General features: G+C 36.0%; 2 protein-coding genes across 4 annotated transcripts in view; both read right to left on the bottom strand.

Annotated features, from left to right (window-relative positions):
* Positions 1 to 2311, bottom strand: part of LOC111630695 — a 3726-nt gene extending 1415 nt beyond the window's left edge. Inside the window, exon 1 of the mRNA XM_023374838.1 lies at positions 1 to 2311. This exon is cut by the window's left edge and continues 1415 nt beyond it. Within this exon, the coding sequence (XP_023230606.1) occupies positions 1705 to 2289 (585 nt within the window). The 5' untranslated portion in view covers positions 2290 to 2311 and the 3' untranslated portion in view covers positions 1 to 1704.
* Positions 2312 to 32651: 30340 nt separating this feature from the next.
* Positions 32652 to 59723, bottom strand: LOC111630693 (homeotic protein proboscipedia-like). 3 transcript variants are annotated; one of them, XM_023374836.1, is made up of 2 exons: positions 59622 to 59723; positions 32652 to 34474 (listed from the first exon to the last, which is right to left on the bottom strand). In XM_023374836.1, the coding sequence occupies exon 2, from the start codon at positions 34455 to 34457 to the stop codon at positions 32721 to 32723; it is 1737 nt and encodes a 578-aa protein (XP_023230604.1). In that variant the 5' UTR covers positions 34458 to 34474; positions 59622 to 59723; the 3' UTR covers positions 32652 to 32720. The 3 variants fall into 3 exon arrangements, with proteins under 3 accessions (XP_023230604.1, XP_023230602.1, XP_023230603.1); XM_023374834.1 differs by lacking the exon at positions 59622 to 59723 and adding an exon at positions 52057 to 52905; XM_023374835.1 differs by lacking the exon at positions 59622 to 59723 and adding an exon at positions 47748 to 47911.
* Positions 59724 to 72089: the final 12366 nt, after the last annotated feature.

Genomic DNA, 72089 nt, shown 5'->3' with positions numbered 1-72089 from the left:
TAGACGAGGGCCTTAAATAGAACCATTTTTAAGGTACTATTTACCACAATAGTCTCTTCAATAACGAACAAAAGGCCTAACCAGTGGTAGTATTCAAGTTAAGACCCAAAGGCTCGAGCATACAAGAGGCCTGATGCATCCAACCTGTAAAGGCTCTCTTGTTTTAAAAAAGAGGAAGGGAATTTGCATATTAAACTCATTCATTCTTCCAAATTGATTTTTCAGGCTATTTAGGTCATTATGAGGCTAATATTTCATAAAGGGGAAGCGGGAAATTGCTGTTAGTGGTCCTAAAACCAAGGGAAAGAAAGCCATAAATTACATTTTGGCAGTAATTACAGCCATTTTGTGGTTGATATTTGCACCCAATTCCTTTTTTTTACTCCGCTTAAGTGACTTATTGACAAATGAAAGTATAAACCTGTTTACTCTTCATTAAAGAGGCTCGACAGGATCAATTTTCTCAACGTAGGCCTAATCGATATTAGGTTTCTCGTGTACAGAACCACCCTAAGTACCTATTAATAACTTTTAAAGGCTTTCCGTTTAATTTCCTGATTTAAGGCTCGTAATAACATATCATTTTAATAAACTGAGCCTAATTTTGTAGTGTATACAAACCTGAATATTACTAACATCTCTCTAGAGATGCATGGGACTAACTATGCCCTCAAACTGAACTGTTAGGAGTGTCGTGTAATTTTTCATTAATTTGAAGGCCTTATTCTGAAAGGAACTTAAAATATCTTTATTAAGGCTCATTCAGAATAAGGCCTTTACATTTCTAGTTAATAAAGTAGACATTGGAAGTATGACAGCCTTAAATTACACCGTAGGTAACGTGTATCCAAATTGCCTGTTTAGCCTACTTTTTAAGGCATTATTTTTATTTTAGCCTAAATTTTAGTACGTAAATATGTTCTAAATTAAGTACGGGAGTAAAATTTGCAAAGAGAATAGAGGAAATTTTTAAAAAATTGCTAGTAAAACACAACTTTTGCAGCACCCTTCTTGACGATATCAACAATGATGTCGTTAAAAACGTGTAAGTCTGTAGGCCTATTCGTTACGTCAAGGCCTAAATTGATGTGGTGATATTTATGCACGAGTTTTTACTTACAGCCTTACACTGTACGTAAAAACTTATATTAACAGGCCCCCTCCTGTATGTACAATAAAACTAACGGTTGTATCGATGGAAAATAGGCGACATGCAAGCTTTATTGATCTAACGTTGGCAGACAAGTTTTGTTTGATAAACTTCCAACTCAGTTAGATAGGTAGGCTGATAAATTATCTTTGGCAGGCTTCAGAAATCTTATTTTTAAGCCTGTTTTTTGGTGTTTACAAAATGAGAAAGCCCAAAGCATGCTAAACTTTCTTCGTCACCTTGATTGAACACATTTTTTTTATTCTTCACCCCATACAGGCATCAGAAAGTGGCCTTTCTGATCACGTGATGCAATGCGAAGGCTTTAATTTATCAAATTTTAACTCACTTGAGGACATTTGTGTGATTTTTTTTACATTGGGAATTCATCTTATTCTTCAGGCCCTAATGAGAAGGTGATTTCAGAGGGGTAGAACCGATAAACAGTGCCAAAAATTCCTTAAAAATTAAAGGGGAAGTAGAAAAACCACGCTTGACGCGAAGTTTAACGCGAACGAAACTGACACAACGTCAATAAAAGGCGCGATACAGCGTTAAAATGAGGGAAACTTACCTGGTTTAGGTGCGCTCCTCTTGACTTGCATCCATTTGTAAGTAGGAACAGGGGCCTGTTGTGGTCCCGCTCGGAGGCCCGAATTGTCGTAAGCACCATTTACCTGACAGTTATCCCTTCTGTGATCGTAGGAAGTGTCGTGATAAGCGTACCCGTTCCTCCTAGGCAAATTGAGAGGGTCCAAATAAGGGTAAGCTGTGGCGACACCCTCTCCCACTTCTGAATATTCCAAGTTCCTATAACCAGCGTATTGGTTCCTAGGCCCCATATCAGCTTGGACGTAAGGGGCCGGAGGGCGATTCTGATACGGGGTCTGATCCAGATTGGTGTAGCTCAATCCATTCTGGTCGTTGATGATCTGATGCGGTGTTAAGTCGGCATCGCTCTGGGGCCTTGGCTCGTTAGTATATGGGGCCACCAGTCCGTAGTGTCCAGTTATGGGGTCAGCCGACGTACCCGTTTGATGGTAGTACACCTGAGCAGACGAAAGATCCCCGCCGTAAGTCTGGCTCGTGTAGCCTGTGTCGGGACAAACACTAGCTGCGTACACGACATTAGAATTCATAATTTTTCACTCTCTCCCTTCACACTAGGACTTACCCCGCTTGCCACAAATTAGCTGTCCCACTTGTAGATAAATCAGAAAATAAATGGATGAGAAATCATCGGCAACCAGTTGACAGAAATATGGGAGTTAAATGAAGCACGTGACCGGCTCGACCAATAGCGTGCTTCTCGATCCGTCCAACGGGGGCTTTACATTAGTCGGTGACAGATCATCTGACAAGTTTGGTCCAAATTACTTTTCCTACCGTCGCCATTTACAGCAGTCATCCTCGTACTGTCCTGCAACCTGGACGGCACCGCTACCATGCAAAACCCAACCATTGGACCTGCGTGTTGTCATGGTAACGTGGAGAGGGGCGACTTGCACACATACTAGTCGTCGAGTGGACTCGCGAGAGGTGAGTGGCCACCCTTCTACCCTCGGTATAAAGACGGTTCGAGACAAGTTGTATGCGGGATTTTTCTCTCTCTCTCTCTCTCCCCCCTTTATCTGGCTTTTTTACTCGTCGTCTACTACTATCCCATTGGGTGGTAGATTAAGGCTTGTTTTTGGGGGGCCGGGGGTCGGAAGTGCGTGCGAAGCTGAAGGCTGTTAGCTGCGATCAATGTTGCGTGTTCAGACCGTCCTGTTGTCTCCCATCGGGTGATGAATATTAACGGGGGGCTTTCTTTTCGAAACTGCTACACACGCGGTCTACCTTTCGTCTGGGTGGGTCGTCGGACGTCGAACACCTCTTCGAGCCTTTGGGTTAAGGTCGCCAACCGTACCGAGCCTTAATTCCCCCTCTTTATCCACCCAGCATTTTTATTCATTTTCGAGATTCCTGGACGCCCCGTTTATTGAATTTTCTCTCTTCTTTTGTCCTCCGAGCCTCTCACCAGCTACTGAAGCCTTAAAATAGACTTCGAACACGTCTTCATGTTCATCCATTTAAACAAAGATTAAATTTCATTTATAATGCTATTAGAGCCTTCTACTCCCTAGTATTTGCCTTTAACTGTAGATATCAGGTTTAAATAAGGCTTGAATAACTCAGGAAAATATATAAAGGCTAGGATTTAATAAAATTGTCAATGATTTTATGCATAGATCTATTAATGTATATATATTTACTCTATTTTACATTGGGATAAGGCTAAAATTAGTTTTAAAAGGCTCAAACAAACTAAATTGATAAAAAAAATAAGCCTTTATATAACTTATGTGGAGCTCTATAAAGGCTTCTATTCTATATACACTAGCTGTACAGATAGGCTTAGAAATATGAGCCTACCTGCACAGAAGCCTTTAAAATATGTCTTTTATGGATGATTTTCAGCACCTACATTCATCTATCAATGAAATATATATTTAAATGATTCGTTCTATGATTAATGATCCTCAAGGGGCCTATTTATAATTATAAGAGCCTAAATTAGATCTAATGATAGCCTACCGTGTTAATGCTCAAATGTTAACAGATAATTGACTCCAACGTACATTTATCAGCTAATTTCAATAATGCAATGCATTCGTTTAGTAATATATAGCCTTAGAAGAGGTTTAATTTAGCCTGACTAAAATTTAGCCTGTTTAGAGGTGTCAAAAATGGAACCGAACTTTAAAATATCCTATTTTAGATGGGTCTAAGATAGAAACTTGAAGCAGAAAAATCCAAAAAACATGACAAATTTAAGGCTATGTTAGCCTTAATCAGGCTTTAGAACTGTTAATTTAAGCACTATAACTGTAACTGTACAGATTATCATTGATTACAGAGCCTTAAAATCTTAACTTTTATGAATAGAAGGCCTGTAAATATCAGATAATTTAGCTTACAAGTTTATATATGATTTAAGGTCTTTTTAGCCTTTGTAAGCCTTATTTAAACCTTATAATTTTTAAATGAGGTACGAAAACTAATTGCATGATTCTCATTAGTACTAGAGCCTTTATATTTTTAACCTTTTTTAAGTATAAGTTCTGTAAATGTCATAAGTCCTAGCTTATATCATTAATGACTGCCTACAATATAAGAAATTAAGGCAGAATAATTGTAATTAAATTAATTTTCTTTAATTATAAAGCCTTAAAATTTTAACCTTTTCGAATATAAGGCCTATATAAGTGCCAAGTGACCTGATTTACAAAATCAAAGAAGGCCTATAACTTAAATGATCTGGCATACGATTTCAAGGCTCTTTTAGCCTTTAAAAGTTTTATTTATGATTCAGAATTGTTAATTAAGACACAGCCTGATTGGTTGTGGTGCCTTAAATTATTATTATTATTTTTTAAACAAAAGGACTTGTAAGTATCAAATGATGGCTGTTGCAGGTTTTCAGCCTTAAAATTGTCATTCAACAAGTCGGTTGATCTATCGAGTTGTGCCTTTTTTTTCCTCTTTCTCTTGAAGTCAGAAGCTGCACACCTTAATTAATTCAGCAACGCTACAATTAATTCACTGAAGGGAGGGAAAAATCCTTTTTTGACTTTCATGGATGAATGTGCTCCTTCCAGAAATTAAATAGGAAAAAAAATGTCTCCTTCTTTTCTAGAATATCAAAAGTAATTTTTTTGGCTCCTTCCTTTATGATGGAGAAAGAGAGAAAAAAAAGGCTATAAGTAGTTCCTTACAAATAAGGGTAATTGTTAGATTTAATTACTTCTTAGAACGTTGAGAATTTTCCAAAAAATTCTCATAAGTGTAGGCTTTGTCTTTTTCGTCGGGCCTTAAAATACAGTTTAAAAATTACAAAACGTAAGGCCTATAAGGCTAAAATAATAAAATATTTGGTTTAATTATGTCTTTCGTCTTTTTAGGCATATCTAAGTTTAAAGGCTTGATTTCGCCTTTCTAGCTAGAGTTTCAGGCCCTAGATAAGTTAGTAATTTATTAAATAAGGCTATAAGCCTTATGTATGAAAATAGAGTTTAAAATGAGCCTTAGAAAGGCTCATTTTAAACTCTATTTTCATAAATGAGCCTTAGAAAGAGAGTTTAAAATGAGTTTTAAAGTTGCTAATAGAGTTTAAAATGAGTCTTAGAAAGGCTCATTTTAAACTCTGTTAGCAAATTTATAGTGTAGGAAGGCCTGTAGTTTAAAGGCCTTCTGTATCTTTCAAGGCCTATAGGCCTAATAAGTAGATACATTACTTACAGGCGTATTTATCAGTATTTATTTTATTTGGGCTTTAGAATAGATTAAAATATACACGTGATAAGGAAGCCTAGTAAGGTGTGTAAGCAAAATGCATTATTCAGGTTAACACATCTTTCTGATAAGGTCCATTAGGGCTTATTTAAACACGTAAATGTTATGAGGACTATCAAAAAGTACTCATAAAAACAATCGATCACCTAAAATCTGAAAAAAAATGAGTAAACTTGGACACAAATTAACAGAAAATTGGGCGAAAAATCAGTGGAATAATTTAATTAAATTGTCCCAAGTCTAAAGGCGAGTTCTAATTTTCGATCACGTGACGGAGCGTAACCATTTTTGCCACATATTCAAGTGTTGAGAGGGTAAAGAGTAGGAGGCAATCGATAACTCGATATTTCTCATCGACTGGACATAAACCGAGCCCTCTATCCATCCAGAAACGATTTAGAGGGCTAACAACAAAGAAGAGATTAATTAAACTATCGGAAGCAGGCATAGAAAAGAGGAGAGCAACACACACACACACACACACACACAATTCACCTTTCAGTAAATGGGAGAAACCCCAGAGTGTGTACCACAGTCTACGCCACAACTTTAACAAGTATCAAGAACATGCGAAACTATTAAAGGACCACCAGGAATCTAAGGAACCGAAAAAAAAAGTCTTGTAAAGATCGGGTTAAGTCGAATATTTAGTGTTTAAAAGAAAGAAAAAAATAAGAAAAGAAAAGAAAAGCGCTAGAGTAATTGTGTTTGACACCGTATAATCACGTTAGGGCAATTGACGTGTATAAATGATGTGATACCGTATTTTATTTTATCTCCATTAGTTTTTCGCCACTTGTGAAGTGACAGTTGACCGCACGACATCGTTATGAGCCATTTGTCACGTGACCCCCGTATCCCCCCCGTTTATAAAGACTTTTCTTGGCTTCTTCGCCATCAGTTAGCTTTGTTCCATCCTTTCAAGTTGGGCATAAATTGTAAGTGAAATTAACATAGAAGGGGTACGAAAGGTTTGCCTGTATATCCTTGACTAAGAAAGTATTGACAAGCCAAATCTATCCCAGGCCTGGGTCGATACATTAATGGGGACAACGTGAAGTACAGCAGAATTTCATTTGTGTGGGTGGAAGGAGTCGTAAACAGCATCGATCGAGCCGAACGTGTACTGCCACAACTTTTGTTATTAATTGTTTGATGAAGGGATTTTCCTTTCTCAAGAAACAACTCCTGTATAACGTATGGCCATTAACTTTTTTACGGTTTACTACTTATTACGTATTGCAAAAACCCCTCTTTTAACGGGGTTTACTGTTAGGAATAATAGCCTATCAGTATTGTTGTTTCTGTAATCCCTTATAAGGGTGTATGTCAATGTGGCATACTCCTTTTACCACAAAAAAAATGTATCAAAATTCTTCATACTAGTAAGCAAGTAGGCATACTGGTGAACGTGTAAGCATGCACACTTCCTTATTACTTGCATACTACTGCTTACCAATAAGCAAGCGTACTTGTTTACTTACACACTAGTAAGCAACCAAACTCACTAGTAAGTGGGTTTTTCCATGCTTACTGGTAAGCAAAACTCTCAGAACCATGCAAAAGAATTGCAATAAGGAAATCTTAGAGTGAAAATATTGTGGCAAGTGTAAGGGGGGGTTTTCCAACAAGAAATACGAGCATTTTCACAGCCTTAAACTGCTAAAAAAGTTTATTACAAGCTTACAGGGATGGCAGGTAGACACGTTTACAAACCTCTCTTTTTCTAACAGAGAAAATCAATTGTTTGTGAATCTAGCTTATGTTTTTTTTTCCCTTTTTTTTGATAAAGTTGAGGCTTATTTCCGCATATTTTCCGGTAGAAGGTATACGAAAAAAGAGCCTTTCCATTGCAGATCTCCCTCGGTTTGTTGTCTGTCATTTTATATGGATAAGAACGGTTGCAATCTGACAAGAAGTAATACCCAGAAAGACACGATGAAGAACAGGATTATTGAGGATCGACAATATCAGCAGGGTGCCCCGTTTGAGGCCTTCCGTTCTGCAAAGCGACCACCCATGGACCTAGACAGAGTTTGGTTTAAACGAATCATCACGTGGTTTGTGGTTTGTTTAAACAGATTCATCCATAGGCCTATTTTTCCTACCAGCAGCATCCGTGCTGACTCAATCTTCTCTGAATTGAGGCGTGTTGACGAGAATCATCTGCAAATATTTTCATTTGTACAGAAGAATTATACTGTTTCTTAATTAAAACTACTTTTGAACACTTTGTAGAATGTATAAAACTCCATTTGATAGTGTCAAAATATATCTGAACCACCATAATGGAGGAATGGTTTACTGTATATCTCTGGAAATTTTGCTTATGAAGGACCTTCATTGCTCGAATAAACATTATGAAACACATAAATGTTAATATAAACGCATAAATTCCCCCTTTCTAGAACACAAAACTCCTCAAACCCTAGAATATTAAAACACATGGACATACATTCTGGAACACAAAGCTCTCCAAATTCTCTAATATTAGAACACGCGTGGTAAGCACCAACACTTAAATACGCTTTTAAAATACCAAAACACGTAATACAAATGTGTTACACAACTACACATAAATATTAAACACCTTCCACGATATTAAGTCATATCTTCTCAAGTATCTGTCACACTTTATTGTGTTCTAAATGAGATTCGTGCCCAGAAAAAAACATATTTAAACGTTTTAAAACGATATAATTATATATTAAAGATAATTTTGAATACATTTTGGTGTTACAGAAGAATCTACAATTTAATTTACACTGTAAATTCGGGGTTGAGTAATACTTTTTAAGCTGTTAACACCTTGTTAGATCATTTCGATGGAAGCTGGACTAACAGAAAAAAATAATTTTTATTTATTTTTCTATTTAAATGAATAAAAAAAGGAAGGAAAAATAACACCATTCATTCTTTGTTGTCTATATTAGGTGTATAGATTTAGTCTAGTTAAAATTCGTGCGATTCTTGTATCTTTTTAAACATTAACTCCGCCTGTTTCGTGACCATGCGATAAAAAAACAGACAAAAGAATAAAAAAAAAGCAAAGCGACAGTCGTTCGTGCCTTGCAATTTTTGTGTCCTGCGTGGAACTTGTCAGTCGCATCTGGTCGGTCGCAAGAGACAAGATTGGGTCAATCTACTCCCCCTCAATAAAGAAATGGCAAAATACTTCTAGACGTGTAACAAAACTGGGCACGTTGCAACTTCGATTCTACGTTCTGTTTCCACCCCCATCCTGACGATGGATGACGTTTAAAATAGATTTATAGACAACGATCATCGTCAGTGACATATTTTTTCTCCTCGACAAAGCATAAGTGGCCTAATCAGTGTCATTAAAACCCGCATAAAGCATTCCGTGTATGCGAATTGCTGTGTTAACGCACGACGTTATTACGGCGATAACTTTTAAGCATTTCAACCAATCGCCGTGTAAATTTAAATTTAAATTTAGTATAGTAATATATACTTAAGTTTCAACTTTCGTTAATACAGCCTTAATAATTTTTCGGGGAGAGACTATTGTTTGTTACGCGAAATTGAGCAATTCAATCTTGATGAAAATTTAAAATTACGTTAAAGACTTCATACCAATCCCGTTAACGAAATTTGGTTAATTTAACTCAAATAGTTTTTACAATATAAATTTTTAAATATTTGTTTTATCAGCCTGCGGTGTGGATCAGGACAAATTCATTCATAATTTATAGGCTCTGCCTTAATTTTTTTTAATAATAAATACTGTAATTATTGGGCATATTTAATGCATAAATATAAAAAGATAACCATTTAACATCACTCCTTCAAATGATATTCATATAGATGATAAATGTGAAAATGAAAATCGATGAGGTAGTGGAAAGGTGAGTTTCTCACACCTAATCGATACCTATCTACCTGTCTGTTAGGTAAATATTCGGATAGGCTAAGTAAGTGAAAGGGTCGATTTTGTCAATATACAAACAGGTGCCAAAGTTGTGTCCTTGAAAAAGTATAAAGTCGCGCGCTAGTGTGACGTAATATCCGTTTATAATTTGAAAAGTTAAATTTCAAACTGCTAAAATAACAAAACTTCATTTCGTCACAAAATTATCTTTAAAACACTTTAAATCAACGTGATTTAGGTAATGAAAAGTGTATTTGATAAGTTAAGGCGTCCATTTTGATAGGGACATTAGTCATATACAAGTCACTAGTGAATAGATACGTAATTCATATACAAAACGCAAGTGTTTTTTAGTACACAAAATAAGAATTTGTATCAATTTTTCGAATTGATAACAGACTACCAGACATTAGCAGTTAGATTTTCAAGGCTACGTCATAACATTTCATACATAACACAGGTCAAATTACAGAATAATCGCGTGGTTTACTAGCTTCCATCTTTTTTTATTTATTAAATAAATACCAAACATAAATAATTTTTTTTAAATATTTAATTATGCCAATTTCATGATCGCTCACAGGCAGACAAGCAGGATCGAATTTACACATAAGTTAAACAAGATGTATTTTAAGGCATCGTGCTTTTAAATTTATTATTATTTAATGAATGGCCTCATAAATTACAACTTAAGGCAACTATAAGTCATACCTTAAAGATTGGAAGATACGTGTTGATGTGTTAAAATTTGGCAAAGGGTCTTAGTGAAATCACCTTTATGAGGTCTAAATTTGTCAGAAAAGCTCTAATTTTTGGGCTCTGAGTGCTAAATTTGTCATAAATGCTCTAACTTTTGTGAGAAACCTTTTAATTATGTGCGAAATAATTTAATTTTTGGGTGTTTTTAACACTACTTTTCTAACTTATAACATTTGCACATGAATTTTGAGCAATTTTATAGACATTTTAGTCAAAGTAAACATACATATTACATTCTAATGAACTAAAAAAATTATATATAATACCTTAATTACTTTGACGTCGATAGAAGCGGTGTTAATAGAATATCAGTCGACATTAAAGCAAAAATTGTGCAAAACGCTTGAAATTTTTTACAAAATGTGAAAATGTATTTAATATAACATAATATTTTATAAAAATGTTTCCAATTTTTCATAAAAATTTAAATTTATAACACATAAAGCTTTAAATTTGCATTAATTTACTTTCGCCATCTAGTGACAATAAATTATTATAATATCTCGTCAGAAAAAGGGTTAAAATTTAATAAATAAATCAGAATTTATTTATAATTTAAGTTAACTTTTTATAATTGATAAATACAAATTTAAGTTTTTAATTGTTTTTCCTCCCGTTTAAAATCTTAATTAATAAAACTTATAATTAAATGGAATAATTGCATTTATTATTGTTTATTTTAATTAATAGATGGCGCAAATGCTAATTTGCGCCATCTATTAATTAGTATCTTTATTAACAATTTTCGTGTATTTATTTTAAAAATTATTTATAATTATTTTTTTTATAAAATTCATTGATTTTATTGTTTTATTAATTTTATAAATTTAGAAAAATTTAATAATTTTCATGTATGAAAAAAGACAAACGAAATCGTTTACTAGCTGAGCTGTTTATTCATTATTGTAAGGGATTTTTTCATTGGATACGACGTTGGTGACGTAACTTATATGTCGTTTAATTTTGAATTTTTGTTTCGTTGTCGTTGTATATCTTTTCACCTTTGTCCCGATAGGTAAAATACGCACGCGCCGTAAAAGTGCAGAGGTCAGAAACGTGGTAGGGGATTGGCCAAGTTAGCATCTCGAGAATTGCCAGTGCGTGCCAAGAGAAAGGCCAGACCGCCCTTCAGGACTTGGCAGAGGAGAAGGGGATGGATGACCTTTCACCCCACGACAGAACGTTTCTTGGAGAAGAACCTGGCAACCAATGGTAGAAGAACAAGCTGTCGTGTTGCCTATCGATCTTTTATTCCAACCTATTGCAGCTCTCATTGACATTTAGAAAGAGAAAGTTGTAAACACTTTTGCCCTTTATTAAGTTTTAAAAAGTAAATATAATAAATTGGATTTATGTTAATGAGCTTGTAAAACGTCATTAACGTCTTCGGATGATGACGATGATAATTTCCATTATATATTTTTTTTAATGCCCATGTTTATTTTTCATTTATTTTATTGACTTATATTGTTATTGGCTGATGGTGATGAATTGCAGATTAGCTTTTTGATTTTTGGATCTAGCGTGGATCTAAATGGCGGATTTATTTATTTTTTTTCTTCAGAAATATTGTCTGATTCTGTTATAGAGGTAAATTAATCTTCATCCGCCACCTCCTGCGATGAATGAACCATTTGCAAGAGGTTCCAATACGAGCAAAATGGAGGTTTAATAACTGCTTCTTATTAACTGTTTTAAATAAAATTACTGTGTTTTTTAAAATTTAATTTAGGGGTGTGCTTATTCAGTATAAAAATTTAATTTGTGCAAATTTTAATTGGGATTTAACACGCGAATTTTAATTGGGATTTCATTCTTGCTGCAAACCGTTAAATTTTACAAATTTAAACTGTTGCCAACTTGTGATTTTAGAAAATGGGATTTAGAATGAGATCAATCTTTAGTTTTATATCTATTTTATTTTATTATTCTCTATATTAGATAATAATCAGAAGAATTTGTTGTACTTATATGCGTAAGAACGTATTGCATCATTTATGATGGGAACTAAAATGGACGTCCAATCGTGCATGACGACATAATTGCATTGACCTAAAATATCTGTTTTCGTTGTATTCAGTTACGTTTATAGTTTTTTACATTTATTATTATTGATTTTAATGTCATAATACTTTTTAAAGTTTACATATTACATCTTTGTTATTCCTAAATTGGCAATCAATTTATGAAGTTGGATCATGCCAAAAAATAAAACATATTTTATTTTTTAAAAAAGCTTATTTTGATACGATTTCTTGATTTATGATACAGATAATATCGTTGGTTAATTTTTAAAAAATGAAGATTTCATCATACTCGCCGATAACTAATGAAAAACCTTCAACTAATGAACACGTCTCCATAAATATTCAAGCGATGCAACACTGTGATTCATTCTAATTAATAGATAAACCCACATCTGTGAATCTCTTCCCTTTTTTTTTTCTACAGTAAAATAGCCTATAGGCTACCTTCTAAGAATTCCACATGACTTGTTTGCCGTAATCAGACTAAGGTAATGTACTCGATCTTCAACCTGTTGCCATTTGCCATTGATTCTACACAAACCTGTCAACTGCTATCGGCTTGACAGCTGCACAAGGACGGTAGGGGGGTAATTAACCCTTTATGTCCGGTCTATTGACAGTGCATATCGATTGTAGCTGTAGACCTGAAATGTGTCCAGAAAGAACGTTGACAACATTGAATAAAATCAAAATGGCGGATGGGTGAAGAATTGCAACAGGCACCACAGTGTTGTGCGAAGTTAACATGAAACTAAGAGCATACAAATTTATCCATTCTACCAACTCGACGTTATTGTAAATTGCTTTGTGTGACGAAAGTGACATTAAATTACTATATTAGTTAACACCTTTCGCGGCGAAGTGCACGGCGTATTTGTAAACTCCATTAAATGAGACATTTAAAGAGTTAGTGGCAATTTATCAGGAGCAGAAAGTCCCCGCTAGCGTGAAGTGACTTCATATGTTATAACATCCGAAGGAACCGAGATTTTAATTATTCAAACTTGATCACGTGGGGTGGCGAGACAACTCATAGCGTAACGAATCCTTTTAATTATACCTAAGGGTTTGGTTTGCTGGTTGTAAAATCGTACGAGATTGCCATTCGGTGTGTATTTTTGGCATGCCGATAATTAGAAAGTTTAATTAATTTGAAGAAACGGATTTAATACTTTCTAAAAATGGAGAATGCTCGAGGTAATGGGGTTGGTAACATTATGATAACTTGTATAATTAATTGATGATGATATTTCTCCAACGTGGATGAACCAAGAGTTTAATCTTTCCATCTATTTGGTACTTCGTTTATGCCTTACAGGGGTCGTAACATAACAGCTGGCAACGTTGGAAAAAAACGCAGAGTATCAAGCAGCTGAAAGTTCCGCCATTTTTTTTTTTAAGTTCTGGATAAGCTGTGGATTAGGAATCGGTACTCATGCCTAAAATTCGCAATCTATGCCAGTTAATAGGAGGGTTATCGTTATGCTTGACATAAGTAGGCGATCGATATAATATTAAATTTTCATTCTGCTTCAAATGTTGAAAAATAATCATGTAGTTCAAACTCCATAACTGAATCTGATATAGGAATAGGGCTTTTTCAATTATCTCATCCACTGAAGCGACAAATGGCATAAATCACAAAAGTTATTTTGTTGTCAAGTTTAAATTTAAAACTGTTTCGATTTATTGTAAATTTCCCCGAAAATTTAATGGAGCTTAATCAAAATTAGGAAAAGGAACCCCCTTGCGAAAATATCGGATTTTTCCACTTATAATTGGATTTTAGATTTGAAAGCAATGAAAAGTCGAATACAGTTTGTCTTTCCAATTTGTAATTACTTTTAGATCTTCCTTTGTTGTAACTTGGCTTTAGTAGTGTTTGGATTCGCTGGAAGAGAACTTATAAGCCTTTGGTCTTATCGAAAAAGCCCTTTATTACTCTAATAAAGCCTTTTTTTTGTGCTTTTTTTTGTGCCTTCCTTCCACCCTGTCAAGAAGGCTTGAGATTGAGAAGAAAAAGGCCTGTAGTTCCACGAAGGACTCCGATTGCTCACAAATCTTTGTTCTTACCTAAAGCCTCTGATCACATTAAGAAAGCCTTTCTTTGTGTAATAATGCTTCCTACCTGTTCAAATTGACTGTGTTTACACGAAGGCCTTTATTGTATTTTTTAAAAGTGGACTTTTTTACACCACTACGGTTTGTACTTGTAAAAAAAGTCCGTGTCATGCCGCAACAAGATACTTTAACCTAATTGTATTCTGGAAGGAATTTATTTTTGTAATTTTATATTGCTCTCAAATAATGCCTATAGGCTTTATTGTCGAATAATGAAGGACAGGTTGATATTTCAGAATTTTCTCAAGACGATACAAGGGGGTTTTTTAACAAAGAGGGGAGTAAAGAATTCGGCAGCTGGCCTAGGGGCTAGACGGAGTCGAGCCTATAGGCTAAGTATCTCTTACGAAGTGTGTAAGGAGTAATCCAACGGACATTTTACATATCAGTTGCCGCCCCGTACCCGGTTCCTAATTACAGGACAGACAGCAGGGGGGACTGTCCGACATTATGATGGATGACGGGCTTAGAGAAGAGAACGGACCTTGGGCCTTGCATTACACGTCACAGTATGAGCCTCCGGCTACCGTGATAAGGGGGTCCCGACTGTCACGTGGTGCTATCACGCGTCGCTGATATGCTGATGTTACCATGGTAACTCGAGGACTTGAACCTGGATGCTTCTCGGATGACCAGATTGTTGTTCAACGTGACTTAAGAACGTTCATCGGAATTGCGATTAGCTTAGATATCCCGCATGTCTAGCAAAATTGTGTATAAAATTCTCCTATCATCGCACAGTACGAGGATTTAGACTAATTTTATAGCATTCAAGAACTTTCGGATACCTTAATAACAGATTTGTAATTGTTAAGAGCTTAACACCGAATCCTTTATGTTTGATCTCATAAGGTAGCCTTGATTTAGAAGTTGCAAAAGTTTTCTAACTAATTAAACTCTCAATTCATCTACCTCGAGAAATTTCATAAGAATTCGAAATTATTTTTATCATTTGAATCTCTAGACTTTGCTTCAAGAGTAAGATCCTTTGTGGCACAAATGTGCCACAAAGGATCTTACTCTTGAAGCATACCAACAGTTACCGTAAAAAATAAGCATTGTATTAATGCATAAAAATGCTGAAAATTATTATAATTGATAAGATACAAAACATAATTCAGCAATGATATCTTCCATAGATTACCAGAATTTTTTTATTGAAGTCCCGCGCTTTGCAACAATAAGGTTATGGGATTTTCTAGGTTATAAAAGATACAATTAGCAACTTTAGTAATATATGTGTTAAAATAAACTTCCAAATATACCAAAATTATACATATAATTGCAAATATTTGAATTTAAATGATTCCATAATTGATTGCTTATAAAGTCTGCAAAATTAAGGATATTTTGGTATATGGTGGCACCATTAGAGTATCCAAAAGTTTAATAACTGTCTATGAGATATTATGGGGTAATAAATATTTAAATGGGCAATATATAAGTGGGCATTTTATATAAGTTTATATGTAAAATGAACATGCTGATAAGGTTCATTTTAATTGGATAAATATTTTTTATGAATTAAATTAAAATTTAAATATTTATTTACCTTTATTTTAATACAATTAAAGTCATTAATTAATTAATTTTAATTTGTATTTACAGAAATAATATAAACGTTGAAAGAACCTTTCAAGAACGAAGAACGAAGTGTTGTAAAATTTTAAAATTATGTTAAATATTTTTTAAAAAAAAGAATAAATAAAAAAGAATAATTAAGAAGAAATGCTTTTTTTATTTTAAAAAATAATAATAAAATGTTTTTTTATAATTTAATTAGTTAGAATTTATACAAAAATGGCGGTGAAAGTTATAGATGAGTAAATTAATTACGTCATAGGAGGACGACCCACCGTCATAGAAAACCAACTGGGGTGAACCGTGGTTCCTCCTCCCCAACATAAATTTTGTACTCACCCCAATGACATCACCCAGAAAGAGCGTGACGTCATGCGGTTAGAGTGACAAAGAAATTGGTGAATTTTACGATTTTCAAACCGTCCAATTAGCTTTGAATGAAAAAAACAAAAGAAAAAAATACGAGAAAGTAAAAAAAAAAAAAGAAATGAACGGCTATTTTCAGGAAAATCCCATTTAAAATCCATGAGTAGTGTTTAAATTTTGATGACGTCACAATCCTTAACGTCTTTTATAAATTATTAACTACACATGAAGTATAAAATATAAATTTACTGAAAGATAAAACAAGTTTAAATATTTAAAAATATAATAGAATAAAATAAGAAAGTTTTAAATTTTAGCAATTTTAAAGCATAAAATGGCGTATTTTAAAAAAAAACGTTTTTTATAACACCAGAAAGTGACGTAATTTAAAACCGACCAATTACGCTTCTCATTTTAAATATTTAAATAAATTAGAAGAGTTCTTTTTTTTCTGTTATTTTAATAATTAAGTAATAATAAATATACATTTTTGTGCTAATGAGATAAATACGAAAATAAATTAAATTTATTAACGGAATAAAAATTTAAAATTTAAATGACGGCGTGACACAAGAAGGCGTGACATATGTAGAAGTAAACGACCAATTGGAGCGGTGTAACGAAATTTGAATTTTTCTCGCCATTTTTTGGGGCAATATTAAGCAAACCATTAATTCAATTACGCGAATTATGAATAAATATGATTCTTTTTTTCTTTATTAATTTTTTTTTCCTTTTTCGTTTGCCAAGAGGTTAGAGCCGATTGTCACTTAAGCTGACAAATTGATTATCAAATGAATCCGGAGATTAATGGTTTCATGACAATCTCTCCTGTTATGTAATCATGGCACAATTAGCAGCAGTCAATTAATCCTTTTGGATGTTTTTCATCCTCCTCCCAATTTACATAGCAAAAGGTGACACTCAAAGTACCTCTATTGTCAACTAGATGGAGGTATCGACACTCCGAGTCGCTTGTCTCTCAACTCCTCTCCCATTGGTCGATACTTGTCACACCCTGGCTCCTCCCCTCTCGTGTTTTTTCTCCCACATTTCGTTACCCCGAAACTCGACAGCGCCATCTCGCGAAAGAAAACATAAATATATCTAAAAAATATATATATATATATATTTTTTTTTTCGTTAATTAATCGAATTTTACTNAGACTAAGGTAATGTACTCGATCTTCAACCTGTTGCAATTTGCCATTGATTCTACACAAACCTGTCAACTGCTATCGGCTTGACAGCTGCACAAGGACGGTAGGGGGACACAGGTCAAATTACAGAATAATCGCGTGGTTTACTAGCTTCCATCTTTTTTTATTTATTAAATAAATACCAAACATAAATAATTTTTTTTAAATATTTAATTATGCCAATTTCATGATCGCTCACAGGCAGACAAGCAGGATCGAATTTACACATAAGTTAAACAAGATGTATTTTAAGGCATCGTGCTTTTAAATTTATTATTATTTAATGAATGGCCTCATAAATTACAACTTAAGGCAACTATAAGTCATACCTTAAAGATTGGAAGATACGTGTTGATGTGTTAAAATTTGGCAAAGGGTCTTAGTGAAATCACCTTTATGAGGTCTAAATTTGTCAGAAAAGCTCTAATTTTTGGGCTCTGAGTGCTAAATTTGTCATAAATGCTCTAACTTTTGTGAGAAACCTTTTAATTATGTGCGAAATAATTTAATTTTTGGGTGTTTTTAACACTACTTTTCTAACTTATAACATTTGCACATGAATTTTGAGCAATTTTATAGACATTTTAGTCAAAGTAAACATACATATTACATTCTAATAAACTAAAAAAAATTATATATAATACCTTAATTACTTTGACGTCGATAGCAGCGGTGTTAATAGAATATCAGTCGCCATTAAAGCAAAAATTGTGCAAAACGCTTGAAATTTTTTACAAAATGTGAAAATGTATTTAATATAACATAATATTTTATAAAAATGTTTCCAATTTTTCATAAAAATTTAAATTTATAACACATAAAGCTTTAAATTTGCATTAATTTACTTTCGCCATCTAGTGACAATAAATTATTATAATATCTCGTCAGAAAAAGGGTTAAAATTTAATAAATAAATCAGAATTTATTTATAATTTAAGTTAACTTTTTAATCTACAATTTAATTTACACTGTAAATTCGGGGTTGAGTAATACTTTTTAAGCTGTTAACACCTTGTTAGATCATTTCGATGGAAGCTNTAATACACTCTGCTAGTATATTTTATAATTTATTTCTCATATATTAATTTTCTATAATACGCTGATATAGCACCATTTGATAGTTTACCATAACATAGCAGAAGCATACTTTTAAGGTATTCATTCTTTGAAGAGCATAAACTGTGTAAGAACGTCTGTGTATAGAAAAGTAATTTATATTTTTAACTTTAAACCCGCATATCAAATAAAGTCAAGAAAAATTGTTTCAGATAAAACCTCTTCCAAGAACAAAATGACTGTGAAAGGAAAGAAGAGCGAGCGAGCGAGCGAGAGAGAGGGAGGGGGAGAGAGAGAGAGAGAGAGAGAGAGAGGGGCAAAAAAACATGATCAGAACACTTCTTGCAGCGGATGTACGCCATATTTAATTAAGTTTCGGTGTAAAATTTTATCTAGGACTTTTTAAAAGATAAAAGAGCTATCCAGGTTGGCTCCTTCGATGTTGACAAAGCATATTCGTTTTCGAAAACTTAACTAAAAAATCCTCCAACCATCTGTCGCTCGTCAATACCTGGAAGTCGTCGGTAGCACGTGGAAGGAAAAATAATTTTTCGTCTTCTTCTTCTTCTTCTTCTCCTTCTTGATATATATTTTTTTGGTTTTATATATATATATATATATTTTTTTTTTAAAAAAAACCTAAATTCCTTTTGTGGGTAATGGATGTTTGAGTGTTGACGTTCTGTATCTACAGGGGAGGGTAGAAATTTCACCAAATACTAAACCAACAGATGCGGCAACTAGAAAGGTTTACATTTTAAAACCATCCATTCCCTCTGTTGGTATTTTTGGATGAAATTTTACCAAGCTTTGAGAGGCAACTGATGTTTTTTCTTGTTCTTTTTCTTTCTTTCTTTCTTTCTTTCTTCCTCTCCCTCTTCCCCCTTTTCTCTCGACTTCTCCTTATCCTCTGTGTTTTTCTTAAAAGTAACTGATGGACCGAAGACTGCATGACCACACACACACACACACACACACGTACACACACAACTTCACTCTTATTCTGTATACTGTATAAATATCATAAATGCAGCTTGAAATTTTTTTAATAGATATATTTGAAAATCCGAAAAACTCTCCACCACATTTTCTACTTTGGACGTTTACTGTTTTTATAATAAGTTTAGATAGATTCTTCTGTTTTTCTTCTACTACTGATGTGTGTCCTGTTGTATTGCGCTTCTCCAACCAATTAATGTTCTGGAAGATGTAAAGGGATAAGAATTTGATGCGTTACGATGTGGAAAACAATAATATTACTGTAAAGATTCCTTAGTAGAAGTGTTTGGTATCTGGTATATATATATATATATACAGAGCTCTATATATATATCAAGTTGTATCCTTCTTAGTGAAGATGTGACTTTCATACTGTGCATCTTCACCATAATAAAGGCATTCTGATCAAGTTTTAGATATTTAAATTGCTTTCTTGAAGGGGGTTTATATCTTCATGAGCCTTAACTGATGTATTACAGTGTTATAATCTTAACACAATGGATAGAAAAGGTATGCGCGGCTAAACAGGTAATAAGTATAATAGATAAAGAGGTGAAGATAAGGAAGATAAGAGGTTAATGCGGTTGAACATGACAGAAACGTGGCGTGACGTGACGAAAATAATAATAAAAATAGATGCGAAAGATAAACAAGACACGAGGAATGGATAAGTAAAGATATAAATCTTTTATGGTAGAATTATAAAATAATTTTTATTCATTTATCAGGTAAATTTGAGAAATGCGATCACTCAAAAGGGGGGTATTGTAAGTGTCTTCTGCATGTTATCTGTAGGGAAAAGTGGAGAGAAACATCTCTTCTGTCTGTTTAAGCTTACAAAACTTGGAATTTCAGCCACGTTTCTATCCCCCACGTGAAGTCACACCTGTATACATATCCTAGACAGTTATATTCCCATCTTAACAACCTTCTAGTGTAGCACAAAGTAACTAATCTTCAAATAAGAAAATTAGTTGCCTGAGGTGTAAGTTAATTAAAAACTTTCATCTAAAGCAAACAATTTGTTTCGTAAAGGCATATAAAAATATACAAAGTGGCACTTGCTTTTTTTTTTCTTCTTCTTCTTCTTCTGGTATAAGAAAGAGCAAGTGTACACCTTCTAATTGAAACTTTTTAGCAGAAAGAGAATCTGTCATTAGAATTTTTGAACAGTTTAATGAGAGAACATTTCCAAATCTCCAAAGGGAGTCATGCTGAGAAATTAATTTGTCCTCAACTATTAAAAAAAAAGGGGGAAATACAGAAGAAAAAAAAAGAGCAGTGCATAACACACGCGGATCAGCAACGTAATGAACTGTCAGAAAGCAGAAAGAAAACAAAACAAGCTGAGAGAGAGAAGGAAGTTAAAATCAAAAGTAAAGTCAAAACTCGGATATAATTAAATCTGTTCTGGGTTTGTTAATAAAAATTTCGAGATATTAAAAATAAAATCAAAAAAATAAAATAAATTTCCAGTTGTAACAGATGAGAAATACGAAATACTAGGAAAGGAAATTGTGAAAAAAAAAAAATTTATATTTAAAATTTAACTGTGCTTAGCTGCCTGATATTAAATGATTAGTAGAGACGAGGTTGTGGGAAAGGATGGAATTAAAGTGGAGTGTTGTTTATCCAGGCGCCAGACTGTTTGTCGAGTCGCCACTGGACATCCATGACAGGACATTGCTCAATGGCACCATTAATGGACATGGGGGACCTGAAATGAGAGGACAATTCCGATACGACGATGCACTTGTCTTGTTTGTAATATGTTTGTCTTCCTCTTGTAAAATGAAATATTTTTTTTTTAAATCCAGTTATTTGAGGAGCTTTCATGTTCACGAAATAAATCGAGGGAGCATTTAAATATAATTAACGCTCCTTTTATGTGTAAATTATACATTTATATTGCTTATGGTGTGTATAACAGAAGCTTCTTTTATAGGCGGTTTAATTAAATTCTTGAACACAGAAAGAAGGATTTTTAATAGCATAGAATAATCACTTATCGAGGGGGTTGTTCTGTATTATTCAATATTCAATTGAATATGTGTAAAATTCGAATGAATACGTGTGAAATTCTATTATTTAAACTTATCGTCGTGATTATAATGAATATAACACCGCAGCTTATGAATAAACTCGTATTCTATAGCGTAAAATGGATATAAATATTACATAGAGTGAATAGGCTGCGAGTTTCACTCGACTGAAAGACAGTGTTCTCGCACTATTGTATTATATCACGTTGTAAAGATGGTGTCCGTGACATTATGACGACGTAAACTAGGCATTCATATTGCTTATAGTGTGTACAAGATAATTGAAGTCAAGTATAAGAAGTTCAGGGACAGAAAAGGAGCTTTTTTTATATTGTTCAAGCTGGCAGTAAACGAGGCAACGTAATGCATAGTTATTAGGATCCGTATCAGATATGAGGTCTCTTTATCCGTTTATTGTAAATATAATGACGTTTGTAAGTTTAAAAAAAATACACAAGAAGAAGAAGAAGAAGAAGAAGAAGATAGAAGTGAAGAAAGAAAAGTCAAACAAACGTCGTGACAATGCGGCAGAAAAGGTTTTTCTGTTGTGCCACTTCTTATTGGAAGAAAGTATTGTGTGCAGCAGAATGGATATAAGACAACCAACATAATACATATCTCTTTTGTATATGTATTCGTCCAGACTTTTTATCCGGTGTCTTTTTTTTTTCTTCCCGTTTCTGACGTCACGCCATTGACTGATGGTATATCTGTGACAATGGGTGACGGGCTGTGAAGATGCTGCAAGGCACACGATAAAACGAAGAATTGACATGCAAGCCAGTCGAAGAGTACAGTCCAACTTGGCTTCAAACAGATAAGAAGTGTGACGTGACCCTCATAAAGCGAGAGTCGATACGTCATTACGATGCCATTTAAATATTCTGCATGGGCAATTACGAGGTCTCAAAAGAGTGTCCGAGGATGTTACGTCTTTTTGCTACCATTATAGGCGTTAATTTTTAGAATTTTCGAAGGTGTAAAGCGCTAACGCGTTGGCCCCGTCAGTGCGTAAAAAAAGGGGGAGAGGGGAAGAAAAATTCTTAAGGCAATTAAACGGTAACGAGCATCGTAGCAGGATAAGGTTTAATTAAAGTCAATAATTTTTCAAGCTGATGTAAACAGAGTTTTGTCGCTCTGTAACAATTTCTCAGTGTAGCAGCTAGATGCATTCATTATTTGCATTGTTCCCCTTATCTATAGCACGCATGGTCGCTTTTAAAGACTAGTTAAGTGTTCCTTCAGCCGGGAAAAGGAATTCATTTGCCTCTACAACAATATAAATGATGATAGTAGAGCCTTTACTCCCCCTTCTCAACTGTTGAGAGGTCATCGTTGGTGCAGGTGTCGAATGTGTTGTGAGCCAGGTGACTCATCAAGGATGCTGAAAATGATGGATGGAGGATCTGTACGCTTCGGCTACTTGCACGTGACGTTTACAAATGTTAGAACGGGCGCAATGTTTTACGAAAGGGAATAAATGGTTTTTCTAGCATTTTTTAATGTTGACTAACGCTTCGGGTCAGTTCCATTCGAATTTGGGTGTTACGGAGAAAGAGTTACGTTCCGCTTCGATCCATTTATCGTGACGTGTAGTCTGACGCGTGACTGTTAACAATGACACGTCGCGTTACGCTTTACTTTGGTCGCACCATGAAAGAAGATGAAGTTAGATGAGGGAGTAAATGCGCGAAGGAGGATAAGTGGAGAGGAGGAGGATGAGAAGGAAAGGATGTTTAAAAATACTTCTAGAAGAGGGAGAGGAAGAAAAAGTTGCTTTATGGGAAACCAAATCAAAATGAAGTTTACCAATCCTTTCTAGAAAAGGATCTTCGTTAATTAAATACGTGAGATCGTGTCTATTATCGAACGCCATTAATTGATAAACGTTTGATCTTTGCTTTGATCAACTAAACTCGCATAAACGAGTTCGAAAGTGGATTTAATTTAGTTCAGGAATTTTCCGCTAGAGGCGCAAATTGAGGAGGAAAGGTGGCCATCAATAGAAAGATCGATTTTATTCTTATCTAGATTATACATAAATCTGTCAAATTATTTCGTCATTAGACAAGACAATGGATCCCTTTCTCTGCCAGACGAACATATGGCTTTTGTCTCTTCTCCTTTGTTCTGCAATTGTCACTTTGCTTCTCCAATTGTCGATAGTTTTAATAATTTTGAATAACTCGCAAACTTCCAAAGAATAATTAATAACAATTTTTACTGCCTTGTATTAATTAATATCGTAAGCTCGATTTACTGGTAATGTGTCGAAAAGATTAAACTTTATACGCCTTCAAATTGCCAAAAGTTGGATCGTATAAAACCACAAGAAACTTGGACAATTTTATTATTAAATTATCTTATGAGAGACTCGTTATAAAGACAGTAAGGGCCTTATAAAATGTTCTTTATTGTGTCTTTATTTCTTGAAGTTAAAAGAGGATTTTTTTAAGCTGAAAATGTAGCTAGGACTCCTATTTGGTGCCTCAAATAAACCACAGTATAACCTACTTCTTCCGCCTAACATTCTTAGCCCTATGACGCCACAATCTAACATTCATACAATGCTAATTTCAACATTTTTCCATAAGAGGAATGAGAAATCTTTATGGGTCTTTCAAATTATCTCAGGATTTTTTGGCCTTTATTTATTATTTATTTCTTTAAGCAATATAAAGTAAGTAATAATATGTATATTTTAACTTTCGTACGGTTCTGCCATCTGTTGAGCGTTTTTTTCAACAACTCATGTTTTTTCCCCCCTCCCCGCTGTTATTTCCGAAAAAAATGCTTTTCATCAGACCCCATAACGGGTTCTTAAATTGGGTTTTTTCACTTTTAATGCTGAATTTATGTAAGATCATTATCACGAGAGGTGCCTTTTCTAAGTTTAGGTAATGTACCTTATCTTTACAGGTGGGTTTTTTTAGGGGAAAAAAAACTTCACCTGGAGGTGAAGTAACGTTAAACCATTTTTCTTCTCCTTTTTTTTTTTATCTTAATATACACATGTATCATTAATAGCAGTCATTTACCTATATTAAAATATTTCGCTCTATTGGACTCAATTAGTGGATCTAATCCAGCAAATCAGCTGTGAAAATTAGGATTTTTTTTTTGAAGCTCCTGGTGTTTTTTTTTTCGGTGGGTCATAAACGTTATTTTTGGGCTCCTGTGATGGTTAGTTAAAAATAATTCATTCCGCGGATATGCTTACGTAATTATAAAACGGTGTAGCGTTAAAATTGGGGAGGAGAAACGTAGTAAGATGGATGGTGAAAAAAATGGGATAACGAAGAGCAAAGAAGGTTCACAGATGTGGAAATGGAATGTAAGAAGCTGAAGTGGATATTTTAAAGCTGGAAAGACGAATTTTTAATTTCGGATGAACTGAAATTGTGGGTATGCTTGCTAGTGGGCAATTTTAGTACGTATGCTTGCTGACTGAAATGATGGGCTATTTTGCAAACTTGGTTTGCAAAATTGAGAGTGGGATGGAAGATCATTTTAAAGTCACGTTTAGACCATAATTTTTGTTCTGATGCACCTAATATTGGTAAAATTAAAACGGTAGTATGCTTATATTGTATACTCTTCGAGGAGTTTGGTATGAAGAGGAAGAATTCTTAAAGAGTTAGTTTTAAAAAATATGATGAATAATGAATGACATAGTGAGATGGTAGTGGGTGTGAGTGTTAAACTTTCGAAGATATATCAGTAAATGAACTAGATATGCAAATGAGATTGAAGACATAAAGCTACATGTAACATGAGTAAAGAATAATGTTAAAATGGTAAATGAATGACGATTTTGTAGCTCTCTTGCAAGTTTTAGATGTATGAAAGTGCTTAAACATATAGAAATGTATTGTCTTAGAAGCATTAGATATATTGAATAATTTAATAAGAAAAATATATAAATAAAGCAGGTATTCATGCCTGCTTAATCCACAAAGAAAAATAGAGGATAATGTGGAATTTAATATGTTGTAAGCCTCCTGGCTTCATGATTTTTTCATAAAAAAAAGAAGAGGGATAAGGGATAAACAATAATGTCGAGAATTACACAGCCTGTAACATATTAAATTCAAGATTATCCTCCATCTTTCTTTGTGGATTAAGCGCGGTTTATCTGATTCTAGAATATGTATGTAATATTTACATTAATGTTTACATTAATATTTACATTCTTCTTTATTAATACACTCTGCTAGTATATTTTATAATTTATTTCTCATATATTAATTTTCTATAATACGCTGATATAGCACCATTTGATAGTTTACCATAACATAGCAGAAGCATACTTTTAAGGTATTCATTCTTTGAAGAGCATAAACTGTGTAAGAACGTCTGTGTATAGAAAAGTAATTTATATTTTTAACTTTAAACCCGCATATCAAATAAAGTCAAGAAAAATTGTTTCAGATAAAACCTCTTCCAAGAACAAAATGACTGTGAAAGGAAAGAAGAGCGAGCGAGCGAGCGAGAGAGAGGGAGGGGGAGAGAGAGAGAGAGAGAGAGAGAGGGGGGCAAAAAAACATGATCAGAACACTTCTTGCAGCGGATGTACGCCATATTTAATTAAGTTTCGGTGTAAAATTTTATCTAGGACTTTTTAAAAGATAAAAGAGCTATCCAGGTTGGCTCCTTCGATGTTGACAAAGCATATTCGTTTTCGAAAACTTAACTAAAAAATCCTCCAACCATCTGTCGCTCGTCAATACCTGGAAGTCGTCGGTAGCACGTGGAAGGAAAAATAATTTTTCGTCTTCTTCTTCTTCTTCTTCTCCTTCTTGATATATATTTTTTTGGTTTTATATATATATATATATATTTTTTTTTTAAAAAAAACCTAAATTCCTTTTGTGGGTAATGGATGTTTGAGTGTTGACGTTCTGTATCTACAGGGGAGGGTAGAAATTTCACCAAATACTAAACCAACAGATGCGGCAACTAGAAAGGTTTACATTTTAAAACCATNTTAAATGAAATTTCTCTTCGATTGGTTAATTTCGATGACGTAAGAAATTTTAAATTTAATTTCTCTTCGATTGGTTAATTTCGATGACGTAAGAAATTTTAAACGAAATTTCTCTCCGATTGGTTAATTTGAATTTAAAAACAAAAAAAAGTAACGCGTGCATTTCAAAAATCGAGCGACACACTGCGATTGGTTAATTTCGACTGATGCGATGATTTTAAATTTAAATTTATTTTTAATCCGCCATTTTGTTTTTTTTTTTCTCTCTCCCTTCACTTTGGAATTTTACTAAATCAATTTTTTTGGCTTTTTGATATTTTATAAGTAAAAAGAAAAGAAATTGAATGCATCTTGTTGGCGATACGCCCGATAAACATTCAAGCAATCAGAAAACTAAAATGTGGAAAGGATTTTAATATTAGAAACGATTCTGTAGGAAGAAATAAAAGAAAAGAGGAGGAAAAGGAAAAGGAGGAGGAAAGGAGGAAGTAAAAAAAAAAAAAAGGAGATTTGGTGAAAACGAAGGGGATCCGATGATTGGGCAATCGGACTAAAAGGAAAAATCTGGATCAGACAACGTAACCAAGCGTAACAGATTGAAAGCAGAGTGGTTAGTCGCAGATGAGAAAAACCATTATAGGGCCTCGATTTCTGAATGCACAAGACGGAAAATGCTGATAAGCTTCTTGTTTTATGTCTTACTGGTTTTAGATGGTAAAAGTAGTAACCGGTTTACTCTTCTTCTTCTTCTCAACGATAAAAGGTAGACATTATCGATATCGTAATGAAACAATTTACATCTTTGATAAGGGCCCTGTAAAAAGTCTTCAAGATGTTACTTTATATTCTGAAAACAAAAAAAAAAATGGCAGATGTATAACCTCATTGATTTTAAAACAATGGTTTTTCTTTCTTTTTTAACGTGGTTGAGATTAGTTTGAAGAATTTTGAGGGAATTCTTGAGGAAATGTTGAGGAACGTTGCAAAAAATGAATTGGTGTTATTGATTAAATGAGAGATTCAGAGCATGTCATGAAAGGTAACACAAATTAGAAAAAATAAGAGTTGGATGAGCTCCTGATAAACTTTATCGTTGCTTTGTTAGTATAGCCATTAAGAATTTGTTATGATGGAGGTTGAAAGAAGCAAAACACGAGTCCACATTTCGTTAAAGTCCAAAGGACATCTTTACTGAAAAAACAGCTACTGCCGCCAAACGGCAGGCCCAGAAACACATTTACAGCCTGTGAGGCCTATTAAGAGGCTGCAGCTATAGACACAGAATCGAAAAACACAAGACGAGCCTTCTTCACCCAGAATCTCTTCTCCCAACATTTCTACGAGTTCCCCTTTGATGCTAATTATTGCTCTATAACTATAGACGATTTTTTTTAATAGTACAGAAACACGAAATTAAAAAGCTAAAATTAAAAACGTACAGTACAGTACATACATACATATATATATATATACTTTTATTTTGTTCAGCTTGTGGCAGTGAAGAGGAAATCCGAACGTGGAGAAGAGATTCGGGAAAGGTATGCAGAAGAGATGATACAATTAAAACTACACCACAAGTGAGTTATAACACATCATTTGTATACAGTTGGCCTATATACAATTATGTGCCGAACTATGAGGTACTATACAGGTCCTGTACCCATTTACGTATAAAAGGTGTGGGTATCGATGAGGCTTCTTATCTTTACAAACACTAAAATCTAGCAAATTTATAATAGGCCTCGTTAACATTAAATTATGGAAGAAAAGAAAAAAAAAGAAATTGAAAATAAAATTTCGGGCCATCCGGAAAGGTTACAGAGTACAGAGCGTGTACAGATGAAGATGTACAGGAATTTAAATTGCACAGAGACGTACGGTATATACAAGATCACAGTTCTATCTAATCTGTACACAGATCCCGAACAAGAGGGAATATTTGAACCAAGGTAAATTTATTGCCTTGCTTACGTTTGTGACGCGCCAACTGTTTATTGATTGCTTATATGCTTATATATATTGCAAGCGTAAAATCCGCAAAAATAAGTAAACCGTTGTCCAAAAATCGTAAAAATCCGAAAAATTACAGTAAACGAAGTTAATTCAAAAATCGTCAAACCGTAAAACTAAATTCAAAAAGAATACAATCTTCGAAACGCTTAAATATGCATAACTTCACTGTCGACATCATTAGTGGTGTGTGAATGTTAATTGTACTAATTTTGTGAAATTAAACAAAAAAAAGACAGCAAAATTTCAACTGTAAACTTTGTAATCTTAAGAACTTTAATTATTTTTATAATAAAAATTTTATCATTTTAATTATAATTTTAAAAAAAGAAAAATAAAAAAAAAAAAATTCGGTTACTGTGTTAAATGATCGTCGCTCCATCTACCGTCGTTTTTAGTACATATGATACTTTAACCCATTCGCTATCATCCGGTTTTTGATTCTATAAATAAAGTAAGGAAGATGATATCGAGTGTGACGTAAATTGTGGTATTTCATCACGATAAGCGCATTATAGTAAGCGATATTCAAACTCGAAACCTTAATCGTGATAACGGTTGAAAATTCGAGACGTGTGAATGGAATGATTTACCATTATAAAAAAAAAAAAAAATTCTTCAATTGGTTAATTTCGATCACGTGAGTAACATAAATAAATAAATAAATAAAATAATCAAATTTAAAGTATACTCGCTTCTCAATTGGTTAATTTCGATGACGCAAGTACTTTTATTTATTTTTTTTTATACGTAGACGTCTCTCCATTGGATGATTTTGATGACGTTTCAGTTTTAAATCGAATCGTGTCTCGATTGGTTAATTTTGATGACGTAAGAGATTTTAACCTTTCTCGTCTTTCACTTTTTTTTTATTTTTTTTTAAAATTTAATTTGTCTTCGATTGGTTAATTTCGATGACGTAAGAAATTTTAAATTTAATTTCTCTTCGATTGGTTATTTTGGATGACGTAAGAAATTTTAAATGAAATTTCTCTTCGATTGGTTAATTTCGATGACGTAAGAAATTTTAAATTTAATTTCTCTTCGATTGGTTAATTTCGATGACGTAAGAAATTTTAAACGAAATTTCTCTCCGATTGGTTAATTTGAATTTAAAAACAAAAAAAAGTAACGCGTGCATTTCAAAAATCGAGCGACACCCTGCGATTGGTTAATTTCGACCGATGCGATGATTTTAAATTTAAATTTATTTTTAATCCGCCATTTTGTTTTTTTTTCTCTCTCCCTTCACTTTGGAATTTTACTAAATCAATTTTTTTGGCTTTTTGATATTTTATAAGTAAAAAGAAAAGAAATTGAATGCATCTTGTTGGCGATACGCCCGATAAACATTCAAGCAATCAGAAAACTAAAATGTGGAAAGGATTTTAATATTAGAAACGATTCTGTAGGAAGAAATAAAAGAAAAGAGGAGGAAAAGGAAAAGGAGGAGGAAAGGAGGAAGTAAAAAAAAAAGGAGATTTGGTGAAAACGAAGGGGATCCGATGATTGGGCAATCGGACTAAAAGGAAAAATCTGGATCAGACAACGTAACCAAGCGTAACAGATTGAAAGCAGAGTGGTTAGTCGCAGATGAGAAAAACCATTATAGGGCCTCGATTTCTGAATGCACAAGACGGAAAATGCTGATAAGCTTCTTGTTTTATGTCTTACTGGTTTTAGATGGTAAAAGTAGTAACCGGTTTACTCTTCTTCTTCTTCTCAACGATAAAAGGTAGACATTATCGATATCGTAATGAAACAATTTACATCTTTGATAAGGGCCCTGTAAAAAGTCTTCAAGATGTTACTTTATATTCTGAAAACAAAAAAAAAAATGGCAGATGTATAACCTCATTGATTTTAAAACAATGGTTTTTCTTTCTTTTTTAACGTGGTTGAGATTAGTTTGAAGAATTTTGAGGGAATTCTTGAGGAAATGTTGAGGAACGTTGCAAAAAATGAATTGGTGTTATTGATTAAATGAGAGATTCAGAGCATGTCATGAAAGGTAACACAAATTAGAAAAAATAAGAGTTGGATGAGCTCCTGATAAACTTTATCGTTGCTTTGTTAGTATAGCCATTAAGAATTTGTTATGATGGAGGTTGAAAGAAGCAAAACACGAGTCCACATTTCGTTAAAGTCCAAAGGACATCTTTACTGAAAAAACAGCTACTGCCGCCAAACGGCAGGCCCAGAAACACATTTACAGCCTGTGAGGCCTATTAAGAGGCTGCAGCTATAGACACAGAATCGAAAAACACAAGACGAGCCTTCTTCACCCAGAATCTCTTCTCCCAACATTTCTACGAGTTCCCCTTTGATGCTAATTATTGCTCTATAACTATAGACGATTTTTTTTAATAGTACAGAAACACGAAATTAAAAAGCTAAAATTAAATACGTACAGTACAGTACATACATACATATATATATATATACTTATACTTTTATTTTGTTCAGCTTGTGGCAGTGAAGAGGAAATCCGAACGTGGAGAAGAGATTCGGGAAAGGTATGCAGAAGAGATGATACAATTAAAACTACACCACAAGTGAGTTATAACACATCATTTGTATACAGTTGGCCTATATACAATTATGTGCCGAACTATGAGGTACTATACAGGTCCTGTACCCATTTACGTATAAAAGGTGTGGGTATCGATGAGGCTTCTTATCTTTACAAACACTAAAATCTAGCAAATTTATAATAGGCCTCGTTAACATTAAATTATGGAAGAAAAGAAAAAAAAAGAAATTGAAAATAAAATTTCGGGCCATCCGGAAAGGTTACAGAGTACAGAGCGTGTACAGATGAAGATGTACAGGAATTTAAATTGCACAGAGACGTACGGTATATACAAGATCACAGTTCTATCTAATCTGTACACAGATCCCGAACAAGAGGGAATATTTGAACCAAGGTAAATTTATTGCCTTGCTTACGTTTGTGACGCGCCAACTGTTTATTGATTGCTTATATGCTTATATATATATATAATTTTTTTTATATATAATTAATTTATTTATCTTTCATTTATTTATATATATAGTCACAATAACGTAACAATATTGCTGATAATGCAGTTCATCTATCGCAAAATTCCAGGGAAAAAAAAAAACAATTGGAATTAATTTCATTTCCGCGTGATAAAATACAAAAATTAACAATAATATCGTTGTTTTTTTAAATTAAGAAAAATAGAAAAAAAATTATCAGGCGGCGCTAGTTTCGTTACACAGTTAGACCAATAATGGCCGTATCAAGAACAACAGGTGCGGAACCAGTGGCTCAGATTAAGAAAGCGCTGGCACAGCGTAATGTATTTCGTTATTTGATACAATTTAGCAAGAAAATATAGCTAACAACTACAAAAAAAGCAACTTTTTAAACTGGAAATGATACAAATTAGCTCAATTAGTTGAAATTTTTCTAACGTTTATAAAGTATTCAATGAGTAGCGTATGTAACCAGAAAGGGTCATACATGAAACTGAAGTTTTAGAACTGACCTTTATACAATTTTAAGTTTTAAATAAGGCCTAGACCGGCAAAAAGTCTTCTGTTACATTTTAAAAATCATTAAATTTAAAATTCGGAATAATGCGATTGATTAGAACTACTTTTTTGAAGCACAGAAAAAACTCTTAACCTGATCCTAGTGCATTTTATGGGTTTGAGGAACTTTTATGGTATTAAAAACTTTAATAATGAGATTGCAGCACATTTAATAATCAATTTTTGGAACTTAAATTGTTGGGATCACAATAACTAGAAGATCATTAAGCGGTTGTAGAGGACCAAAAATGGATATAGAATAACTAAAGTTAGGGGTGGCCTACGGCCTTGTGACAATATGGGGCGCACAAAAATATCACCATCATCTTTCTGGTAAAACATGTGGTTGCACGTCAGAACTAGGCATCCGTAATGGTTCAAAATTCTCCAATTGGTCAAGGTACAACTGAGAGAAATGAAAAGGTATTAAAATAAAGCTTGATCAATCAGATAACTTTGATCCGAGATTCTACTGGTGAGGTTCGTAGACATAGGCCGATCTAGTTCTAAACTCGATCACATCTGGATCTAAATTACACAGAAGTTCCTAAACATCCATTCATAAATTTTTTTTTTTTTTTTGTTACGATAGCGGTCGTCACGAAAGTTTTATATAATGTTCCTCATGTCAAAAATCAACTCAATTGATAATACTCGGGTGCTGAATAGTCGTTGGCGATGTTCAAGAAGTTAAAGTCGTTCGTACCACTTGCATTTTGCATGTTATTGTTTGTGTTATTGTTATAAGTTCCGTTGTCGTAATAATTGTTATAATTATAACTCAGATCACCCGAGTCTGTGCACTGCCCACTGTACTGTTCCGACGCCATGTTAGGATTGGTATAGTTGGACATGGCGGCTGTATCCGCCACGTTATTCATCTCGTAATAGTTAGACGTCTGGAGTGTCTGTTTGGGTGCAGTGGCACTATAATCTGGTATTCGGTTGCCGGAACCTTGATTCATGTCGTAATACATGTTTTGACCCGATGGCATCATGTCCTCCCCAGTATAGTCGTTTCTGTAAGAAGCGTAACAGAATTCGCCGTTACCTGCCGGTGCCATATTGTTGTAGTGATCTTCGGTAGGTAACGCCTCGTAATTTGCATAATTGCGAGAATTATATTCGGGTGTTTGTCCCCTATAGTCTTGTAGATATGGATGAGGGGAGGGAGATAAGGTTTGGTTGCTCATTTGCTCCACAGGGTAGTACTGCCTGGTTTGGTGCATGGGTACCCTTTGCTGTTGGCTGGTTTGTTGGATTGGATTGTTCTGTATGATACTGTTATTATTGTTAGGCTGTCCGCGGTGGTTCTGTATGGCTGTCGGTTGCACTGTATACATGGGTGGTGATTGCACACACCCATTAGGAGATTGTTGAGGCACTCTACCGGAGTTTGGATAATAAACAGGAGGTGGTGTAACTTTGTAGCTCCCGTGGAACGTGTAACCGTTGTCCATTTGTTGGGGAGGATGTAAAGTCTGGTGAGATGCAGGAGGTGACGTTCTGTAACAATAACTGGACATAGAAGGTGAAGGACCTCTCTGTGTGTAATTCGTTGAGGTGATGGCCGGATCCGTGTAAGAGGGATACAGTCTGGATCTCTGGCAATTGGGAGATTGGGTCATCTGTGAAGAATATCCGTTGCCCGGGCTAGTTGCCTGTCCACCAGGTGGTGTGCGAGATAATGTGTTACACGGCTGATGACAATGAGTGCTCGTGCCCTCCATGGTGCAAACCCTCATTACTTTATCTGGCGCCGTCACAGGGCATATGTTCCTAATTGCCGCTGTAGTAGTTACAGGTGGTTCGCATATAACAGTATGAGCCACAGTTGCATTAGCAGTTACATCCTGAATGTCTTGCGGCGTTCCTCTTCTGTCACCTTGACTACAGGGGGATGAAGAATGAACCGGTGTAGAGCTCACCGTCACGGGTGACTGCAGATGCTCCTCTGCCTCTACTTCTTTTAGAATTTCTGTTTTGGGACTCGAGGGCCTGCAACACGTTTCCGGAGTCGCTGTGCTTTCTTGAGGCGTTGTACCAGTCGAGGTACATTCTTTGGTCCCGCTGTTGCTACTCTGGTCCCCGTCGGGCGTTCTAGAAGGTGGGGGCGGGCCACGATCCGAATCCGAGTCTTTGGTATCACTTCCCGCATCCCCATTCTTATCGTCATTTTTGTTCATCATAGTTTGCCTCTTGTGTTTCATTCTACGATTCTGGAACCACACCTTCACTTGTCTCTCTGTTAGATCCAGAGATGCTGCAATTTCTATCCTCCGGGGTCTGCACAGATATTTATTAAAATGAAACTCCTTCTCCAGTTCCAACAACTGTGTGTTTGTGTAAGCAGTTCGAAGACGTCGTGGCATCCCATTCTCGTTGTTCTCTGAAAGGAACCAAAGAAAAAAAAAAAGGACATTAGTAAGGGAAAATAAAGAAAAATCTAAACTGGGTTTAACTAATGCCTACATCCTGTATATTTGAGGGAGGGGGAGAGAATTTTCTGAACGATAAACAGCATACGAGGGCGAGGAACACCCTCGAGGGCTTATCTCTTCTATCAGCGGAAAGGTTCTTTTAATGAAGAAAACCTAAAGGACAGGTCCTATTACTGACTGGTTTGGCGTAGAAGGTTATAAAAAGTTTATAAATGTAGACTTGATCACCCTGACATTCATTACATGTGTGACATATATTAGAAGGCACTTTTTTCCAACGGTTGTCCTACAAATTTGGTAACTCTAGAAGGCGATTTCCGCAAAATTCTAGAGGGCATTTCGTATAGAAAACTTTACTTTTTTGTCGTCCTGGGTGTGTTAGGACCCAAATATATATATATATATATATTTAGCCTCTAGCAATTACAAAAGTGCGGGGTTTAACTTCTTTGTGTTTTGGGTGGAGTGGGTTTTCTATTAGAGCCGATATACAGAGGAAAAAAAAAGAATTGGTAAAGTAGGGGCATCCGTATCACATGAATGAAAAATGAAGCGCTTGAAACAATTCATGATACTTTAATAGGTCCAGCATTAAGTGTAATGACTAGAAAATAGGCACAGCCTATGGGCAACCATTGGAACATTACAGTTCAAGCGTAGAGGAGTGGAATATCTCGAAACCATTTAATTATAACCTTTTACATTTTTAATTGACTCGTCTAGAAAAGAAGTAGTTAAGTAACAAAGGTTAATTAATAACAAAATTTCGTGTTATATTATTAATTATCTTCTTCAAAAATCCTTATTTTTAAACGTCCAAATTATTGAATACCCCAATTAATTGTATTGAATAATACTAATATGGTTTAAAAGTGATTTGGAGAGACATATTTAAGGTAAGAACCCGTGACAGAGAGATAGTTCGCGTGTGTAATAATCCTGTAGAGCATCATGAGGTGTTATAGAGAAGGTCACCATACTTGGGAAGAAAAACCGGGGCATATTATTTTAAGGTACGAACCCACGACAGTTATAAGAGCAACGTAAGCATTTCTAAACGTCATTTATAGCAAAGGTAATCGAACCCCGCCTTTAATAATTAGTTATAAATGTTTGTAGAGTGTAAACGGGACAGGTAGCAACTATCAGACATCGAGAGTAAAAGGTTGCTGACCCCTGCACTCCTACTATTCTCGATATCGATCAAGTCCATCATGTCCGCTGCATGTCACGAGTATTGTCATCTTGTATCGTCCCGTTTGTTTTCGCTGCCCATCAGGGATCGCCATTTGAAATTTAAAAGGAGAAGAAATCAACTTCGGACTTGGAAAAAAATCCTCCCACTGTCTCTTCCAATCGTTGTCATAGTAACGCTCGTGATCTCTCCACCGTTTCCCTTTTGCTCCCAAGTGATCTCGAAGATTGGAGTCGAAATCCAGAAAGGTGCAGAGATTTCTTGTCTTCCTCTCTCCACCCCTCCTCTTTCTTTCTCTTCCATTTTTGTTTGGGGGGATTTAATCTGCACTCTTTTTTTTCCTATCTAAAATGCCCATTTTTTTTTTCTGGTGTTGCAGTGATAATTTTTAACTCCAAAATTAACTACTCCTTTGTATAAGAGTGGTAATAACTCTCTTCTAAATCTGGTGTATTTTTCTTAATTTCTCATTCTAGACTGTATTTTTAAGCTATATTTTAAGCTGGGAGGTGTACCTTTCCCACAATACTACACAGTAGTTATGTATCTTTCCCTTAAAATCCTATTGAGGGCTTTAAAATAGCCCCTTCAACCCTGACAAATTTTCCATAATTCCTCATACTAGAGATGTGGCTTTCCCACAATATAACTATACACTATGAGCGTGACTTACCCTTAATATCATATATTGTGTGTCATGGTAGCATTCTTCAATATTTAAGCATGTAGGGAGTGCGTGTTTCATGCGATACCCCCACAATAGGGAGGTATCTATCACGCAGTACACTACATTAAGGGCCTAACTTTCTTTTAGTATCGTATATTGTTGTGTGTTCTTTCCTCTGTGCATAATTTTTAAGGAAAGGGGGAAGGGTTGTTTCCTGTAGAGGTGGAGGAGGAGGTCTCTCACGTCATCTGGAGATCGTGTGACAACAATGAGGTGTTCTTTCCTATGTTGTGACACCCACGACGCTTAATGATTGTCAAGGTCGATGATAAACGAATTTACGACTACGTAATCGCGTCTTCCTGTTCGCCTTTGTTCCTCTACACATTTATATTCACGCAATCGTCTCCATCCCCCATCTCGAGAAGTCTAAAAAAGTTGGAGAATGTTTCCAAAAATGTTCACTTTAAAAATAGAAAAATACACCCAAAAAGTTTCCTTTAAGAATGAAAATAAGTTATTTAGCCTTTCTGCTAAACATTAGCCTTAGCCTTAAGTTAAATACTTCGATTAAAACGTAGGCAAAACTCATTAAATAAGGCCTATTAAGGCTTAGATAACATCTACACACTACAATGTAAAGGTATTTACATTAGAAAAAACGAGTATTTGTAGCGTTATTAAGTGTTAAAGCGATGCGAATTTTAACACAACTGAAAAGTAAAGCCTTAATTTAATATCCTACAGGCTTAATTTAGTAGTAATTTTTAAAAAAGCAATTATTTCTTCTCGCTAAAAATCCGTAGAAATAAGTTAATATGTACTGTACAGTATAATAAAAAGGCTTGGTAAAACTTAATTAACGCCTTAAACGTACATTAAAAGATGTAATTAGGAATCCGAGCCTTTTTTAAATGTAATTAATCGTTTTTCAGGCTAATAAAGGCAAAAAATTATCCATTACTTCATCCGGAATAAAAGATAGATTATCATTTTTTAAAGTCAAAAATACATTTTACATGTTCTAAAACAACTTAGTTTAAGCCTTAATGCCTTAATTGAGCCTTAAATTTTTAATCAAAGCTTATAATTAACCAAAATATCTCAAAAACAAAGAGTAATTAGCGAGATAACGTGAAAAAAACGAGTCAGAACACCTTTACACATGAAAAAAAAAACAGGATTCTCTTCTCGGAAATGATTGAATCTGAGTAAAACTAAAGCCTAAAAGCCTTAAATGTAATTGATTAATCCTAAAGGCTTAGGACTTTATCCAGTTTTCTTCGAATGCGGTTTAATTCATCAAGTGACGAACGATTTTTAAAGGTGCAGCATAATTATACCCCTTATAAAATATTCAAGCGCTTCTCTTCTGCGGACATTCAATTAGTAAGGATTAAAAGATAATCAAATCGAGAGATAAAAGGATAATTCAATATCATTTATCACCAAGAAGTAGATTGGGATGAGGAGGAACCAATAACTGAGGCACTACTAAAAATAGTAAAACCGCCTTCACTTTACAACCTTTCAACTTTGACGTTGATTGACTTAATAAATATCACTCAACCAGCGATCATTTATGGGGGCCAAAGCGTCAAAGAAGTCATAGAAGCTCACTAAATAAGAATTGAAAGACAAATTCAATCCGGGGTTGAATCTTGGTTGCAATGGAATCATTTCGTCGACAACTAGAGCATGTTGGAGGACGGACTGGCAAGTAAAAACTCCATAAACGGTTTTACTGTTAAACGAATCAGGAAGCTAGGAGGAAGCGGCATCCCGACACATTAAAAATAATGCCGGATGAGGGCAATCTGTAGGTGGAGACTATATATATAAGGTTCTTCCTGGATCCATGAATGAATGGATGCTGCACGGCTGGACGGTCCTTCAGTACCTTTATGGCTAAAAGAATTCAGACAATAAATGGTCCTTTAAGTAGGTACTCCATCGGAAAAAAAAACAGTGTTTTGTTCTCCGTTGACCCGAGCAGGTTTGAAAACTTTTTCCCTCCCTTCTATGCAAATGGCTTCCTGTGAAGATCGCCTCGAGCCTTGATTTTTCTACATGGATTATATACCAACTACAATGCCTACTATTTTATATCACGTTAATGAAAAAAACCCAACTAACAACTTGGCCCCCCTCTCGAACAGTAGGGGGGTGGAGAATTTTGCGAAATTCTAAGAACTATAAGCTTAAGAATAGCTTACTGTATAGTTATTTTGGTATCTGTAACACCCTTTTTTTTCATGCATAGCCTCGAAGATTATTAACGATAAATTGTTGAATATTGCATTAAAATAGGGGTCTAAACGCTTAATTTTTAAAGGTGTAAACCTATAAAAACCCCTTAAACTATTAAAATTTGAAAGATATCTACGAGGATGTTACATTATTAGTGGTCCTTAACTTCAGTTATTGATCACTTAATCTTCACACGAAAGTGCACTTAAACGATGTCTAAAATTTGTATAGGACTATTTTATTAAGGAATTAAGTTATTAAATGAGGACTACACAACGATAATAACCTTCTAAACTCCTTTAAGGTCCTTAAAAAAGTTATAATTTAGCGTGTCAAATGTCTAGTTTGTAGCTACTGTAAATGCGAAATATGCTAATTTAAACGCCTAGAAACATTTCTTAACGACTTATGATAAACTGTAAAGAAATCTTAGTCATTAATCAGCCTTTAAATAGCCGGGCCTCTCCGAATTACAGGCCCTAGACATTTGTCTTATTTACCTATTGGTTAATCTAGCACTGGAGAATACACACTAACACGTAAAAAAATGCTAGAAGTAAGGTTACAAACACGTTTTTATATTTAGGTAATGGAAAATAAGGTCTTTTTGTAGCTCCTTATATCATTACACACCACCTAAATTCATTTGGAAGAGAATTATCCAGGAACCAAACGGATAACATTAGACTTTCATGGGAGTAGCACACCATTAATAACATTTGTATCGTATCATTTAATAATATTGACTCCATAACATCGTATCAATAATATTTTTAGCACATTATTCGAGTATATTTACACACTAATATTGTATTTAACACGTTGCATTATATCACTAGCAATTTATAGAACATTATTGAATTACACTATGCTTAACACTCGTTTACTATCTATTACTAGTGTTGAGATATGAATAATTTTCATAGCACAACACTAGTAACTAATTTATAGAAATATTATTAAATCATTCATTACCCAACAGCATTTAGTATATTAGTGATATTCTCGGATCTTAACATGACACTAAAACATTGCTATGACAACATATAAAGAACATTTTCAGCATATTAATTGGACATATTTAGAGCAAATCATCGTAATAACTTAAAGCCCAATACTAACTTATAACACATTAAATTATATTCAAGCACATCACTAAACCCACTAAAAATCACTCACAGTTTAATACCAGAGAATCACTCACAACACTACCAGTTTATAACCACTAGAATCACTTATAGACCTCACTAGATTAAACTACACCCACTAGAATCACTCATAGACCTCACCAGATTAAACTACACCCCTAGAATCACTCAGACCTCACTAGATTAAACTACACCCCTAGAATCACTCATAGACCTCACCAGATTAAACTACACCCACTAGAATCACTCATAGACCTCACTAGATTAAACTACACCCCTAGAATCACTCATAGACCTCACCAGATTAAACTACACCCCTAGAATCACTCATAGACCTCACTAGATTAAACTACACCCCTAGAATCACTCATAGACCTCACCAGATTAAACTACACCCACTAGAATCACTCATAGACCTCACTAGATTAAACTACACCCCTATAATCACTCATAGACCTCACTAGATTAAACTACACCCACTAGAATCACTCATAACCATCACCATATAAATCTAGACCCACTAGAATCACTCATAACCATCACCATATAAATCTAGACCCACTAGAATCACTCATAGACCTCACCAGATTAAACTACACCCCTAGAATCACTCATAGATCTCACCAGATTAAACTAGACCCTCCAAAATCACTTATGCCCTCACCAATTTAAAGCACACTCCTAAAATCATACAAAGCCTAACACCAATTCAAAAGACACCAAAGTATCACCCAGTGCTGACCTCAAGCACACTACAAGAAGCAGTCATAACCCAAGACATAATTTGTAGTTCATCACTAATTTATAGCCCATGACAATTAACATTTGTAACGCATTAGGTAAGGACCGAAGAACAAGTGACAATACCCATGTATTATAAAAAATGCCTACTTTATCACAATTTTTTTAAAAAATGCCTATGGGCAATATTTCTACAAAGTCTATAATCAAAATTTTGATGACTCGGTACTAGAATTTACAAAATTATAACCTTAACACAAGCCTGGAGGCTCGTATTAGCACTTTAATGGAACCATTAATGATCCATTTTAGCTAATTTTTGGTCATTTCGGGTGTTAAAAAATGGCCCTTAATGGATTGTCAGGGGGAAGGCTTTGTGGACTTTTAATAAGCTCTGTAATAAAGTGAATTGAATGAATTTTGTCAGTTGGGACGCCGTAACTTATTTAAATTTAGTTCAAGATCCAAAAATATTAACGTTTTTTAAGGCTATTGTCATCAGTTTTAAGGTCTAAAATAAGTGGGCCTATAGAAGTTCAGTAATGTCAATTTTTTACACGCTGTCTACTATATAATTTGACCTAATTTCGGTGTCAAATTTTAATTTTGGGGTGGAGAAATCCGTGTATTTTGATGTATTTCAGGGGGTTTGGAGGGTTTAGATCTTCATCTAAAGCTACCTGTCCCCAAAAATTTGATACTTTACACTGTTTTTCTCTATTTTTAATCTAAAAAAAAAAAACCTTTGGTTTTACCTCATTGTGATTCTAAAAATCTCTTGTTATAGTCTTTATTATTTATAGTCTACAATTTAAGCTCACTTTTAACGACGAAAATATGCTTTTAACTTTAGATTTTAGTGTTTTTATTTAAGAAATTTTTAGTTTCAGCACACGTCTAGTCTTTAAAAAACCCCAATTTTACTCCATTTTTTAATCCAAAAAATCCTCGATTTTACTCCAAATAATTCCCAATTTTACTCCATTTTTTGAACCAAAAAATCCTCGATTTTACATAATTTCTTTCTAAAATTCCGCTGTTTTAACGTAAAAAATTTACATATAACTTCTAAAAAACAATATCGAAATATATTTTGGATTAAAATTTAGCAATTTCTTATAAAAATATAATTAATTAATTAATTAAAATCGTATTTTTAGAAACGAATTCCCTGATAAAAACCGTAGCTTTTAACGTTAAACTGTACTTCAGATCCACATTTTAGTGGATCTAAATTGATCCAGAACGATCCGGAATCAATTTAGATCGAGATCGGTACTGTCTTCTTTGTGTTTTCTAACAGAAAAAAAGGGGGGGCATTAATTTGTCATCGGGGGGATGTAAAAGTTCGGTGTTTAATAATAGAAACGATGCTGTTGTAGGGGAGTGAAGTTAGAAGAATGTATTAAGTGCTGAAGTGCCAAATTTAGTACTTGACACAAAGATCATCTACATGACAGTAAATTGCTGTAAGAAAAGATGATTGACAGGTCAGAAAGACACCGCATAAATTAGCCTCTTGCCACGTAAAGGGGCCATTTATTACTTAGTTGTGTGCACTAATATAGTACCTCTAGTTAGAGAGGAGTAGGCACTGACTGAGGGCATTTTGCCAATTTACTACATCCTTTTTAACTACATTAATATTTATACTGGTCTAATATTAACCTCTGTCGAGCCAGATCTTCTGAGCCTTTCAGTGGGACCTTTTCAGGCCTTAAAGAAAGGCTGGCGAGATTTGTCTCGTCGGAGGCGTCAAACGAAGGATTTTAAGACCTTTTATAAATTAGCCTTAATAGGATTCAGCGGAAAAGCCTGAGAAGTCTTATCAGAAAGGCTCAAAAAGTCTTATCATTAAGGCACCAGAAGGCTCTGAGAAAAAGGCTTATAGGAAAGCGCGATACAAATGAGTTAAACTTTTAGGCTACTCTAACTTTAATGATGTCGTGTTTTAACGTAATATAAATATTAAAATTGTAGAATTATTAAGGCTTAAAGTAAGGCTTTATCAGTTTTTTTTGCCAAGTTTAAAGGCCTCGTAAATTTATAGAATTCGTAGAAGTTTGTGTGATTAGGCCTCATAAACTATTATTTATTACAGCTATAGAGACCCATAAATTTCAAGTAGTATAGTTTTTGTAAAGTAGATAGTATTAAGGCTCATATAAGTGTATAATATTAAATTTATTAAGGCTTCAAACCTCATAATCACGAGTTACAAGGCACGATATCGCACTTGACTTCTGGCAATTCTATACAAGTATTTTTTAAAATTAATGCCTTAATTACGTTATAATCTTAATTTAAAGTACTAAATAAAGTATATAAAATAAGGCTTAAACAAAAAATAAGGCTCAATATTATAATTCCGATCGAAAATCTTCCTTGAAGAGTAATATCACAATACTGTATTTTACATTCAATTGCCAAATTAGAGCCTTAAATATTGCCTTAAAATATTAAGGCTCATTCAATGGAAGCTTTAACGTACGTGAATTTTAATTAATCCTACACCTTTGTAATTTAACACTCAAATCCTGGATTAAAATGATATTTTTTAAACAAATGGCACATAAAAAAAGGCACAGGCAATAATTAAAATTTAAAAAAAAAAAACGATAATTAAAATTTGGAGGCATTTTTATTAGTTTATTAGAGGAACAGATGTCGAAAACATCATAAATAAAGGAACGATAAGAAGGTTAATGTGAGCAGAATACAAAATCAGAAGGTCAACAAGTAGGAAGTGTAGTAGCCTAAGCCTGCAGGCTATAACAGTGTAAATTGTACGTTTAGCGATTATTATCCTCTCCTATTATGTTAATAAATTTATGAAACAGAACAATATAGTGTTTTTCTTTATAGTTTTATGAAGAAATGAAGTGTTGGTTAAGTAATTTAGGAACCATCTTGCCTGCCTTTTTTCGCCTTTTTTCGAAAAGGCATACCACTTAATCATTTATTGTGTTCCTTAAAAGTAAAAGAATATTAATTAATATTCTTGTGTTGTTTATTACAGTAGAGACGAGAAAATGATGCTTTAAAGTAGACTTTTTGGATGGAAATTTTTTAGTAGTGTTGTGTTTTTGCACCCTCCCTTCTATAGATCTATTGTTTCTGGTGACTTTATAAGGTAAAAATGTGCTCACGTGACCCTTAAACCTGTTACATAAACACTAGATATGGTGACGTATCTGATAAATTTTAACACAGTCCAACATTTAGGTTCGATCGAGAGGACTTAAGAGGCCTTAAACAATTAGAATTTGGTCAATTTAGTAGAGCCTAACGACTAAAAGTTTGTCTAGTCAATAGGGCCTACTATTAAAGACAATAGAGTCTAACAATTAGAAATTGATCTACGTCTATAGTGTTTAATATACCAGAGCCCCTGGACAATGTTGAACTCAGTAGAGCCTAATGATAGAGCTTAGGGAGTGTTGAACTCATCTCAGTAGTGTCTAATGGTAGTGTTGAACTCAGTAGAGTCTAATGTTGGAGTATATTAAACCTTAGTGTTAATATTGAACTCAATGGGGTTGAATAAATGGAAGATGTATTCAATAGGGTCCAACTGTTAATCTACTACTTGACATAGGAACCAACAATTAGAATTTTAGTGTATTGATCAGAATTCAACAGACAACACAGCCTACACAACAGAATAATCTACTCATAGACACAATCTACTATAGAATCCAACACTTAAGTATTGTTTTCTCAAGAGAAAACTAAACTAACTTACAATTCAGACTTCAATAAGGGTGTAAATTTAGAACACTTGGATAAATATAGAAACTAGTTGAAACACCAGGGTAACAAAAATGTACGTTTCAAGTGCACAATTTGAATTTAAACACCCGAAAGAAGGTAATTATTAGTTGTCTAAACACCTAATAAGTTCACCCTTTCAAAATAAAACACTTATTTAGAACAGGAGAAATGGTAAATTTAATTAATTGTTAAACTTATGATGGTAGATATGCAAATAGCGGTAGTGTTTGTAGTGTTTTACAAGGTGTGGTTTCATACGTGGTGTTTTAAAAATTGCATATTTAATTGATAAATATCCTTGAGAAGATAGATAGATAGAGTGAGAGGGAGACAAATGACGTGTGTTGGAGAACCAAGAGAGAAGTCTGATGTCACACAACCTGGGTGTATTTGTGTTGTTGGCATCATTTCTTTTGTAAAAGTGCCAGAAGAAGCTCGTACATCACTTTTTTATTCCGAAAAAAGGAGGAGGGAGGAAAGAGGAAAAAGGAAAATAAAAAAAAAAAAAAAAAGGAAAAAGTGTAGGCAACAATATACCTCATTATTAATTTTATGTGAGGTATTTTTTGTTTAATTTTAAAATAATAATGCCTTTGAAAACAAAAACCGTTGCTTAAATTTATTTGAGAGAGTGTCAAAGTTATAAAAAAAAAAAAAAAAAAAGGAAAATATCCTATTCTTCTCAGATGCTTGTCAAATTTTAAATTGGAAGAAAATTTAAGGCCTAATTCTTTGTATTTAGTAAGGCCTAAGATGAAATTTTAGGTCCCTTGAAGCTAGAGAACCTTCTAGATTTTTAAAGGCTTACTTAGCCTGATAAATCTTTAAGTAGGATGATAATTATATTAGAGAGGTTTAGGGAGGTTTCTCAGTTTGATAGATCTAAATTAGAAAGGTTTTTAAAGGCTTTAGAGCCTGTTAGAGCTTCTAAACAACGTCGAGTATGATTACAGGGATTTTCGAAAGGCTTCTATAAGCCTGACTTTAAAGATTTGTACTCGATAATGCTTTCTGATAGAGTAAGAATTGTGGAGGTTTAGAAAGGCTTTTGAGCCTTGAGAATTTCTAAACGGCATTAGAATTGGATTAGAAAGAATCTGAAAGGCTTATAAGCCTGATAAATCCAAATATAATGCTGATTAAAGATTGTGTAAAAGGGCCTCTTATATCTTTTAAACAACATTCTATTTAAGGATTTAGAAAATGATTTTAATCTCAAACACTTAAAAATGCCTTAATTTTATTATTTACGTATAAAATCGTACGTTTAACTGTGTTGAATTTCAGGCTTAAAAAGGCTACACACATAGAGTTTCAATAATGATCAGGCTCGGCAGGGAGATCGTTTATAATCTCTATATTCAGGCTTATATGACAAGTAGCATTAGCATTTATTCATTAGTCTGATCAGGCTCATGTTTTAAACAGGCTTAAGCAGATAAATTGGGGAAATAAATCACTTTATAGAGATGGAAATATTACTCAGTTTTTTAGCTTTAGAAAAGGAAATAAGTCCAAAAAGGCCTTTAAAAATTTTAGGTTAGCCTTCAGAGTAAACAGAGATGGGAAAAAACTGTAGTGTGATCCAACTGTATAAATTATTATGACGTCAAGATGACGTTAAACACGAGTCGCCTATAGGCACTGTAAACAGAAACAGGCGCTTGCTTATCGTTGGAAGACATAAATCATGGCAACATAACACAGGAAGGGGAAGGAAAAACAAAAAAAACACAGGATAAACTTTACACAAACAGATGCACTTTGCTTTTCCTGTGTTTAAACAGAAGTGTTGACGTAAGGTACACAAATCATAAACAAAAATATACAAGTGAAGGCCCTATCTTCGACTTTATCAAACTGTCAGAGGACACAAAGAATGCAACACAAGAGAAGAAAGACACTCTCCATGCAAACTAATTAGCATAAGAAAGAGAAGGATAATAACCAACGAAGTTGCAACTACTAATTAGCACTTGGATAATAATTACACCTGGTCATGTGGTAATTATACCGATAATGATAGCCTACCTAAGTCAATAAGGTAAGCTGTTCGTGCCTACAGGCTCAACGAATGAAGTTAAATGCCGTTTTCCATCACTTGATTAAGGCCTATCAATCCCCCTACCAACCTTTTTACATGCATTGTTTTCAGGTAATTCACCTACTCTTTACTGTACATCTACTACATATTAACACCATCATCATGTGTTACGCTACTACATTATGGTCTATAACACTACCTACTCCTGCAATTGTTCACACTATAATAGCATTTATTCACCTATTCACCATCGAACTATTAACTCCTTCATCCCATTTATCACTACTGGGAAGTATCAACAATTTAATACTGTAGTAACGTAACAGCGTAACAGGACAGTAACAATATAACTGTTAAAGCAATACAACCACCAGTTTTTTATATACATATAACAGCATAGTCTGTTCGTTTTCTCAGCCACGTAACGTATCAAATTCTAGCGATTATGTTACGTTATTTTAGAACTATAAACTAATATAGTAACAATTTAAAACTATAGTAGTACATTGTTAAAGCCTGTAACACGAGTCGAGATGTGATCGTAGATAATAACCGTAAATCTTCTAAAGTAACGTAAGAATTCTGTCAAAAAGTCATTATTTATACTAGTGTAATAGCAATTAATAAAACTGACTGATGTTACTTTAATTATATTTTTAAAAAAAAACACTATTAATCAACATCCAATTTACTCCTCCAAAAAACCTTAATTCACTCAGGCCTACTATAGTGTGTTACGCTGTTTTTCGCTTACTTTTACACTACTAGAGTAACAGATCTTTAAATAAACTAGTTTTTAACATGGTTACGATGGTAGTGTTTGAGTTTTTAATGCGTGTAACAGTAATGACACTTTTATAGATCTATAAACGTAACTACTAGAATAGGCCTGGTACTGTGTTTAAGGTTGAATTGTTATTACGGTAGTAAAATCATAAAGGATTTGGGGGGAAAAGTTAGTTACTTCTGTAGATGTTACGCTAGTAAATTACAGAAGAAAACTACTTGTTACCATAGTAGCATAAAGAGATAGAGGAGAATTTTAATCACTCGTTCCTGCGATAGTACGAATCGCATTCCTAAGAGGGGGGAACACAAGAGTAAACAACACAGAGGGGGTGTTTTTTTTTTTTTTGGTTCCTATAGCAGCATCGACCTCCTTTACACCAGCAGAAGGCCTTTTTGACTAATTAAATTCTACCAGGCAAGTTATTTTGTTACCGTGGTAGTGGGAAGATGGACTTTTCGAGTGAGAAGAGACAGTGACAACCCCCCTCAGACGTGCCTACCCCCGCGTTTAAACTTGACCCCTGCCTTAAAGGACAATTCTAAGAAACTGCCAGTGTTACTACAGTAACAAAATTGTTTATTTTTACTAAGAAAAAAAATAAAAAGAACTCACCCGAACTAAGTGTTTGGTTCATCCCTATGGCTAATGCTACTATGTCAACATCGTCGACGACATGGAATGCGCGGGACTCGCCATGCACATCATTCGCGGAATTATCTACAGGTGGCTTGTTTGCTGACGTCAGCGCGGGGCGCGGCACACAGAAGGTAAAAGCCAGTGTGTGTGTGTGTGTGTATGTGTGTGTGGCACTCCCTTTACTTTAATTAGATCTGTATTAATAAAAATAGCGTTTATGGGGCATTAAGTCATTTATATGGGGCCTCTGTCATCGATATAATAGTTACGTGGCACGTGCCGACAAATGCGTGCTGCCATCGTTCATCACGCAAAATTCAAAACCTCGTGACCGTAATGGTAACTAAGCGCTGTCGACACTAATCGCTGATTGTTTAGTGTATTGCTTAAATGAAAAATTCCTCCCCATAATTATATCCGAAATATGCTTTAATGTCATTTATTGTGTAGGCATTAATGCTTTATGTAGTATCTTAATTAGTTTAGTCTGCTCTATATTCTGGTATACAATCCTCGTGATAACCATCTGGTAGATTAAGTATTCGGATACAGAACCTTAAGATGACCCCCTAAAATTTACCGAATCCTCAAATTAACCATCTATGAGTTAAGTATTCGGGTATAGATCCTTAGGATAACCCTCTGCGGTTTACAGAATCCTACAGTTAACCCTCTACAAGTTAAATATTCGGGTACAGAACCTCAGGATAACCCCCTGCGGCATACAGAATTCTATAGTTTACTCTCTATAAGTTAAATATTCGGGTACAGAGCCTCAAGGTAACCCTCTACAAGTTAAATATTCGGGTACAGAACCTCACGAAACCTTCTGTGAGTTTTGAGGATTATCCTTAATAGGTTGTATATTTAGATAAAGAACTTCAGGATAATCCTCCGAGGGGGTTAAAGAAAGATTTGCAGACAGTAACCCCTTTAGAATTAATTATGTTAATATAGAATCCTTAACATATCTTGTAGTGTTAAACAATACTGATAATCACAACCCTATCCTAGAGTTAAATATCCTGATCAACATGATGTTTAGTGTGAATATGTCTAGTCTTAATAGTAAAGACGTACCACATGATAAACTTTAAAGTTAATTTTCGGGGGTCCTCTCTTATTTAATGCCTAATAATAACTTCTGAAACATCTTTAGAGTCTCTACCCCAATTAATGCCTGATTGTGACAGATTAAATTCTTACTTTTTGGGTATCTCTACCCTATTGTTTGGATCATCTACCCTGAAGTGGCATCGTGACTTACCCTATTTTTTAGTGTCTTCCTATAGGCTTTTATGGAAACACATCTTTCATTAAATATTACTAGGCCTTAAACAATGCCTTAAAATTTGAAAAAAAATGCCTATAGGCCGTTGTTATGCCCTTATAGAATTAATTATAAATAAAATTTTCCTATAGCTTAAGGAAAAATCCAGAGTTTAAATAAGAGAAAGAAAAAGAATTTCCTACTCCTCATTTATTTATCCGACGTAAATCACGGGGTCAATCCGTTTGTCTGACTTCATTAACATACATATATAATATCTTTTTCTCATTCTGTCTGTTGAATGAAGCCAATCTTTGGTGATTAAAAAACAGATCAAGTAGTAGAAAATACCCCGTGCCTTTTCTCTGTAGAGGCAACATGACACGTAAGGTCTTGGCATTGTCATTGTAAGGGTGATGGGCTTGAGAAACCACGACATGACAGTCTTCCCCCTTCATCCATCTCCATCAAATTCGCCGTTAACTTTGCTTTCCCCCTTCTTGTTCGCTAATTGTCCCTCCTAGCTAGTCCTGACCACCGGGGTGTTGATTAAAATTTTAAAACCGGGGCCGTCACGTGTTCGGCTTGGACTCCCTAAAATTTCCTATTTATGAGACACCCCAGGTATACAAGGCGGCATTCTGTATACGTCGCGGGTTCTTACCCCGCCGTGAGTGACCGATTACCATAGCTACGGTGATGATGCTACTAGCCCTTATAACTCCCTCGTGTTACATTGATGGATAGCGCCAGGGCCTTTCAAGCCTACCATTTCGAAATTATGCCTTCGGGATATCCTAAGTGATTTCAGGCTTATACCATCGTCTTCTTAACTGATTACAAGCATTCAGGCTCCGTATTAAACTTAGATCTATTCACACTACTCCAAGGCCTATAAGCTTTTGAAGCCTTATATTAAATAAAAGAAAGCGCGCCGCTTTGTCTCCTGTTGTATTCGAGCCTTTCCTGCCTTTATGAGCCTTGATCCTTCGAATATTTTAAAGCCTTTTGTTTAAAAAAACAGGCTCTTTCATAGCGTGAAGGGTGCGCATTGTCTATCATTCTTCACTTATTAGGAGGTCCACTTTTGTGTATATTATTGTCTGAACCAAAAATAAGTCATTTCGCAGAATAGCAAGATGTGTATCTGTAGTAAACACTATACTTTGTTGATTCACGCGAGCGTAAAGTATCCTGCACGCTTCAATAAGCCTGGATAGTCTATAAGGCTAAGCTGCTACCCAATGACATCCCCCCTTCCTACATCGGAGAAAGAATTATTTGGGAACAGTGGACCAAACTAAATCCTTCAATCGATCAAAGTGCAATCGAGGCCTCTTACTTACACGCATTACGTTAGAGCCTTCTATTTTTTTTTAAGGCCTTTCGAGTAGTAGCCTTCCTTCCTTGCTCGTTCGCTTAATTAATTTAGAAGTGTACCTAATGAAATCGGGAGATTAAGACGTTAGCGCTTTATCATGTGTTTTTTTTTCTTTCCTCCCTTTTAACGTCCGTTAAATGGTGTAATAATTTTTATTTTATGCCCCGATACGGTTATAAAATTGCCTTTTATGTCATTTAGATAGGTTAGGGGCCCCAGCGCATTATACGCGATTAACGGGGTAGGCGATTGTTATGTAAGACACCCTTGGGATCTCTCGTATTAAGAACCTCGTACCTTATTTTGTGGTGTGTTTAAGAGATAAATAACGATGTAGCTAATTCGTAAAGGGCCTAGTTAAGTTCCCGAAGCGTTCCCATTACTCTTTAAGGCCTTTATTTAATATTTAAATAAGTTAAGGGCCTCGCGCGTTATACACAATTAAAGCGTAGAAAATTACCACGTAGTAACTCTTTCCTTAAAAGCCTCTTCGAGAAGTTTGAGGCTTATTTAATAAATAATTAATTCATAAGAGGCCTACATTATTAGGGCCTTTGTAAAGTCTAGAGAATAGCCTTCCGATCGGTTTTTAAAATCGTTTCTAATTCCACTCATTACACTAATCATTCCCAGGCCTAAAGTTAAACACCCCGCAATTACGTTTAATGAGTTCGAAAAATGAGGCCTATTTAATATTCCGAGGCCTTAAGCAACCGGGAAAGGCCCGGCCGTAAATTAAGTAGAAGGTCCGATTTGTTTACGACAAAAACAGAGGATTTTTTAGCGAGCGAACGGGTAAAGAAGGAAGAGCAAGAGGCACGTGCGTAGATTTAGACGTTTAGAAGGGGGCCCCCGATGATATATGTGGGCATCAACATCAAACTGCCTTTATTACCCCAACGAATAATTCGTGTTTCATTGTCAACATAGAAGTAGCGCCGGCAGACATGTCTACTTCTCTGGTGATAAATCTCGTCCTTTCAACACACAATCGACGAAGGGGGGCTCTACCGAGCTTCCGGGCCTTTTTTCAATATCCCCCACGTGCCCCGAGGGTCACCGACATTCCACAATTCGCCACCCGATCTATTTCGGGTGTCCAGAAATTAGCTGAAGCCCGAAAATCCCTCTCTACTTCGGATGGGGGTGAGAAAAACGTTTCAAGCTGTGGGAGGTTTTTCGGGCAGAGTCGTAAACACAAACCACCCGGGGTTGCCCCTACCTAAACTCATGGCTTTTATCATTAGCGTAACGACGGAATTTCCCGACTACCTCTCCTCCCCCCTTATAAAGTGCCCCTAGCGCGATATCGGGGGACGGGGGAAGCGAGAGAAACGTAATAAGCGAATTATTCGACAGGCGAGCGGCGTTACAAAGGAGGGGGACGAAACCCGAACTAATAAATCTTACCCGCTACCATGGTTACGCCAACGTAGACGGTCATCGGAGCCGGACGAGCGGGATAGAAAAAAAAAAGGGTAGAGACGGGGGTAGCACGTGAGGAAAAAATAAAAAATAAAAAAGAAAACGTGGAGGAAGAGGAGAGGACTCGACCCGAGCGTGGCAGAGTGCAAAGGTCATGATGGATGGACGTCAGAGGAGACAGTGGGGTGATTGATAAAGGTGCAACTCACCTTGGTGTTGCTTACGCGTGGTCTTCTTCTCCTTCATCCATGGGTACTCCGGTACGGAGACGTTGTAACCATTTCCCGACGCGTGTTTGCCGGGTGGAGAAGGGGACGTTGGGGTACCGGCGCAGACCTGCAGCTGATTCGCATTCTCGAGCTGGCACAGGGTAGGTGGCGGCATGACCGGACCGTTGATTGATGAGCTCGGCCGAAACGTTTCATTGATATGAGGCAGGGCTGTCATAAATTCAGCCATGGACGGTTGACTGTTGATAAACCCGGCTTCGCACCCAGTCTCCATGCTGGTTTCTTGGTGTGTGCTGAGCTTCTTCTCCCTCCACATCCACTGTTCAGTTTCGCAGTAATCCAGTGCACGTAGCCCACTGTCGCCAAGGTGGAGGTGTAGGAGGAGGCGACATGGGCGCTGTGTGACGGTGGTAAACCCGTGTTGGAAATCTCACACGGCCACTCGTCTTGCATTCGGCCAGCATTGAGGTGCATTTCTGGATTGATAACAAAATCTGACCATTTCGGTTCGGTCACGTGACCGGCGCCCGTCCAATGGCGTCCCAGCTCGACGTCTGCCGGGGGAGGGGCGAAAGTAGGGAAGCGCGCGTGTGTTGTGCCAGTTTGTGTGTGCCGTACCGCGGCACGTCGAAAGAAGCTGCTCGATGGCACAAAACTAAACTTGCGGATGGCTCGGGAGGACCGGGGATTGCCGCTCCCTCCCTCCTTTCTTTCCCCCCCTCCGGGTCACCCCCTCCGTCACTCAGTCAACTCGATTTTTCATCCGGTGGACGTTAATGACGGGCCACAAATCATCGGGCGCTGTAACGCTTCCGTGTCGTGCAACGGCCCTTCCTTCATTAGCTAAGTAGCGGGCTGGGCGAACGGTTCGTCCGCCATCATTGCTCGATGCCAGTGGCCACCCTGCAAAACGGACGGCCTGTCCTGCGCACTAAAGCGCATTTGGGCTTAACCGAGTGGCACACCTTGCTCTGGAATACGGGTAAGTTGCATTTCCTGACTTGTGTTTTTCGCCCGCCACCGCCTGGTGGTGGTGTGTAGTTGTATATGTGTGTGTGTGTGTGAGTGTGTGAGTGTGTGTACACGTGCTTCTAGGCTAGATGCCGAATCCCGGATCCACGCTATCGATTTCGCATTTACAGAAAATCCTCCGATAACGGCATTGTTTGCTTCTCTACCTGCCCGCGCGGCCTCCTCTGATAGCTTTTTTTCAACACCCTCCCCGACGCGGACATTACCCAGGTGGGGAAAAAAGATGATCCTTGTCAGAGAGGTGCTGTTTGGGTGTCTGCTGCCACCATTTACGTGTCACCCCTGTCACCCACAGAGACTGATAACAAAGTAATGCCAGTAAGAGCCTCCATTTTTACATTTTCTTTCCTAATATCTCTGTTTACTAAGAGCTCCTGAAGATATCATTCCTCAGCACAACCGGTGGCTCCTTACTAACCTTTAGAACTTACAACTACGAGATTGGGGAGTATACCTTACAATATCCTTAACCAGATGTGGGGTGTATCTACGTAACGAAGATATATACACCCTCACCCCCTAAAATACCCCCCGTTTGCGGGTACCGTAACGCTCTCACTACTACTCATTACTACTATAGTAGCATTTAACACGATTATTCACTTACCGTTGTATCTATTGTGGGGTAGGAAAACAGTGGGGGGTCTCGACGTTAAACAATGGTGCACAAAGATCCGAGTTAGCGATTGTTTGAATTACGTAACGTCTCCTGTTGTATTGGGTAATGTTCTTGGCCCGTTTGACAGGGGAACCAGATTAGAACGAAAGAGAGATAAATACGTGACATGGGTTGCACATTAAACGCACGAGACTCGAACCAGATTGTTATGTTTCACGTACCGGGGTCCTCTTATGTGTAATCGTTGCGTGACAATGCCGTCTGGTGTCTGGTAACCTCATATCTACCACATCACGTACAACGACCTCCCCCGCTTCGTTTGTATCTAGGCCTGAGACTAGGTTCCCTGTTAACTTCATTTCGAATAAAATTCCTCGATAGGTGTTCTCACGAGGTCCTTAATTAGGTTGCGTGTTAAAAAATATTTTCAATCCCTCAGGCTGGATAGATACAAGGGGGTACCACAGGGTGTTTCGACACAGAGTTGTTTTGTGTTTACAGAAAAAAAAATGGGCACTGGAGTGTATAGCATACAGTTAAAGTTACGTGTATAAAACTATCAGGGATAAAATTTTGTTTAGGGGGTGATTAATGGGCTCGAGAGCCAGGCGAATACCAAATTTGATTAACGTCCACTCATCCGTTCAACCATAAGAGGACAAACGCCATTGAGGCAAATCTATAAGAGTTCTAGTGATGCAATTAGGGATGTAGGCCTACAGGGGGAGTGAAGACAAAGTTTCAGCAAATATCTTTCCCTTATATATAAGGGGATGGAAGCAGTTATAAAATGCCTTTAACGTGGAAGGGGTGTTAGAGGAAGGTAGTCACAACAATGTTTAACTTTGATGTCGGTCAACGGATCGAGTATCGATCGTCGGGTCACAGAAATGGTTTGTCGACATTGCCGAGTACTGTCTGCTTCTTTCCACCCTCCCCCCATTTAGTGTCAGGTCATAAATTCACAAAGATGATGGCATTTCTTGGCACATCAATCTGCACCATACACACACGTACACACAAACAAGCAGGCTTCTTGCGAAATTTGGGTGAAGGTCGCGTGCACTTTCTGTCCAAACAACTTTTCTACACTTTCACAAATTTTCACACTAAAATTACACGTTATATTTTTAAAATTTTCTCTTCCCACGTCAAATATTTATAAGTGTGAAGTGATTTTTTGGAGGATTTTTCATCTAAAAATTCGACTTAAATGCCATTTTTTTGAGTTTCCCAGATGTTTTTTTTAACATTTAAGCCTTAATAAGGCTTATATTATTATAAGGCTGATTCAGTCACAATTAAAGCCTGTTTCTCGTTATATTTTATTCGATAAATGTGAAAGTTTATCAAGAGGCCTCGATTGGGATCCTTCTAAGGCCTTCAGCTTTCTGTATTATACGCGTTGAGGCCTTTTAAAATTACATTTTATCTCTCTGTTGATTAAGGTATCGAAATTCCATGTGGTGGGATGGACTTTTCGTTGCAAGACACGAACAAGGACACCCGTTCCCTGTTTACACGCTTTCATTAAGGCCTCGAATCCAAGTTGACATTGTCCCAATTACTAATGTAGATAAAAAGTGATCTACACATTTTTTGTAACGCTTTTCAATCCGCCATTTCTCGTTTGACCCTCAGCAACACTGCTTCAGAGAATACAATGAAAAACCTTTAAAATCCTTTGTAAATACTGCGATTACCTCCAAATAACTTATGTTAAACACTGATAAAGCGTAGAAACCCTCATAAATAGTGAATACTTTTATAAATTGCGTCAAACTTTCAAAGTCTTTCATGAATCGGGTGTAAATACTCATGTTGAACTATTAAAAAACTTCATGTGAAACCCTCATAAAATATAGAAATCTTTACAAAGTATGAGCCTGAAGAACTCTCACAAATAGTAGAAATCCTCACAAACAGTGAAAACCCTCACAGATAGCAGAAACCTTTACAGATGGTAGAAACCCTCACCAACGGTAGAAACCCTCACCAACAGTAGAAACCCTTACAGATAGCAGAAACCCTCAGATATAGTATAAGCCCTTACAAGTAACAGAAACCCTTACAATTAGAAACCTTTACAGATATCAGAAACCTCAGATATAGTAGAAGCCCTTACAAGTAACAGAAACCCTTACAAACAGTGGAATCCCTCACAAATGCTTACAACTTATTAAATGCTAACACTTTACTAAATGCCTGTTAAAATCCTCCGAAACCCTTATAAATTATGTCAAATCTCCAAAAATCTCATAAATGACTCAAAACCCTCGATAAATCGAAATAACTACCATAAAAATCTTTCGCAAACCGCGATAAACCGTGGCAAATCGCGGCTTAAAGAAAGAAAGAGAAAAAAAAAAATAAAATAAAATAGAAGTTTTTAAAGTTGGAGGAGAGAAGACGTAAATCGGGCGCACCCCTCTGTACTAAAAGGTAATAAGAGAGCGAATTGTAGAATAACGAGTAGTAATTAATGACGTTTAATGTAATAAATGATAACCTATGGGCTGTAAGAAAAAATTTGCATAAACACCCCGTCTGTAGCTTTTATACACGCGATGAGAATGAAAGATCAGATAGAAGGTCCCTTCAATTAGTATTCAGTATTGTGTCGCGTCAATTAAAATCAATTCTATCTCAACTGGACTCATTTCATAATTAGCCAGATAATTGTCACTGTGGCTGATTTTAAGTAGCCTGAGTAATGACTTCATTTAGCTCTTTTTTCCCCCCCTCCCTCTGTACGTTCCCCCTTCTCTCTACCTCTACCAGGTTTGTGTGTGTGTGTTCGGCTCCACCAAAACTGCTCTTCTATTATTGAGTAGTGTTGTAAAATATTCCTCTCTCGTTCCCTCTGTTATTTTAATTAGTGGGTCTTTTAGGGCCGTGTAAAAAAAAAATATACCTTGGGTCGTTTTCAGCGCCCAAAAGATGGTCTCGGGTTGGAGTTTTTCGGGGTTTTTCTAACGGTTCCCTCCACTTTAGGCACGTCATTTTCGTGTTTTTACGCGTAGTAACCCGCTCGGGTGTTGAAGGAGGATGTTTTTAGCCTTATTTGCGTTTAATTCGTCTGCTAAAACAGGCTTTTTTAAACGTTATTCTTAAGTATTTTACTATCTAAACCCTGTTTAAAACCTCTGTAGAGCCTACAGGCTCTGTCTAAACTCAATTAGACCTTACTAAAGAGCCTCACGATCCCTAAATTCAAAGGCAAACACTTCATTAAGACACGAATCGAGGACCCACGAAAGACGACATAATTATTTTGATGCGTGGGGGGGGAGATGGTTTACCCGTTTGCCAACTTCTTAACAAACTATCCACGGAGGTCCTGGCCTGGAGGGAGGAGGGATTGAGGGTGAATGACGTAAGTGGAAGTAACTTCTTTAAATCACAACACACACAGGCGGAAGAAGTGTTTTTATTTTCTATACACTCGACATGTCAGGTTAAGAAGTCGGTAATTCTTTTGACCACCTACACAAGAGTAACGCGTCGAGGGTGGCATATGTTGCTTTGGAATTTTTCTCTAAGCCAATAAAGACCTGCCACGAAAATAATACTCCACAACTCACGCCCACTGACCTCTAAGGGTAACTCAGAATGCCTATGGGCGGAGAAAGGATCCTGTCCCTACCAGACTGGCACCAACTGCCTTATAATATGTGGTTGTCTGCTACGTCATTACTTTCTATCCCATTTTAACTTCTGCAATTTTTTCTCTTCCCCCCCTTCCTCTCTGTACCTATGAATAAATGTCTTTATCTAAATGAGGCATACTTAGTAGAGATATTTGGCTACAAAACTCAATCTTAGTTACAGTGTATATATATGGGGTGTAATTAGTTGCAATACATAGTTACTAATCTCTACTAAAGTAACAATGAAGCATATTTGGCTACTGTCTGAGTGAGGCATATTCGGCTACAATTTAAATTAGGCATATTAAGCAGAATCTTAATGAAGGCATACTTAATTGTAAACGATGAAGTGGCCTAGAGAATAAGGCATACACTTACAATACTCGATTTACCCACAAGACTTGACTTGAGGCCCTTGTACAATTAGTTGTAATCTTAGTGAGGCATACTTAGTTACAAACCGAATGAGGTGTATTTATTAACAACACTTACGACACTCGATTTAGTCACAAGGCCCTATGGTAAATGAGGCCTCGGCGGAGTCGCGTATCAAACTAAATAGATTGTTTAAGGGGGGAACTCATCAATAATTAAGTAGACTTCAAGACTCGAACTATTGTTTAACAATTTCTATTGTTATCGTGTCTCTGTCAGATTTTTCTGTGCCCACAAAGGGGAGGTTGTGGCACAGTTCGAGGTGAAGAAGATAAAATAGCCACTTTTCTTTATGTGTGTCACCAACAATGGCTACCTTCTCTCCAAGTGTCTAATTTGTCACAGCACATCTGGAAGAAAGTCCGCATCCAAAATGCCTACGTGACACTGACGCAACAATACAATTTCTCCTCCACCACTTACAATTATTCGCTTCACACTAACGTGTCACGATTTCGATTTTTTCGTAGCCTTTGTTTGATTTTAAAAATCAAAAACAAAAAGGCTCGGAAAAAAGGCTCAAATTCCAAGTAAAAAAATAAAAGTGTATAGTTTCTATAGAAAATGTTGAAAGATCATTCCTTAGAAGAGCTGTCCCTGTGCTGACTTCTCGTCTTTCATCATGTGTCACTCGTCGACTGGACCGATAACGTTACGTTACACATGTTCTCCTAGACATTGCCGCCATCTTGATTTACTGTTTGGTCTTGAAGTGAACTTACACTTTTGACTCTTCCTCACTTCGTCTGTCGTCTCTAATGTCATAGCGTGAAGAGAACAGCACATTTTTTGATCTACTCTGATGTCTTTTCTTTTAACATTTTACTCCATATTTTTAAATTATTATTTATTCGTTTTTATGAAATTAATTAAACAATACTATCCTTCGTCACTGTGCCTTAGAAAATTTGAATGCATGCTGATAGATAACATACGTTTATATCCTATATCTTTTATCTTCTACCTTCTTATTATGTCGATTTTCTACTTTATTCTCTCTATGCCTAACTTCTATATTTTAATTTGTTATTATGCCTGTTATCTTGTGTTATGCCTCTTTTCTATCTTCTGCCTTCTTCACACGCATATTTTCTACCTTTTGCCTTCTCATTATGCCTATTCTTTACCTTTTACCTTCGTGTTATGCCTCTTTTATATCTTCTACCTTCTTCACACGCATATTTTCTACCTTTTGCCTTCTCATTATGCCTATTCTTTACCTTCTACCATCGTGTTATGCCTCTTTTCTATCTTCTACCTTCTTCACACTCATATTTTCTACCTTTTACCTTCTCATTATGCCTATTCTTTACCTTCTACCTTCGTGTTATGCCTACTCTCTACTTTCTAACTTCTTATTACGCCTATTATCTACCTTCTACCTTCATTTAATGCCTAGTTTTTGCTTCTACCCATGTGTTATGCTTACTTTACCTACTACCTCATGTTATGCCTACTTTTTAAAATATAATATATATTTCAAGCCTTTCTACAGATTCTCTTCGTAATTTTAAACTAAAAGATGCAGTGAACACACTCTCTTCTTTCCCTGACACGTCTACTTACACACAAGATGTAGGGCCTACTCATTTATTAGGCCCTATACCTTCACTTTTTTGTAGTTAATCTGTTTATAAATCTCCCATTCAAAACTTCGTCTTCATAATTAAAATAATGTTCACGTAGCGCACGTAGGCCCCACATTTAATTGTTTCTTAACGCATTAAAACGCCATATCCCTCGTCCTTATTTAAAATGCACCCCACTTAATAGCTATTTCTTTCATTAAGATAAAAGAAGGGCCTTACATCCCTCTTTATACTTCTTGGCATCCTCTTAAACATCCCCATTTAGCATCTTTTCTATGTTTAAACGAGAGCGGAACAAAAAGCGAACCCGGGGGTGTCCTTCTTCACTCGATCTAACACACGACGCCAAGTATATATATATATATATAAAAAAAAAGGAAAGAGAGGGGGGTCGAAGAAGCATGGAAGTAGTTATTAATCTCAATAGTTCAAGCTAAACGTGTGTTAGTTTGACGTCCATTCACTTGTACGTTGGGACGGAGCATAATTTCTGGCGATGACGTAATGCCGTCGGATGACGGGAAGATCGATGAACACTAGATTGCTGCTGACAGAATACTACAGGCCGTCTACTAGAGGTCCTATCAATCATGGAATGTTTTTCTTTCATTTCTGACCATGTTTTGGCTGTTCCTGAGAGAAATCCGGACGGCTTCATTGATGCTATTGAGAGTTTGTTGCTCCTCTTCTTTTGACGGCTCCTACTGATCCACATTATTTGTTTGGAGTGTGAAAATTGACGTCTTTGTGTGCACTACATGAATATACACGCGTTGCTGATTTCTTTTTTTTTAAAAAAAAGTATATTATTAATAATAAAAATATTTTTAGGCCTTGCAGAGTTTTGTTATTTGGCTCTTCTAGCTTCAGACTATAAGAAGCTAGAAGAGTCAAACACGTGTATGAGTCTAGCTGTTTCTTCATTGTTAGTATAAATGTTCCTCCTCTTTATATTGAGTGCCAGCTCTTAGTGCTCCTCTGTGTGCCACGTAGTTTCCTATATTGTGTGCCGATCCTTGATGCCAGCTCTTGATGCGCCTTTCAATGCACATAGTTTAATGCCACGTAGTTTCCTGTACTGGGTGCCAATCTTTGATGCTCCTCTATATTGGGTGCCAGCTCTTGATGCGCCTTTCAATGCACATAGTTTAATGCCACGTAGTTTCCTGTACTGGGTGCCAATCTTTGATGCTCCTCTATATTGGGTGCCAGCTCTTGATGCGCCTTTCAATGCACATAGTTTAATGCCACGTAGTTTCCTGTACTGGGTGCCAATCTTTGATGCTCCTCTATATTGGGTGCCAGCTCTTGATGCGCCTTTCAATGCACATAGTTTAATGCCACGTAGTTTCCTGTACTGGGTGCCAATCTTTGATGCTCCTCTATATTGGGTGCCAGCTCTTGATGCGCCTTTCAATGCACATAGTTTAATGCCACGTAGTTTCCTGTACTGGGTGCCAATCTTTGATGCTCCTCTATATTGGGTGCCAGCTCTTGATGCGCCTTTCAATGCACATAGTTTAATGCCACGTAGTTTCCTATACTGTGTGCCAATCCTTGATGCTCTTCTATATTGGGTGCCAGCTCTTGATGCGCCTTTCAATGCACATAGTTTCCTATACTGTGTGCCAATCCTTGATGCTCTTCTATATTGGGTGCCAGCTCTTGATGCTCATTTCAATGCACATAGTTTAATGCCACGTAGTTTCCTATACTGTGTGCCAATCCTTGATGCTCTTCTATATTGGGTGCCAGCTCTTGATGCTCATTTCAATGCACATAGTTTTCCTATACTGATGCTCCTCTACACTGATGCCAGATTTTTGATGGCCTTTCAATGCCACAGTTTTTTATATTGATGTTCCTCTATACTGAGTGCCAATCATTTATATCAACTCGCTGTTAAATGCTCTTCAACAATACTTACTTATGCCTCTATTCAATGTAATTAATCTATGCCAAAACACTTTTACTTATGCTAAATTTAATGTTCAATTATGCTAATATATTTGTTTGGTTAAATACATTAATATATACCTGTTTATACACATTATATACAGTGTCAACGATGATTCTACAGGCCTTTTGGGCCCTTTACGCCGTTTTCAGAGCCAATTATGTGTTATTAACATCTGTATACACACACCACGAAACACTACACTTCTGTAGGCCTACATACACTTATCGTGTGATAGGTCACGCTATTCTTTAGTACACAACATTAGTTTAAACGTAGAATTTTCACATAATTATAATTTCCGAGTGTTTCCTTAGTAACACAGACGTTACCGAACGTAACAACAACGTAACATCAACCAAAATATATATAATAAACGAGCTCCTCGATGATATGGGAAAGAATACATTTTACAACAGAAAAAAATCACGTGTTAAAGTTACATTTAGGTGTTACGGACAGACACGTCCATATTCTTAAGATAAAGAGGTATTCAACGATGTTTTGGGGGAAGAGAAACCCCATTTTGAAAGGGAAAATATTGATATTGAGCACTGTAACTGTTCAAGTACTCGAGTAAGAAACTGATATTGATGAAGTGCACACGGGGGGGAGGGCTGGTGTTTAGAAAACACGAAAAATCGTGTCGATTTTCATAACATAAAAGGGTGTTGACGAACGAGTAGAGGGTCGAAAGTCTCTAGTACGAGTCTTATTTTATCAATACGTGTCCTTTCCTCACCCCTCTATCACATTTAAGATGTTAAGGGATATATATTTTTAAAGAAGGGCCTAAACTATGTTTTGTGTAAGAAACAGGGGAAAGGGGGTGGAAGCACGTGAGACAAAGAACAAAGGAATATATTTGAACCAATGAAACAGCTGCACGCTGTTGGCAGAGAGAGAGGTTGATGCGGAAATACACGCCTCTATCCCAACCGACCACAAGACGTAGAAAGTGGATGATTGACAGAAGCACGTGTCATTGAAGCACGTGCGACATTTCTGATTGGACCTTTACTGTACTAAAAGTTAGTTTACCCCCTCGTTCTCATTAATATGCACAGAAATTTGTTGTTACCAACACGTAAAAAAAAAAAAAAATAAACTGTATAAACACACCTATTATGTCATACTGTAAATATTGTCATACGCTGATTTTTCTAAGTGTTCACCACGTTTTTAAACGTTTGTCACGCATGGTACAGTCACGCGAACGTTTAATCAGATTGAGACGAATATATTCGTTACATTTGTCTTCGGAAAAAAAAAGAAACGTTTAAAATCAACACTAGTTCGTGCGTATCGATAGTAAACATGGTTTTGCATGGCTAAACATGGCGAATGTTCACGTCTTTAACTATAAAAATAACCGAATCCGATACTTAAACACGCCTTTTTTACAACTTCTTAACCTTATTTAATAAATTAATTAGTGTTTTTTAGTACTAAAAAACACCAAAAATATGCGAGGAACCTGTACAAAAACGTTTGACAACTCGAAGACGTGGCGAATGTTCAACACTTTACACTTTACAGGCTTTCTCCCCCTACAAAATTGTACACTTGAACACTCTTTCTTGTGCTTTAATTAATGTATAATTGTTTTAAACACAACAAGAAACGTATACAATGATGGTTTCTAAATTATTAAAGATGTCGAATTCTCATCATTTCTACAAAAATAACTAAATTTAACACTAGAAAACACACGTTTTAAGTACTTGTTAACCTTATTTAATAAATTAATTAGTGTATTTTGATACTAAAAACACCAAAAATGTGTACAGTAACTTTTTAGAATGGTTACTTTTAAAGGCTTTCTTGTACAAACCGAACAATTGTACACGCTTTTTTATAACCTCTCGATCTTATTAATGCCAGTTTAATGGTTTAAACACAGTGTTTAATGAAGGTTTCTTATTTAAACATAGAGAATTCTAGTGTTTAATGAAGGTTTCTTATTTAAACATAGAGAATTCTCACTAACTCCCCCAGAAAAATAACTAAATTTGACAATAGAAAAACCTTTTCTAGTATCCCTCGACCTTATTAATATATGAATTAATAGGTTTTTAAATATGAAATGTTTGTAAAAACACCAAAAACACATGAAGGCAACTGCGTGTAAACGTTGAAACCTTTGACAACTCAGACTTTTTTTTCTTTTTGAACACTTTTTAAGTGGGTAGTTCAAGGTAGCATGCTCTCTTATCGGTTCTCTTAGGTAGAATTTTCTTTTTTAGATATCAAAAAACTTCCATTCCTGTCAAAAGTAGCGAACACAAAGAAGTCGCAGACAGTTTGAAGTCAGTAGAAGTAGGGTGAAGTGGTTCGATCTGTTGATTCCCTGATAAATGTTAACCCCCCTTTTTTTCTTCTCTCTTACTCTCTACTTCAAAGAATACACTTCATTCGAGCCAGAACCAATGCTTCAAACACACTTCAAGGCCCACTGTTTGAAACTATACAGATATCAGACTTGCGTGACGATTACGGAAGCGCTTTTCTTTAAAAATAATAGCGGTTTTATGGGTTAGGAAGTATGCGCTTGTCGGTTTTAGAGTAGAATTAATTGCTTTTTTTTTTTTTTTGTAAATTTGGGACTGGCCTGGCAATTACTGAAGCGCTTTTCTTTAAATAATAACAATTTATAATAAAATTATACAGTTTTAGTTGTTATTTTGCAAGAAAACAAACGATTTCTCCCATAGAACCAGAGCTGAACACTGTAGAACAATGAGCGAAAGGCTCTGTTAAATTACATTCTAGCCTTATTCTATGCTTTATTAATGGCCAAATTTATAATTCTAATAACCACCCTATCTAAATTACACATATATTTATGTAAATTTATAAGTTAATAGACTTATAAACATTCATAAGTTGTAAATGTTGCGACACACCCTCCTTTAATGAGGAGGCCTGAAAGGGAAGTTTTAATAGAATTAGGCCTATTAGGTATAATTTAATAGAGTTATTTCTTCTTTATCTAACATAGAAATGTATTATTCTCTCATAGCTATGTGCTAAATTTCTTGTATAAATCTCCACACATCGTTATTCATTTATATATAGGCCTATAGCTTCTCATAGAGTGATTGTAATGGGTGTTGCTTCTCATAGCTTTCTCATAGTTTATCCCACCATTTTTATGTTTTATTGCCTTATGAATTAGTACTGTAAACTTCTAAACTAGCATTAGAAGTGACTTTAACTGTATTGAGTCAATAGTAAAACATCCTTTTTTAACACTTCCAGAACACACGAAGCTACTTCTACAATGTATTACTTGAGGCCTTAATATATAAAGTATTATCAGCAGGGCCTTTATCTTTAAAAGGCCTAAAAACAAACAAGATTCTGACATCAAATTCAAGCTCACCTTCGGGTGGTTTCTCGACATTTTAATGTACAGTACAGTACAGTACACCCAACACTACATCATCTATCTCCTTCAGCATTTCTTTTTTTTTAAAAAAAAGGGGGTAAAAACCTGTCAAACGGTTAAGCCTTCAAACAGGTTAAGAACAGTGACTTAATCTCCAGGCCCTCTCACGTTTTCACACAGAGATCTTTTGTATTTATAAGTGTATTAAGGACAAAACAAGCACGAAACACGTGATACGTAGACAATTAGAAGGGCTTTCAGGAAGAAATAAGGTAGAAGTTTGAAGAGTTGTGTGTATGTATGTATGTGTGTGTGTGTGTGTGTGGTGTTCGTCAAGTGGAGTGGATAATAATTTATTGGACGTATGTCACGTGCACTTAGCCCCAACTTAAAGCTTAACCGAGTAGACACCAGGCTGAGGAAATTATAAAATCGCAGGAGTATCATTTTTCTATCTACTCCCGACTCAACATAAATGGGATGCAGATACCTTTATGGCCATTAAATCACATAAAAACAAGGGGGTTAGGACGTGACAGCCATCTTGAATCACTTATCTGAAAGTAGTATCAGCTACTTCCCTCTCCCCCCCTTATAAAACTATAAAAGGGCTTATTAATAAATCTATTAATAAAGCCCTTCTACATGTTTTTTTTTTTTTTCTGGAGGGATAGAGATAAGATCGGGCGAAGAAGTGAAATGTTTAATCCATCTCGAAGAGGATGATGATGATGATGATACACGATCTGTTCGAGTGTCAGAGTGGAGAGGCTGTTTATTAAGGAGAAGATGGATTACGTTTCCACCTTTACTAATGTTACAATTACAAGTTAAATATTTAGATTAATAAAATAGAAGGGCTATTGAGATGTTTCTTAGATCGTGTTTCGTGTGTGTGTTTTTGGATTTCTTATTCCCTCTCTCCCTCTCTTGCTTTTTTAGAGTTCGTACTGTACATCTCCGAACACACGCCTGGTGTGCTTTTTCGAGTCTTCTCTGTGTATTTAAACACGGGATTTTAGAAATTAAGGCTGTTTAGTATCATAAAATCATGCGTGAAATTTGAATTTCGCCCTCCCTCAGAATATACAGACACCTCACAGAAGTGTTTGACGATGAATTTTGCTGTAAATTAGTATAAATCTTTGGCACCCAGCACTAAAAATTAGTGCACAACAAGCAGAATTTGAGGGGGGTTGAGTGTAGATGCACACGTGAAAACTGCACACGAGGAAGAAAATGCAACCCAATCGTCCAGAAAAGATTTTTGCATCGGGGTGCAGCTGTTAAATTTTAGTAAGATGAACTCATACGATAAACATCTTTTTACCAAATTTTCGCGTGTGCACGTGTGTGGTCGATGGGTGGGAAGGTAGGGGGGAGAGAAACGAGTTCAGCAATCTCGAAAATATCGAACACCGCAAACGTTTCCACCTCCTGAGCTAAAGTTAAATTACAGGATCCCCCACAGGAGCAAAAGGGGTTTAAAGGAACGTTTGTTAATCTACCGCCGCCATCTCCCCTCTGTTTATGGTCACTGCACCTGTGTACAGTTAAAGGATTCCTTCCTAATTGTGCCATAAAACCCAGATTTAAGCTATATTTACAGCCTTAATCCTTTAACTAGAGACACTTGTCGGTACTTTCAGAGGTTGGCACCCCTCCTCTGCCGAGGAAACAGCACCCGTGGGAACACGTGACCACCCTGGTTTTGGTGGAGAGTTGTAGTTAGAACGAGAGGGGGAGGAGGGATGCTTCTTTTTTATTATTATTATTATTTATTATATTTAACTACGGGGTCAACCGTGACAAGTAAGACGAGATGCACGAAGGACAAGAACGTGATGCTGCAGTTTTACGTGCGTGACATCTATGTGACAACGAAGTTATTGATTGCTGAAGGCCCAGCAACCCGACCCTGCCAATTAGAGTTTGACAAATCGGTGGAGTAATATATCGTTGCCTGGCGAGTGGACTAGAGATAAGAGCTACTACTACGTCATCACTTCTATACCTTATCCTTTCCCCGTGTAATAAAGTGTTCTGGATACTTTGCAAACTGTTGAAACCTCACTCTCTCCCTCCCCCTCCTTTCTCAGATCCCATCTTTTAAACGGGATTCTCGCTTGTAATTAATGAAATTTGGCCATTGTAAATGGCCCTCTTAGTCGTTACAAGTGCTAGGAGGGCTTATGTAACTTAAGTGGAATTTTTCTGATATGTGTAGGACCACCTAAAAGTTTATGTTAGTGCTGTGCCATGAAGGATTTTAGATGTAACACACGTGTTAAAAGGTCTCACGTAGCTTTCTTGATAGATGAATTAGGTGTGTATTTTATAGCTAAGAGTTTTAGGATGGAGGATTTTAGTTTAGGGCCTCTTAACACGTGTTTTAAGAGGCCTCACGTAGCTAACTTGAAAGATAACCACGCGAAAAGGTCTTCTGGAAGTTTTGTTGTAATTTTCACGCTGAAAAGGGTGAAAAGTGTGATTGAGTTTCACCTCGAAACGCTGAAAAAAGGTGAAAAGTGTGATTGAGTTTCACCCCGAAACGTTGAAACTCTACAAAATCACAGAATTGCGACAATTTATGGTGTAAATTAGCATGAAAAACGACTTTACATTCAATATTTTCGTTCCTAACGTGAAAATTTCATCCCTTTCGAGCCCGAAACCGTGTGAAAATTGCCGAATTTTTTCGACATTTAAACGCGGGGAACATAACAAATCGCCGCTGAAGATGGGGGATGAGGAATTTTCTCCCTCGGTGGCAGACCGTAACAATTCTAGTGGCCGTTTAAAAGTCATAAAACTTCACCCGAACAGGCAAACGATGAAGTCGGACACGGTCGTTAAACTGTTATAGCACAGGAGCACCCGATCCCCCCGTTCCTTCGCTAAACAATACGAGAATCAGGTGGAAGCAGCGGCACTAAACTTTCTCTTTTCTTTCTTCCCTCCCCCCCTCGCAGGAATAGGTAGCTTAATTTACACGTCTAATACCACGCGATGAAACACTTCTACATTAATTTCCACCCCCCTCCTTTTGCCGGCGTGTGACAGAGGTTGCGTGTCCTTTTCACGTGCTATATCGTGAGGACTTAATTCGTGTGAGGACGACGTCACGTGACGCGCACGTCCGGTGATTTCCGCCATGATGGATGACACACACATCTCGAGTTGCCTAGGTGACAGGTATAATTGGCCTGGGATGCACACGGTCCCCGAACTGAGGAATTTCGGGAACGATATCCAACATAACCTCTTAAGTCGCCATCTTTCTAGTGTTTTAATGAGTTACCCCCACGGAATCACCCCCGTTTTAACTACTAATCTCTTCGGTAGTCAGGCATCTCTAGTGGTAGAGGGATTAGAGAGTTTAAGAATCCTTTCGGAGGGGGTCGAGGGGTGAGGAAGACGTTCACACCACCCTAAAATCCGAAGAAAACGGGAGGAGGGGATCGCCTAGTATTTTCAATCAATAGAAGCGATAGGGGTTTATCCATTCCCATCATTCTGCGATGTTTAGAAGTTGTGCAACTCGGAATTAACCCCCGTTGTGTTGAATGCACTTATCAAACTCCTCTCATCACGTGTTTAATCACGTGTTCGTTGGAAATTTGAAATTCAAATGACGTTTCTACCTGTGCTGCCAGATCCTGTCTAACCGATAGCTGCCACATCCATTCATCACTCGGACTGCGCTAATGAAGTAATTACACTGTGTTAGGTCCTATCTCTCCCCGTGTCTAGATACAATGGCCGGTGACGTCATTAGTGTGCCACCTCTCTGTCCAGATGATGCACAGATTTCCGCTACATAACTTAAGGTCGTTTCGTAGTTGCGCCACATTAATTAGAGCTGTTTATGCGGCGTTCTTGTTAATTTTTGGCTATCTTTAATACGCGTTTAGGCCCATACTTTGACGTGTGTAGCTGTAACACGTCGTGTGATTTTGAGGTTCACGTAACAAAGGTTTTTTAGTGGTTTTAACAGTACATTAGGGAAAATTTAGGAGGATATAGTAGCACATAAGTAAGTCCAGGACGAACGTAACAGTACATAAGTGTGTCTAGGATGAATGTAACAGCACACGTGAGCTTAGGGCGAGTATTATAGCCCATAAATGAGTCTAGGACGAACGTAACAGTGCATAAGTGTGTCTAGGATGAATGTAACAGCACACGTGAGTTTAAAACGAGTATAATAGCCCATAAATCAGTCTAGGACGAACGTAACAGTACATAAGTGTGTCTAGGATGAATGTAACAGCACACGTGAGCTTAGGGCGAGTATTATAGCCCATAAATGAGTCTAGGACGAACGTAACAGTACATAAGTGTGTCTAGGATGAATGCAACAGCACACGTGAGCTTAGGGCGAGTATAATAGCCCATAAATGAGTCTAGGACGAACGTAACAGTACATAAATGTGTCTAGGATGAATGTAACAGCACATGTGAGCTTAGGGCGAGTATAATAGCCCATAAATGAGTCTAGGACGAATTTAATAGCACATAATTGAGATTAGAGCGAATATGATCGTTACATTGATGCTGAACTTCATGCCTGCCGAGTGTTAAACAATGGGACATCCAGTATCGCTGATGAAATATAAGTATCACATGGTACAACCACGTCACTCAGCATCACCGAAATGGCACACAGACGCGAGATATACATAAAAATTATGACACATCACTAAAACAATACAAAAAAGAAACGTGACATAACCGACCAAATGGTGATTTCTAATTAACAATTCCACATCCCACACAAGGCCAGTCACACGAGTAGTCAACCTTCACATAGAGGATTCTGAAGAAAGTACATCACGTGATTAACCCGAAAGATTTAAAATACGTCACCTCATTACGTTCTCGACTTTTGAACCACCCCCCACAGAACGGTAGCGCATAAAAATAATTAATTAAAAGGTTAAAGTTCAGAAAAAAAACGTGCTGTAATTGTAGAAGAAGTACAGCGCGTGACGAGATGGTGCACAATAAGAACTGCATCTATCCTTGAAAAGGGGGTGATCGATATTTTCGTTTTTCACTTCCCACGAGAGAAGTAAGAACAGTTTTAAGGAGAGTGCTTTTAGTTAAGCGCCTGTGCGAGACCTTTTTTTATTTATTTATTTTATTTTTTTTTTTTTTTACTTTGTGTCTTCAATGTAAAAGGGAGGAGAGAAGAGAGAGAGAGAGAGAGAGGGGGGGGGGATCGGGATCGGGCGGATTACGAAGTGGAGGAGGGGGGAAATGCCACCAGGCTTGTGTACGTTAGAAAAGACTAGAAGGAATTAGGCTGTCCGAAAATATCAGATGCAAACTGCCAAACACTCTGTAGAAAACAGAAATGGGGTTGAAGCTTAGGAAACGTTTTCGCTCGAGTTAAATAGAATAGAGAAATTCTTATTTATTTTATTACTTTCTGGTGTTTTTTTTTAAAAAAAATACACCATCCTCCCCCTCCCCCCCGTAAAAACCTCTAGAGGTTTTTAAACGCTAAAAAAGTACACTTAAATATCTCCAATTTGTGATTTGAACTCATTTTATTACATTGTTAAGCTACCTGTATATTGTACTGGTCCTAAACCTCTGAAATACCTCTACAGTGGCCTAATTTCAATGATTTAACACCTAATATAAACTACTTTTATAGTGGCTCAACCTCTACGGTTTATTCTCTGTTATACCTATATAATAGCTTAAACACTATGGTTTAACCTGTGTTATATCTCTATAGTTTTCTATTATATTTCTATGGTTTAATTCTAAAAAATTTCTATATGGAATCTTAAAGAGGAGTTCAGGAAAAACCTCTACTCAGTGTTTTTAAATACGAGTAAGCACCTAGATAACATTGAGTAACCTTCTATTAGTTAGAAAACCTCTAAAAAATACCCCCAAATTCTACTCGCAGAACCCATAAAATCTCCAAAAAGATCCTCACTTTGTATTAGAGATTTCTCATTTCATTAACTCGTCTTCTAGATAAAGGGAAGGAAACGTATACGGGGGGTTGGTTTCTACGTTTCATACCGCAGATAACACGAGCGAAACACTATAAAAAAACACATTCTAATTGCAACACTGCAATTAGAATGTGTTTTTTTTTTTTTTTTTAGAAAAGTCGACAAAAGTAAGACAGAAAGACAGAGGTAAAGTGTAGAAGAGGGGGAGGAGTTCTGGACAAACGGCTACGTGATGTGTATTCAGATAAGTTTCAACCATTACTTACTATAATAAATAGAGGTTGCAAAGCCTACCTCTTTTCTACAGTTGCATACAGTTACTATGACCATTAATATAATGAGTTGTCCTGTGACACAAAGTTATTGAAAAAGTCATTTGTATTCTATTTTGCTCTTTGACTTATCTTCTAGTTTTTCACCCAGAAAAAAAGCTGTGTTTTTCAATCGAAATATAGAAATTTCCTTTTTGAAAAAACTCACTTTTTTTACTTTTTTTGGGGGGGGAATTCCTTGTAGTTTCCAGTCAAAAAGAGCTAAAAAGTTTACCTGTCTTTTTGGAGGTTTTTATAGAATATTATTTAGTCACAATTGGGATTTCTGTACAAAATATCTCGAGTATAATAGCCCATAAATGAGTCTAGGACGAACGTAACAGTACATAANAAATTTTTTAAAGAATTTTATTAAAAAATTTACACTAGATAAGCTTTAGAATAGATTTTAGATCATAAAAGAAAGAAAAACAAAAATTTAGGATTTAAAAATCAACTTTAATACTCCTTTCTCTTACGTTTTGGTGTTTTTGGACCCCAATTTGTGTCTTTGGAGGAATTTAAAAACACTAAATGTGATGTTGGCGCTGCTCTAAAGCTACTAAATAAGATATTTGGAGTTTTGGACGCCTCAAAAATTACAAATTGGGTGTTTATATGGCTCCAAAAACACTAAATGGGTTGTTTGGAGTTTGGATGTCGTTAAAAATATCAAATGGGATGTTTATATGGCTCTAAATGAGACAATTGAAGCTGTGAATGGCTCCAAAAACACTAAATGGGTTGTTTGGAGCTTTGGATGTCGTTAAAAATACCAAATGGGATGTTTATATGGCTCTAAATGACATAATTGGAGCTGTGAATGGCTCCAAAAACACTAAATGGGTTGTTTGGAGCTTTGGATGTCGTTAAAAATACCAAATGGGATGTTTATATGGCTCTAAATGGCATAATTGGAGCTGTGAATGGCTCCAAAAACACCAACTGCATCCAAATTGGCATTAGTTTGCGCTTCTAGAAGCATACAAAAAACAGCTAACTAAATCTAAATTTTTTGGAAGAAATCGTTAATCAGCCGAATTAACCTAA

The sequence above is a fragment of the Centruroides sculpturatus genome, unplaced genomic scaffold, assembly GCF_000671375.1.
Source record: "Centruroides sculpturatus isolate CEXI.00-Female unplaced genomic scaffold, Cexi_2.0 scaffold570, whole genome shotgun sequence".
Lineage (NCBI taxonomy): Eukaryota > Metazoa > Arthropoda > Arachnida > Scorpiones > Buthidae > Centruroides > Centruroides sculpturatus.
This window is presented reverse-complemented; position numbering and strand designations above follow the sequence as displayed.

Coding starts and splice junctions, on each gene's coding strand:
- LOC111630693 (XM_023374834.1), bottom strand. CDS start 52,393: ATGTGGAGGGAGAAGAAGCTCAGCACACACCAAGAAACCAGCATGGAG. Junction 34,475..52,056: donor CACGCGTAAGCAACACCAAG/GTGAGTTGCACC, acceptor GGTTCCTTTCAG/AGAACAACGAGAATGGGATG.